Raw genomic sequence first — 70,183 nt, 5'->3', positions numbered from 1 at the left:
GCTTGGATAACATTTCAAACAATATGATTAAACACAGTCAAAATGTTTTACTATCGTCTCTTTCAAAAATATTTAATTCTTGTCTGTCTCATGGATTATACCCAAGAAATTGGACCGAAGGTTATATTACAGTATTACATAAGTCAGGTGAAGTCACTGACCCAAATAATTATAGAGGACTAACAATCACTAATGCAATTGGTAAGCTTTTTAACAGTATACTTAATATAAGGTTGGATAGTTTTTTAGAAGAAAATAATGTAATTAATGATTGTCAAATAGGTTTCACAAGAAAGGCAAGAACATCTGACCATATGTTTGTTTTAAAATGTATTTTTGATAAATACTGTAATACTAAGGATGGGAGAGTGTTTGCTTGCTTTGTTGATTTTCATAAAGCTTTTGATAAAGTAATACATTCAGGAATTAGAATTAAGCTGTTAGAGATTGGGGTTAGTTCAAGGTTTTATAGCGTTATAAAGAATATGTATCTTGAAACTAGATCTTGTATAAAAATACATGATAAAATAACTGAATTCTTTCAAACAAAGCTTGGTGTTAAACAAGGAGATAACTTGAGTCCTAACTTGTTTAAAATATTTATAAATAGCCTTCCAGACTATTTTACACGAACCAGAGATCCAATTATGCTGGATGGCAAACTCATTCATTGCCTTATGTATGCTGATGACATTGTAATTTTATCTAACTCAGCTGAAGGACTACAAGAGAAATTAAATGAACTTCATAATTTTTGCAATGACTGGTGCTTAGATATAAATACTAAAAAAACTAAGGTGTTGATATTCAACAAGGCAGGCAGACATATCTCTCAAAAATTTATTTTCAACAAAGATGAGCTGGAGTGTGTATCTAATTATAAATATTTGGGTATCCAATTTAATGCATCATGTTCTTTTTCATATGCTCAGAATGATTTATACCAAAGAGCCTTAAAAGCATACTTCAAACTATGTAATGATTTTTTAGTGCATAATCCTACTGTTAAAAATGCAATTCATGTTTTTGACCATACAATAAAGCCTATACTTTTATATGGGTGTGAAATTTGGGGATATTTCAATCCCTTTACTGCACGTTTAAAAAAAGAAAACATAACAGTGGATACAATTTACTCAAGGATACTTTGTGAAAAACTTCATATTAAATTCTGCAAATATATTTTAGGCGTTAATAGGAAGAGTACAAACTTTGCAGTTTTGTCTGAATTAGGCCGTTTTCCACTTCACTATGATATAGTCAAACATGTTTTAGGATATTGGCATCGTTTAGAAAATATTGGCTCATCATTTCCCTTGTTAAAAGCTGCATATAATTGTTCTAAAAAGCTATTTGAAACAAAAAAAACCTCTTGGTATGGATCAATTAATATTTTAAGGGAAAAAATGTCAGGCATAGAAAAACATATTCTTGAAAAATACTCAACATTTAAACTACACTGTGGTCAGATAGTTAAGGGATACTATACTGCATTGTGGAAAAAACAGCTAGACAAACATAAAGATGGTAAACTAAGAACTTATGTAACATTCAAGTGCAACTATGGTTTTGAAAATTATTTGTCAATAATTCGACATTTTGAGCAAAGGAAATGTATTACTAGATTAAGAATATCTGCTCACAAATTGCAAATTGAATCTGGTAGATACCAGGGTACTCTTCGACAAAACCGAATTTGTCTCAGGTGCACCTCAGGTGAGGTTGAGGATGAAGTTCATTTTTTATTTAAATGTGACACTCATTTATTAAAAAGAGAGGAAATGATGCAAAATATATTAAAATCATGTCCAAACTTTCAAAATTTAAATATTGATAACAAATTAATTTGGATAATGAATAATGAGGATCCTAATGTACTATTTGCATTTTACAAATATATAGAAGATACTTAAGAATTAAAGTACAACTTAATCTGCAATAACTAATTCATTATAACTCTTTAATATGAATTTGGATACCCTGTTAAGCCTGCACAGATCATAAGAAGAATTTCAAATTCTTTGGCACCGTCCCTTGATGATCTTTGCTGGCTGGACACAGAATCTATAATCTTAGAAATATGTTTTAAAAATATATTTTCAATAATTAAGGAGCTTGACTCATCTGCATTAAGTACAAGTAGGGACTCCCCTTTAAGCACCGACTCTTGGTGCTTTCTGCAGATAAGTCATATTAAATATCCTTTATTAAATAAACTTTGTTATTTGCAGTATACCTCATAGTCAAATGTGGGAGTGCTTAATTGCTTTGTTTTTTATTGGGTTCTTTTTGTATTTTTTTGTATTTTTATATATTGACATTTCTCCGCACAAACTACTAATGCCTCATGTTTGTCTTCTCAAAGTGAAGATACACTTACCGGGTGCACTTGAGTCATTTTCAACATAGTATTCATTGAATAATAATACATTGCTACTATTTCGTTGAGTGTATTTTCTGTGTTATATTATTTTATTTTATTATTTTTATAACACTTGTTACATATCTTTACTGTGTGTGTATTGCATATGTTATTGTTTATAATAATATTGTCTGTATCATATGCCCTCCTGGGGCCCTAATTTGGTAAATAAAATATTCTATTCTATTCTATTCTATTCTATGAAATGGTTTTGATTTGTTTTTTCTCGTATTTTAAACTTCATTCGACCTTCCCAAAAAATCTATACTCGCACGATCAGTCGACTCGTGATATAAAGGGAAAAGTTCATGGACCCTTATCAAACTGAAATGTCAATCCCCTCAAATTTCTAAATTATTTGCCTTTTTTTTGTTACTTGTGCTAATAAACTAATTAATGTTAATTAACTTTAACCCATTATAATGGCTATTTATTCAAGCCGGCAAAATACTATAGCATATTTCTATAGAAATGGCTATTTTTTGTTTACACATCTATGCATGCAATTAAAAGAATTGGCTCATGATTATTTTAAAAGAAATGTTGTTTTTTTTTAATAAATAAAAAAAAAAAAAAAAAAAAAAAAAAAGAATGTTTAATTTAAACATTCTTGATTTTTTGATGCTACATGTGTATGTATGGGATTGATAGATTTAAAAATGTATAATGTTTTATCTAATTTTTGATGCAGTGAAATTTTTAACGTGCAGTTTTTATAAAACATATATAGTTAAAATCTGAGATTTTATAAATATTCACACATGGCCTCAAACATGTAGCGGCATATTAGACTGACCTTACTACTAATAGTCTATAACTAATACTGTATTCGCAGGACTGACTGATTTTAAAAATAATTTCAGCTACATATGTCACGTTTGATATGATTTCTTTGCAACAAATGGATGCTCAGTATATTTTTCTTTTATCTTTATAAAGTCTTAATTATTTTTAATTTGACTGATAAATATTTTTAAACGATATAATATCATAATATATATGCAAGCTGTGTTCTTATCATACTGGTAAATCTGATTCTTCTTTGTTGACAGTGCACATTTTCATATAGATATTACAAAAGTAAAATTTCCCTCTTTTACAAAGAAAGTCATTGGCAAAATATCAAGTTCACTATATTGCTGGTGCAGGTAAAATAGAAACTTGCTATAGAAATATGCTTATTATGCCGGCTATAATTAAGATATTTTAATCAGCTAGTTAGTGTCGGCAAATAGCCACTTCAATTAACATGATTAACTTTAATTATCGACTCTTTTTAAAACGAACATTTTAAACCGAGATTTTAACTGTTATACTTTTCAGGATATTGACATCGTTCAGTAGAAAATATTAGTTCCTCATTTCCCTGTAAAAAAACGGCACATATATAATAGTTCTAAAAAGCTTTTTGACATCTGGAAAACTTAAAAAAAAAAAAAGAAACTTCTCTGTATGCGGATCAATCTCAGGATCAATTAATCTGAATATTTTATTGTGAAATGATACTCATCCTCCTCATTCGGTATGTACATAGAGATCATTTTTTTTTCTCTATACAGATTTCATTGTATCATCTTTTGAACCAACCATATGGTTTAGTACGTGTTCTCTTTTGTGTATTACTATGTTTTTAAACATTTCTTCAACAACTTTTACAATACATAGTATTATTCTAGCTTATATATGGAGAGTTGTCTCATAGGCACCCATACCACGTTTTCTTATAGCTATATTATACGGTTATCTTTAATTTACCATATGTTAATATAAAAAAGATGTGGTATGATAGCCAATGAGACAACTCTCCACAAGAGACCAAATGATACATAAGTTAACAGCAAGCCTATCGGTCACCGTACGGCCTTCAACAATGAGCAATCCCATACAGTATAGTCAGCTATAATGTTCTGAGACTCAAGTTTTAAGCAAGCACTAATCAATCAGCCAACCAATCCTATCGTTCTAATCATTTTACAACAGAAAGATTCAGCAAGTTTGATTTCAGTTGTAGGTCTGATAACTACAGATTGGAGTTTAATACAATCAACATATTACATGTTATTGATATGAATATGCATGTAACATTTGTCACTGTCCGTTGAATATTCTTTCATCCATCCATTGTTATCCATAGTCCGTTCGCCAAAGTTGCGAAAACTTTCTATGGTTTTATATCGAGATGACTGAATGTAAGATTTTAAAGTCATATCTGAATTAAGAATAATGATAAAAAAAATAATGAAAAAGTGTATACAATTGTCTTGATAAAAATTATTTCAAATCATTTTTTTGTTATTACAATTGTGTGAACAAAGCCAAATATAACCAAATGTATGTGCATTCAACGCGTCATCGAAACGCAACTTGTGTGCACGTCTTCAGATCACGTCAACAGAACATGCACATGTCTAATGGTAACGTCTATGACTTTTTGTTTGTAACGTCACAATAGCGCCCAACAGAAACCTACTTCTCTGTTAACGAAAGGAGCTTTTTCTTCACGACCACAAACATTAGCGTATATGATAAAACTGAATATAGTCTTTGAAGATCTTGAGATTTAATTTTAAGAAGGACGAAGGTAAGTTACTTAAGGTATATTTATAAGAATAGATAGAAAATAAACTTTGATAAAGATCCACTCGATTAGAGTAATAGTCCTGATATATATTGTTAGCGGTTATGTTTGGTCTTTGTTTTTCGAAATATTTAAGAACTAAATGAGTGATGCGGGCATTATATTTGGTATCGATGTCAAAGAAGATATTTTGGTCTTTTAGATAAATATCTTCACAAATGAGGTCAATGATAAAATAATCGAATTCTACATTAAAGCTTACTATCATTTGGAACTGTAAGAGCAGAGTAAAGTAGAAGGAAGAATATTTTAGTGCAGTAATTCTGGCTAAGTTGTTGGTTTTCCAAAATAGTCAAATCTAACTTTTAACGCTGCATGGGATTGAGAGCCAGAAGATAAGATTGTTAATATTCTGCCACCACAAGAATGAAACTCTACAAATGAACAATTTCTGAAAAAAATAGTAAACAAGAAGACGAAAAACAAAGAAATCCAAAGACATGTATAATCTTCACGTAAATACTCGCTCATGTTCATATTTGTTCCCCTTTTTCTGGTGTCCACCTTGATGAACTTAAGTTCACATAATAAAGTTATTCGGAATATCATACATGGGATTTATGCTCTTATATGTCTGATTTTTTATTGTTGCCTTGTTTTTTGTTCTCTTTTTTCGTTTACAATATGCTATTTTTGAAATAAGGAGATGTGGTATGATTGGCAATGAAACAACCAATGCTTGTTTAAAATACTAGTATCCCCTTTTTCTCTCTTATATATAGAAACCACTTGACAAGTCTAAAATGTCAGCCCACTTGTTTGATGTGGAGTTTGATGATATGGTACCAGAACGAGACCATAAGGACGAAGACATGTTTTCTCAGTAAGTATATCATACAAGATGCCACATAAATTAGAACAGGCATGTTTTTGTCGATTTGTTCAAAGGCTGTTTACGCAATTTAGTTCACTCTTTATTACCGGAGAATTGTGGAAGATGGCCAAACACCCAAGGAGAAAACAGAATTATGCATTTCTTATAAATAGGCATGAATATCAATTATTGGGATGGTATTATTGTTAAATTTTATTTAAGGGATATTATAAATTTATTAAAACAAGTAAAAAAACTGAGGAAACTTATAAACTTTTTACATGTTAATTATAGACAGGTTCTCTGAGCTTATAGCTTAATCTCAAATTCATTTGTATTCTAATTTATATTATAAACAATCTTTTTACTATATTATTGGGGATATATATATCATTATCTTTCTACATATATTATACGTGTTTAACAAAAAAAGTAAAAATCTGAGGACATTTTTGGAATTTATATATTAGTATAAGAACTATAAAGGAAAAATATATACTGTGGGCTTATATAACTTAATCTGATTTTTGATTTGTAATCTCTATATGATATTCCATCTTTGTATATTGATCATTACTCTCTTTGTATTGTCATCTTATTTAATAACAAGATCACTTGTATACAAATTTATACACCCACAAAAAATGACCGTCACAATTGCACAAAAGTACCGAAAGAGGCGTGCACAGGGTTGAGTTCAATATCGTAGCAGCTAGGTAGCGGCTACGTAGCTGCTGTCTTACTATCAATATCTATGTTACAACTAGTCTGTACTTGCACGTTCAATAGTCAAAATCTACGTAGCACTACGTAGCCGCTACGATATTGAACGCAACCCAGTTAATCAATCAATCAATCGATCATTTCTGTGTATTGTCATTTCAAGATCACTTGTACAAATTTATCCACCCACAAAAACTGACAGCAAAAAAAAAAAAAAAAAAAAAAAAAATGCACAATAGTGCTGAAAGTGCCGTGCATAGTCAATCAGTGTACCTGCGCTTAATGTACATTATTATTTTGGCCGTATTGCATTGTTCAAAATCAGAAATAAACACTTCAGACAACAACTCATTAGAAAAGGTAATTGTATATCTTCAGTTCCTGCTCAACTAGTGATACTAGTCTTGCCATTCCTTTTAAGATACATTGATGATTTATACTCGTCTTATTCCGATTAAAAATTTTATCAATTGTGATGCAATCCTCTCACCGGACAATAGTCATATTAACCTATACATTCATTACCGCCCTCGGAGGGTAGGTACATATAAGGGTGGATATCTGTTGATACAAGGCGGTGGCAAATGTAAGGGGTATAAAGTGTGGCTCTCTGTGTCAAGGATATGAAGCGGTGGCTTTTTGCGTCGAATGTAGAGGGTGGTGACTTTTTGTGTCAGGGATATAAAGCTGTGGCTCTCTGTGTCAGGGATATAAAGCGGTGGGTCTTTGTGTCAATAAGATAAAGTGGTTGTTTCTGTGTCAGGGTATAAAGCAGTGGCCCTATGTGTATTGTGTAATGAGCGGTTGCTCTCTGTACCAAGGGTATAAAGTGGTGGCTTTCTGCGTCAAATGTCATGATAGAGTGATGACATCCTGTATCAGAGGTATAAAGCGGTGGACCTCTGTGTTAGGAGTATACATCGATGATTTTTTGTCAAGCGTATAAAGCGATGGCTCATTTTGTCACAGGATAAAGCGGTTGCTTTCTGTGTCAGGGGAATAAAGCGGTGGTCCAATGTGTATGGTATCAAGCGGTTGCACTGTGTCAAGGGTATAAAGCGATTGGCTTTTTGTTTCAGGGGTATAAAGTGGTGGCACTCTGTATGAAGGGTTTAAATCGGTGACCCTATAATTCAAGAGTATTAAGCGATGGCTTTCTCTGTCAAAGTTGGAGTTGTGATTTCTGCGCCAGGCTTATAAAGTGTGGCTTTTTGTGTTAAGAGTATAAATTAAGCGATGGATCTTTGTGTCAACTGGATAAAGCGAATGCTTTCTGTGTCAGTGGTATAAAGCGGTAGCTCCCTGTGTTAAGTGTATAAAGCGGTGGCTCTCGGCGTCAATGGTATGAAACGATGCATGGCTTTCTGTGCCAGAGTTATAAAATGTCTGCGTTAAGGGTATACAAATATGCCTTTCTGAGTCGAAGATATAAAGCGGTGGCTCTCTTTGTCAAATGTATCAAGCGATGGCCCTCTGCGTCGGAGTTCCTATTTTCTGTAAATCAAAGGTAGAGTAAAATATTGCTCTACGGTTCCAATCATGCGAATTGGTGTTCCAATATAAGACCATAAGGAGACATGAGATATATACGTCTTTTAGACAAAACCCTAACGACACAAGACCTAAAGAGACCACCTTACCGTACGATTTGAGAGATTTCTTCCATCTAGTTGATTTATTTCGACTCCACTCATTAGATATGATTGTGAAACATCTTTCATTGTCTTGGTAGTACTATACATGCGCTTACATTGTCCGGGGTCCGAGGTTCAAGTCACGTTGTTTTTTGTGATTTTAACCAAAAATACAGAGGGATTACACAATATTGAAGAAAATTTGAAAAGTATTTGAGCTATCATTTTACAAGGGTATAGATATATTCAAATATTACATAAAACACATTACTGTATTTCCTTTTTTTTTCTTTCAGGTCGGCACAGAAAGACCAAGATCTTGAGTCAGACATTGATATGATTGAAGAAGAAATTAAAAAAAAAGAATGAAAGAATCATAGAATTGGAATTAATGCTAGAAGAAAAAGAAGATTGGTTCAATCTTAAGTCACAGATGGTAAAGAAGCTTGAGGGAGAGTTAAATCATGTGCATGCACGCCACCCGGAGCGTTTTACCTTTGACGACAAAGGGACAAGCTTAGTTCCCAAATCATTGGAACAAACATTTAAAGATCTGGAGCGAGAAGAGAGAGAAGAAACATTCCGTACAAGGTACATGCCAGTTTATCATAGAGAAATCGAAGTATTCCAAAAACGAGGCCAATACCCAAATAATGTCCCGTATTTTAATGAAGTTTCCATCGCAACGGAATTTTTAAAACACAAATATTTAGAGGCATTTGGTGAGTGTTTTTCTTTTGATTACAAAAAGAAGTATTTTCCAATAAAACCAGATCCATCCCCTCATACACACCTGAGACCATCACAGTCAACATGTATTAAACAAGAGGGTAACAGAAAATTCTTGATTTCCGCTCATCTTGGCGAGGTAGAGCTACTCCCAGCTGTCACAGAGGCATGGGATATGGAAAGGTTTTCCGACATTCCTGCAAACCAGTCTTTGACCGGGTTGGATGATTTAAAAGCTGTATTTTCAATAGAAAATCTAACCAGGACCAAAAATAGCCAATATGATGAAGATTGCGACTGGAAATACATGAAATCAATAAACATTGCATATGAACTCAAACTTGGTAGGCAAGTCCATTTTGATGAGAATCAGATGAAAAAGAAGAATGGTCAAACACTTACAAAACCAGGAATGATAACAAACAAAACAGTTGAGAGATTCTGGCAAGATTGAGACAGTTCTTCTGATATGTGGAGGACAAGACTAAAGCTTGCACGCCCAAAATCACCACGGCCATCCAATGATAAAAATCAAAGAGACCATGCTAATGTCGAAGAATTGACCAATGGGAATAATCTATTCAATATTGTGAGTGGAACAGCCAAACAAATCCCAACTGAAACATTGAACGAATGTGTTATCAAAAGATCTGTTAGCATGGAATCCGTTTTCGAAGGAGATGGTACAAAAATGCGCCCAAATTTTAAATGGAGGATGGGCGACGAATGTGTTTCCTTAGAAAAATATATAAATGTGTACACCAGAAATCCAGAAGAATTGTACGAAGCTGTCAAAAACGGGCTATTGAAAAAGAGGAAGAAGAAGACTACGAGGAAAATGTATTGTATCATGAAGAAATCAAAGCTAGTCTAATCGGTATCGATAAAACTAAAATTAAATCAAATTTAAGAATTTTGGATAGTTTGATAAAAGAAGAAGAAAAAGAAAAAGCTAAATCAGCACTGAAGCAAGTTCACACTGAGAATGCTGATCATGCAATGGGTGTTACCCTTAATGATAAAATCAGGGAGTTGTTATGAGGATATCGTCGGTTATGAAAAGAAAGTTAATACCAGTTTTGACATATTTTTTGAAAAACCAAAGAAACGTATGACGTCTAGACCCAAACTATCCTCGGAAAAAAGAAAAACCTTCAATATGATAACTAACGTCACAGACCAGAATATTAAGAGTAATGAAAATAAAGATGTTAAGATGGAAGAAAAGAAAATTAATACTAGTTTTGATATAATGTTTGACAGTCAAAAGAAACAAAGGACTAAACCAAAACTCACTTCTGGTGGAAGAAAAGCACAGTTTCAATTGAAACTTATTGATCAAAAGAAAGATAATAGGGATGATAACAAACAAAAAGAAGATGCAACTGCTGACCGTCAAATTGCTGTTGACAATGTGGATGGTGCATACAAAGAAGAGCAGGAATTGAAGAAAAATGTAAGTTTTGATGTCTTTTTCGAGAGTCCCAAGAAACTAAAACCTAAACCAAAGCTGACCTTTGTCTATAGAAAGAAAGAAAACGAAACAAAAAACAACATTGACGAGAACGAAGTCCAAAATGAGAAGCATGAGAAATCGCAAATAGTACCTAGTAAAACAACTGAGGTAAAACTTTCAAATGGAGAACTCGGAGGAAAGTTTATAAATGGAAAACTTGGAGGAAAGTTTACAAAAGACGTTTTGATTAAAAGGAAAGATAACAATGAAATAAGGTTCAGATTCTCATTTCTTCATGGTACCACTGCCATCCCAAGCAGGATCCCTGTAATGATTAGGATATTTAATGGAGAAAACAAGTCTTTAACCAGACTAAATAATGAAAGGCCACGCATTTATTCAGCCAGACGCATTCCTGTCCGTGTATTGAGGGTTACTAACACTAACAAGACAATACTAACTGGTCCTTTAGCTGTAAGATCGTTCCCGGAGAGCAACATATCAGTAAGACGAGGAACTGATCTCAGAATCAATAGCACAAAAAATGCCAAAAGTCCAAACGATGACAGTAGATTGCCTAGAAAAAGAGAGAGGGGTACAAAATTGTCCAGAATCACCAGAAAATCTAGAATACCGGTCCGAATAAAGGGCTATGTTTGGAATACTCACGAGAGTGAAGGCAAGCGAAAAATAGATGAAAGCAGACGCTTACTTGTACCTTTGAGCAGAATTCCAATTCCAAAAGATAAAATACGTCGTCCAAGCGACTGTATCATACCAAGGCTCGATCCGAATGAACATTTACCCCTAATATTTCATAGTTTTTCAAAGAGAGAAGAGCAAGTTAAAATTCCTGAAGCAAAACGGAATCTTGTTTCTCCTAATCACGTGAGCAAAGGAAATAAAGGTGAAAGACCAGGGTCAACATTAGAATTCCTGCAGTTACCGTCAATAACTACCAAGAATGCAATGGTAAAAACAAGTTATCCTGTATCAATATCAGGATTAACTCGTCTCACGCAGATAAAAGGAAGAAATAAATCCTTAGATGAAAACAGAATATTGTCGCCTTCTATTATGGCAACGTTATCACCAATAGTCAGGAATGACACTTATACAAGCCGCCCCCTGTCAGCCTCTGGATTCGCAAAACTTCCTCCAATAAAAAGCACAAGCAAAATAATGAAAATGGATGCTCCAATGTCGTCACCGGTGTTTACCCCATTCGAGAATACAGAAAACCGACTATTATCGGTATGTGGATCACCAAAACTTCCACCAATTATAGATGGAAATCCATTAGAAATATATCGTCCTACGTCATCAATATCTGGGTATGCACTTCTCCCACCCATCCCAAGTCATAAATCAGGCTCAGTTGAAGACCAAAAAGCCAAAGGAAACTGATTTATCACCAAACAGGACAGAATAATTATGACGCGCTTTTTTATGTTATTTTTTTGTTTATGATTATATAATTGATATAAAGATTTTTTTTCTATATATATACATGGATATACATATGATGAAAAAAAGTGTACAAAGGAAACATCCAGAGAATATAAACATTAAGAAACACAAAGAAACAAGTGTTTTTGTAACTGAAATTGGTGTTTTACATTTATGAGGGTCTATATGGCAGATGAAGTTTAGTTTTCAATTCTTTAGTCTCTAATTTGTTTGGTCATATTTCTCTATAATTTTAGAGATGACCCTTGTAAGGGACGACATCAAAAGATCAATGTACTAGTAAGATAAAAAAAAAACTTAATTCAAATAGTTTGGGGGTGGGGTGTGTGTGTGTGTGGGGGGGGGGGGGGGGGTGAACTGCTGTAAGATGTGGTTATCCGACAATTATTTTTACATATAAATCTATATGTATCTATATGGGTCAATCAATTTTTCCCAAATTAAGTTAAGAGGGGGTCAGTGAAAAAACTATGTGAATTAAAGTTTTTTATCCTTCATTGAACTTTTGATGTCGTCCCTTTAAAGATTTAGATACTAATTCAGTCCATAAGGTTTTGATTTCATGCAATCTTCACCTAAAAAATGTATTTCATAACATCTTACAAATCATGAAATATATGTTGTTATCAGTCTCGACATGTTCAGAAAAATCCTTACTTTTGGATTAAATTGCTAAAATCTATAGATGACAATTACTAGTACACTCAGTAAATTGTATTCGTGCGATGTTCGTTCTAGATTGACCTTCATCATGAATGCTCTAAACCAAACAAATGAAAGCCATTAATGTATAAATGTTAAGAAGTAGAAACGGTAGGCGATATAGGACCTAAGGGACAAAGAAAGGTCCGAAGTGTTTTTTGGTTTGTTGTGTCACTGTCTAAGTGTACGGTATTTTCACATCTCATTTTATTCAAAAGTACTTGGCGTTAAAAGAAAAGTTTAAGACAGATGTATGTAAACATTTGTACCTAGAGAGTCACCGAGAGGTCTCTAAGACTGCGAAAATTAAAAATGCACTTGTCATGGTTGTCAGCGTGTCCGAATATCGTGACTTTTGATATTCACCAATGGGACCCGATCAAAAAAGAAGTATTGAAGCGTGACATAAATTCCAATAGCAAACACAAAGACGGGTTTATAAACATAAAAAAGAAGTATTTACCCTTTTAAAGAGTTATTTCACTTCATAAATTGTGAACAATTTTTGAAAAATTCTATTTCGAGAACCGGAAATCGTAGACTTGAAACCTTCACCAATAATCCACAATTCATGTGACCTTCAATTTGCACCAAGGTCAAAGGTCACTGTGTTTTGGGAGCTAGGATGAAATTTGAAAAAAAGACAGGACAGGAGAGCTTTGAGTAAAAAAAAGGCTGATGAGCAACTTGGCAAAACAAAAAGGCAGGATGACAATTTTATATGTAAAAAAAGTCAGGATAAACTAAGAAAAAAAAGGCAGGACCGAAAGAGTGAAAATTAAAAAGCAGGACAGAGATTACAACTAAAAAAATGCAGGACAAATGTTTTCCTCCTGCCCCCCTTCCTAAAAATAAAATGGTAGCTCCCTTATATATGAAGATTATTCTATAATTTTCAAATACAATTAACTTTACCAATATTAGTTATAAATTATGTAAAAATCAGATGAACCCTGTCAGACAGATATGTTCAACTTACTAGCATGCCATACATCAAAAATAGTAAGTCTATACCTGCTTATGATATTCAAGAAACAGACAAAACATACGAAAATTGAAATTTGACCAATGAACCATGCCAATGAGATCAAGATCAGATGACACAAGCCAGTTTTACATGTACACCTCACAATCATCCCATATACCAAATGCAGTAGACCTACCGCTTATAGTATCTGATATATGAACTTGACCACAATTTGTCAAAAACTTAACCTTGTTCACTGATCCTTGTCAAGTTGAAATGAGGTTGAGGTCAGATGAATGAAACTGCCCGACAGGCACGAGGACCTTGCAAGGTACGCATATACTAAATTTAGCTATCCTATTATTCATAATCAGAGAATATTTGTCATTATAAACAAATCTGAACTTTTTTGTCGAGTCGTCACTGAACCATGCATGAAAATGAGGTCAAGGACAAAAGTCAATGGACATATGACAGACGGGCACTTCTTCTTTCTATATGTGGTAGTGTGTGCTTTATATTTGATGAGTGTAATATTTTATATAAATCTAAGTATTTAGTGAGTAGTTTCTAGTCATGCTCCACTGGTTATGTTCATAGTATGATCTTTACATGGCTCAGTGAGTTTTGATATATTGGTCATTTGTTTACTTTCTGGATTTTACTAGTTTGTATTGTGGAACTTTTTCTTCTTTACGATAATTGGCTAATTTAGTCATATGGTCATTTTGGAGGGAAATTCTATTGTGAGTTGAGATTTTACTCATACTTTGAATTGAATAGTTGTGTGATGTTTGCTTTGCTATATTTGTATTTGTGGACATCTTTGATTCTGTTATAAGATATTTGAACCATACTGTTCGTATGTCATGTAGAAATAGAAGATTCCATATTGTAAATACAGGACCTATGTACCTCATACATGGTAGGTTTTGTATTTTGTTTATGTGTGTGTTTTGTTGCTTAACATTTGTCTTGAGCATGGCTATAATATTTGTTTTAATAAGCTTATTGTGTTATGTTACTGTACGCTTTGCTTTATGTGTACTCATTCAATGTTGTTAATTTGAATGGAATGATCTGTAAATGACTGTCAGAAGAATATTTGGTAGAATACAACATGTTAGAGGTTAAAATGTGTAATTTGTGATGAAAATAATATTTCCCGTGGTTAACATTCTATGTAAATAGATTTGTATGTAAATAACATGGAAAACCATAGTTGTCCAGTAGGAAATATTTGAGTATTGTATTTTAGGCATTGTCATCTAGAATGAATAGTTATCTTTCTTTGTACTGATTATTTGTATTTGTATTGCAGGGGTCATTTCATATATTACACAATAAAACGAATCCATTGATCCTGAGGTGTTAATTTCATTATACGACCAAAACAACCTGGTTACATATATACAAAGTATGTCGAGCTTTCTACAACAGAAGTCGCAGCTTTGGCAAAAATCAATGGATACTTTCAGTTCAACTTTGTTAAGACACTTCCTAGGCGTATTCAGGCCCCCCTCCTTTTCGTGGGAAAAATTTGGTTTATTATATAGGGAATCATTGAAGCATGACTGGAGACCCCCCCCTTAGGAAATGTTCTTGATCCGCCACTGCACTTCATAGAATAAATCAAATTTGCTTTTAACAATTGTAATGGAATTTCAAGACACTGATTTATACCTTGGATTGATTTTCTCAAAAGTTTACAATTTTGCTGGGAATCGTTATACGAGGGTTCCAATGTTCATGTAAAAAATATGTTAATTGAAAACATTTCTGCCCCTTTTATGATCAAGTTTATTAGTTTACTTTATGAAAGGCAATACAGTACTATAGTGCGACAAAGTTGTCATGTTGACTTAAATACAAATCTTGCATTGCTGGTCAAACTGTACAATTAGGAAAGAAATCATCTTTCATGGGCAACAACTCCTACGAGCCAATCGACATCTATGCGCTTTGATTAGCAATAAAATATTTGTCAAACAAGAATGTGTCCATAGTACACGGATGCCCCACTCCCACCATCATTTTCTATGTTCAGTGGACCGTGAAATTGGGGTCAAAACTTTAATTTGGAATTAAAATTAGAAAGATCATATCATAGGGAACATGTGTACTAAGTTTCAAGTTGATGTAACTTTAACTTCATCAAAAACCACCTTGACCAAAAACTTTAACCTGAACTTTGCACTATCATTTTCTATGTTCAGTGGACCACGAAATAGGGGTCAAAACTACAATTTGGCATTAAAATTAGAAAGATCATATCATGGGGAACATGTGTATTAAGTTTCAAGTTGATTGGACCAACTTCATCAAAAACTACCTCTACCAAAAACTTTAACCGGACGGACGAACAGAGGCAGAGACCAGAAAACATAATGCCCCTCTACTATCGTAGGTGGGGCATAAAAATCTTCAAATGGCATTATCTCCTGTAAGCGGTCAATTAACATTTTTCATCATTCTTATATCTATCAATAGGAATTTCATGTTCCGACACTTATATAATCAACAATAACTAGAGGCTGTCAGAGTGGCGTATTTCCCGGCAGAGGTGGAACCCTGAACAGGTCAGCAAGAATGAACACAAAAATTCTAAACTTGGATTGCGATTGAACATTGAAATTTGATGCGACTGTCATACAGAGTTTAGCTAGCTTTAAAACCAGATTTAATCCACCATTTTCTACACAAGAAAATGCCTGTACCAAGTCAGGAATATGACATTTGTTATTCATTCATTTGATGTGTTAAGAGCTTTTTATTTTGCCATTTGATTAGGAACTTTCCGTTTGAAGCATGGGTTGGACACAAAACTTGCAAGTGTGGCCAAAGAACTGAAGTTTGAAATTGGACCTTAACCTATTATGTTTCATTATTCAAAATCAAAAGTTCATTGTTAGTGAAGTTCAGCCAAGGACGTATAATTGCTCATAATATAAACAGGTCCATAGTACATAGAAATCAACACCCATCAAGTTATTTCACACCAAGTCTGTTCAAGGGAAACAACTCAATATGAAAAATAAATGGGGACCCAGTCCATGGAACTGATGCCACCTCTTCCATGCTATAAAGGGACACAACTCAAGAACTGTAAAAGTAATGCTTCCCAAATTTCTACTTGATCCCAGTTGTGTACATGTTTCATAATATTTGATCCAGACAAAGAGAACTGAAATGAAAAATCCAGCATTTTTTCCCCTATTGGTCAAGGGAAAAATTGCCAAACTTGATGTGTTTTGTGGTAATAAGCATTGTGTACAAGTTTCATGACATTTAGTTGAGGCAAACTAAAGTTGGAGAACATAAGCCAATTTCACAAAAAAAAATTATAACCAAGATTTTAATATAGTATATGGATTGTTCACAACCTGCGATCAATCTTAACCCTAGTTTTTTGTGAAACAAAGACTCCAGAAACCAATTTTAAGATAAAGAGGTAAAACTTAATGCCCCCTCCACTGGGGTGGGAGCAGAACAAAGACAGAAAGGCCTACAACTCGAAGCAAAAATTGTGAAAATAGAGCTAGACCTTCATAAAGTCACAGGAAACAACAAATTTTAAAAGATTTTGTAAAATGTGTTTGCTGTATATCCCAAAATCAATAACCAATTTTACTTTAAAACCCTGTTAAAAACATTTGAAAGCAAAACATCTTTTGAAAGTTTTTCAATGTATTCCCCCCGTTTAAAGACTTTGAGCTTAGAGATCAACCTATTCTATAAACTTGGTAAGACCAAGTTACACTCTATAGGTCTTTTGGTTATATTTTATTGTTGAATAGCCTACTCACTGATCTTTACTTTACCTACTATCTCCTTTCATTCACAACTTTGTGCACGGTATACTCTTAAATATAAAAGCCCAGTACTTAGCCACAAATGAAACAAAGACTCATATATATATTATTGCTATTACACTTATTTGGTATCAAATATACACATATAAAGATATTGTGTTCATGGGACACAACACGAGAATGATGTGAGACTACCCAAATTCATACTTTTCAGTTGTGGCACATCTCTTATACTATAATGTTATGGGACAGGGCTATTACCAAGTTAGTAATATACACAGAAACCCCAGACTTTCATGATTAAGTTCAATGGAAAGCAGTCAATTGACTTACTGTCATCTTAAATACAAGATCAGTCTCACCAGGACTGGATTCGGGCAACAAAAATATTCAACTGATCAAAACATTTCTGTTTGATGACTACAAAATCCTTGACAGTTTATTGAAGTACAACCACTAACAAAATATCAAAAGTAAGTTTTAAGATTTAATAATTTACAAAACTTGTTCCACTGAGTGGCAATTGGTCTCCTTGTACATTTGTACATGATGTTTTGATCAAAAGATCACTGATAGCACTCAACAATATTTTTTCAATCTATTTTTTTTATATATCAACAAACACTCTTATGCCAAAGTCTACATTAAAGAGCAAACAAGATCATGAAGGCTACCATAATACAGAAAAGTCCCATAGCTTCAGACAAAGCAAATCCTAAAATAGCATAGGAAAACAATGCTTGTTTGAGTGATGGGTTTCTTGCATATCCTACTACCAATGCTCCAAATACATTTCCAATTCCTGCCCCTGAAATTACAAAATAAAAATATTCATGTATTCAATTATCATTCAAATGAATTAAGGTGATTCTAGGAAATAAAGTTACACTAGGGAGCAGAAAGCTATTGATTAATTATTATGTTGGTGGATGGTCATAGTTCAACTTCCTTCTATTTTTTTCTCTCTCAAAAATTGCACCTTTATTTAAACATGTTTGTAGTACCCCTTAATTCCATGTGCATTTTGCATACTATCTATTAGTATATAGGAAGTTAGCATATTTAATTATGTCCTGCTTACAACATGGTCAAGCAGGTTTATATTCCACTATGTAATTCCTTATAAAGTGTTCTCCAACTGAGCAGTTTTTGTCTGCTGTTAATTTTAATGTAATCTTAAACTTAGAAATCCACCTCAAGATTTTCAGATGCTAGTGATTTCATCGTTTATAATTCTTAACCCAAATATCATTAAAAAGTTAACTGTAGTTGGTTATGTATTCATTTTAATCACTTTCACCATAGCCATTTTTTTATTATGTTGTAATAAATATTTTGTGTGAAAAAAAAAAAATCTGCTATTTTCAGAATTGAAATACATAATATTCACGAAATTCATCTTTCACCCAACACTTAAATTTTTGACACAGTTTTCAACAACTAGAAGTCTCATGTTGAGTGGTCCAGGAGATAGGTAGAAATTTGTCAATAAAAATTACTGATTGCGATCATAATGTTATAAATTGTATAATATATGAAAAATTTAAATTTGCAGTGACAGACCTAGATTAGAAATTAATTTTTGTAACAGTATCTTCAAATTTTATGTGAATAAAGGAAAGGAAAGCATCCCAAGAATCAAAGGCAGGTAAAATCATTCAAACTTAAAATCGAAACATTTTCAAAAGGTTGGTGAACATATTAAGAAAATATACATGCTATCGTTAATAGACGCCCATTCACAGATTTTTTTTGGATGTGTGAACTTGACAAGATGAAAGGTGTAGATATTGGAGACATACCGGAATGACAAGCAAGTTATAACTTTTGTTAATTTCATTGCAAAAGTGGAACTCATAAAGTTGTAAAGTATACAAATGAAAGTAATTTTATTAGCATCTATCATTTGTCAAATGAATGTCATTTTAGGAGCCAGGACCAGTATATTGGGAGCCGAACCAAGATATTTTTCAGTCCACAAAAAAGATTAAATTCGACCACTGTAAGAGAATATTTAACTGGTATCACATGAACTATAGAATACAATTATTACCTGAGCCTGCTGCTCCTACTGTGGCAGCTCCAGCACCAATATATTTGGCAGCCTGATCAATATCTTTTCTTGATGCACTAGTTTGGAAATTTCTAATCTGAAATTCAAAAACACATTCATAGTAATACATTAATTCTTGCAAAGCATTTTCACTTTTTAAAAAATATTGTTGTTTTTATAATTTTCAAACAAATCTGAGGATGTAAAAGCTACTATACAAATTTGTTTTTTGACCTCCACAATGAGTTTTCTTAAGGCCTAAAAGAATACTGGTGTTTCTGCTAGTATTTTCCACCCTATATACTGTTTTGTCAAGAACTATCCAAGTCGACTCTTTCACTCATTTAAAAAAATAAAACTATTTGCTCACCCTTTTAACTGTAAATATTTCAAAATTAATGATCCATGATTGAGGGTCTAGGCCATATAATCTCCATTGAAATGGGAAGTGCAGATGTTAATTTAACTGTATACCAAAATTTGTCAATAAAATATGACTACAGACACGATACAAACACAATATTCTCCAATCAGTGGCTTCCCTGAAACAAGTTCATCACAAACTTTCACATTGATGATGCAAAAGATGCAAAAAACAACATCATACTCAAGTCTTGCCTCTTTTACTTCATAAGAGACAAACATTGTCATTGAAGGGCAATAACTCATATAAATCTCAGTCTTGACAATTTGTTTACCTTGTCAGGCTCGATATATTAAATCCAGCTCGATATATTAAAGGTGTTGATCAAGATTATTGTAAAAAAAATTCTCATTACAGGGTAAAAAGTAAACAACTCATTATAAATTCCTAGCTAATCAAGATTGTTTTTGTACAAGTTACCAGAACACATATTAAATTACCTGATTAATGATTGGTGAAAAATTTGAGTTTACTGGAACAATACTTTGACCAGACAAACCACTATAAGCAGATAGACTACTCCTTGGTGCTACCTACAAAATGAAATGAATAAATAAACAAACATGTATATAAACAACTGTAAACCTTAGTAGGTTAAACACAGCATCAGTGCTTAAAATATGACGAAATCAAACTACTACAAACTGGCTCAATATTTTATTTTGATGGGTCTATACATTCATTCACCAGACACTAAATTAACAAAACATTCCCTTCACAGCAAGACTTTATCAGATGACAACAGGAATACTAAAAATAAGGCACATGCAGAGATGCAACTAATCGTGGGACCTGTCAGACCTATGGGGCAGAATTTATGCAGGTCCGGCAAAACTTGTTGCTGTGCAGGACCTGATGGCCGGCAGTATTTTAGTCTGTTTGGGTCCACCAAAACTTAATCACCCGTCGGTCCCAGTAGAATCTTTAGTTTATAAAATTGCGATCATCTTTAATAAAAGTAAATTTCCTGTTCCCTAGATTTTTCTAACTTCGGGGACCAGTATTCAGACTATTTTCGCCAGTGACAGCCTTTTGTACCATGTTTATTTCGCACCAAACCATTTCGCGTATTTCCGTCATGTTTCCAGTTTAAGAAATTCCCTCTTCAGGAAGGAGGTCTATTAAACATAGTTGATAAGTTCAGGAAATATGTCATGGCAGATAAAAACTGGGTTGAAACCCGGTAAAAGGGAAAACCAGTCACCTATTCCAAGTTGATAAAGCTGTTTAGCGGTCCTTGTACGAAAAGGAGAAACAACCTGAAAGTCATTCAACCAAAAATGGCAAGAAGTTACTTTATAACAACAGTCAGAGGACTTCTTGAAATAACTGATTTTTGATTTTTGAATCACTTTTTTGAGTAGCAAATTCGAAGTTTTGTCACAAATTGTGATTTTGTAGTTTTACCAAAATTTTAAACACATACGATGTAGGTTTAAAAAATATCTTTTCAAAAGTAAAATTGAAAAAAATGATTTTTTTGCTTCTTTTAAGTATCAAGTTTTATGCCTTTGATGCTATTTCAGTTGAAAAAATGCTGATAAATAAAGGCTTTACATAATGAACTGATACTTTCTTAACAGATTTTTCCCAGCAGTGGGAGTATTTTGCCTGTTAAGTTAAGGTTTAATCTTTCAGATTATGTAATAAAATTCTACTGTTCGCGATAAAAATTTCACTGTTCGGGGGTGTTGAAATTATTGGGGGTTATTAAAATAAAAATAATGATACTTAAAGAAGTGATTTTTGGGAACGAAATTGAGGTATGATACTTAAACATGATTTTTATGCCATTATCCTAGATTCAGTACAAGGTCATCACCTGAAATGACCTGGTCATCCTAGACAACACAGATGTTGGTAATGTTCTGATGTTTAAAAAACATAATTAGTCCCTGGATTATTAATATTCTATATTTAAAGCTATAGTAAAATTAAATCACTTCTAGTGATTATTTTGTACTTCTTAAATAGGTGATTAAAAAAGAAAGACAACTCTTACTTCCAACCTTTATGGAAATAATGTTACTTGAATCAGTGATTTAGAAAATCACTTATTTAAGTAAGTCCCCTAACTGAACAACATGATGACATGCACAATTTGCAATTTCCCACCGGAAACATAGCATTACTGGCCATAAACTACATTTGTTATGAATCCATGTTATAATATATAGGTCATAATTAACATTTGTTCAATAGCATCTCATTTGATTTTTGAGTGAAAATAAAGGTCTGGCAGAAATGTGAACGGTCTAGCTAAACTTGGTACCATGTAGGCCCCATGGCCAATGTCTGACAGGAAAAAAAACTGTTTGCATTTGTGCAAATGTACTTGGGATGTATTCTGATTCTTAGTTATTGAATAAGAAAAGAAATCACAAGTGAGCAGACCTTAGTCGAAATCTATGTCAGTCACACTCTGGATGTTTTCTGGTTATTTTTGTCATTTGGTCAGTTTTTACCCTCTTATTGACATGATTGATGAGTTCCCAAAATCTTTCATTTTTTTTTAAGGTAGTCCACATTGACAATAAAATATATCACTATTCAGTGTAAATTTACATTTAACATACCTCCTGGTTTTGTGAAACGGCTGCGCTGCTTAAAGGTCTAGCTAGAACGCGACCTGCAACCTGTAAAATGAAAACTTTCATTTTAATATCTCATAGTACATTTACAATAATGTTCAATGAATTACTACAAATCAAAATTTAGTCACAAAACACAAGAACAGATTTCTTTCCACAGTATATTTTCTGAACTGTCTCTCACCTACTTAGTGAATAGATCTGACAGACATGTTTCTTACTTCTCTACTATGTAAATACCCATTTTTTCACTTCTACTAACAGCCTTCACACTATAACTTGGGAGTCCAAAGGCAGAAGCTCATTTTTTAAAAATTTTACAAGCCTGAATGCAATTTGACAAGCCAATGCTGCAAGACTTGTGGTTAAGCATGAACACTATCAAATCTCATTTAAGGTTTAAACAATTTCAGAGTCCAGGACTATAATGTTATTGCTTTTTGCCACAAGACAAGTGTAAACAAGTCTATATATCAGGTCTTTCAGTAGATCAATTAAAAATATTGCACTATAAAATATTCTTTATGGAAATGTACACTAAACAAAAGAATTTGGTTTCGCCAGAGTCCTTCACAACAACCTTGAAAATTTTAACAACTTTTCTTGTGATTTTTATGAAATAATCTTCAGTAGATTATCCACTGAATGCTAATCTACCAATGTATCACACTCATACTTGTATATTGTGTACAACTGTGAATTCAATGTCCTTGAAGGGCAGATGTATCATTGGCAGTTTAACAAGTTTATGGAGAATCACAACTTTCTCTCTATTTTAGAGATGGTATTATAAGACTTATCAATACAGTTATGCATAATATATAACTTGAAAAATGGTAATTAATAACAGTAATCAAGTCATTTTGGGGAAATGACAGGTCAAAGGTCGCCACAATGACATTATAAATATACATTTTTTCTCAACTCCCTTGTTGATTATATGATAAATTTGTTGTTGGTTAAGAAGTTACAAATTCAATAAATGTTTCTCTGGATATACAAAATCAAAAGTTCACTAGTAACATCAAATCAAACTCCCAAATATATATGGATCAGTTGCAGTCTTACACCTGTATAAACGCTTGTTAAAACATGAAAATATACACAAATGACCACTATACTTTACTGTATAAACATCAAATTGATTCTCCCTAAGCTTTACAAAACTCACCATGCATCTACTGGCCGGTGTCATCAACTTTGTACAGTACATGTTTGTTGTTCGGCTGTATACCTAAATAAATATCTGCAAAAAGATTACCGGTATATTTCAATGTCAAATTTAAGTATCGATAAGTAAATGAAGTACGTTTTTTGCAACTCTCAAACAATGCTCCGTAGATTTAAAAATATATTTTTCTTCTAATAATTTATCAACATGAAAATTTAAAGAGCTGTCATCAGTAGGATGAAATAGATTGTATAAGCAGTAAAATTTCTACAATAGCTTACCCGTCGTCCGGCAGAGGAGGTTACTACTGCGCATGACCCTTGGAATTTCCGGTAAAACAAATTTTTGAATTATTTATTGGTGTTAGGGTTTTTGTTAGGCATATATTGCCTTCTTTTTACTCAAATGAAAAATCGTTTTTTAATAATTATATCTTGAGTGTTAAGAAATATTCGGATATTTTCGGATTATGCAAATTAGATTTAAGGTCAACCGATCGCATTTCATTCCACTGCGCAGATGGCGGTCTTCCTGATTAACGAGTGTAAATATTTGGGCTGTGGACTGGAATTCCAGTCGCTAGGGGACTTGATTCGACATATAGAAGACACGCATATTGGTATATACTTGTTCTATGTTTTTTATACATGATCTAAATGAAATAGATAGAGACTCAAATTCCTAGGTATTTGTTTACACCTTGGAAGTGCGGGAAAATGTCAGTGACGTCACTCTAAATCTGGAAATCCCCTCTTCTATCAGCTGATCAGTGTATTTTTGAAAGATTCGTCCCAACTCCAATTAGGCAACAACCATTTTCTTATCTGGGGGGGGGGGGGGGGGGGGGGGGCCTGGGATTTTTTTGAAAAAAATATTTTAATGGCCTAGCTGAACGAAAAAACAAGTTGCTTTCTTTAAAAAAAAAAGAAAAGCAATACATGAACCTAAGACCGCTGACTGCGGGTCACCAAAAGATTGTTGCTGAATTTGTGTTTACTTTTGAATTGAAATAATTGACTGTGAATAGAAGAAGCCAGTTGAACGTATTTATTTACAGCTTCTATTTGAATAGTTATTTTAAAGCTCGACTATATATTACTTTGGAATGTACTTATTTTTTCCGATTATAACCCATTGGCAAATCCTAATTTCTACTAACCGGATGACTTATGCAAATTGCACAAACCTATCGCAATATAAATTTATGCATTCAGTTTGCTTTATAATCTGGAATTCTGGATGCATTTATTTTATCTATCACATCTTTATATTTTGTTTCCTAAATGAATACCTTTATATTCTCAACTCGTATTTGAAGCTGTCTTTACTCATGGTATAGATGTTGTATGCGGTTAAACCTGTGGCATGCAGTTGATTGGGACCTCTTATGAAGAGACTTATTTTGGTCTCATGAAACATATCAAATTTTAAGGATTTCCTGATTTGACTTAAATCAATTCAAACATTATACAGAGAAACTTAGTTTTGCCAAAGAATTTCTTAATTCAGAAGTTTATGACTACCTGTACACACTTTCAAAATAACCAATTTATGTAAAAAGGTTATGTAGATATAAAAAAACGCCAGACACGAGTTAAGTCTACAAAAAAAGCATCAGTAACGCTCGAATGAAAAAATTTAAAAGGCTAAATACATTAGGGACGACATCAAAAGATCAATGTAAGATAAAAAACTTAATTCAAATAGTTTGGGGGTGGGGGGTTGAACTGCTGCAAGATTTGGTTATCCGACATTGATTTTTACATATATCCATATGGGTCGATCAATTTTTCCCAAATTAAGTTCATAGGGGGGTAGGGGGGGTCAGTGAAAAAACTATTTGAATTAAGTTTTTTATCCTTCATTGAACTTTTGATGTCGTCCCTTACAAAGTTAAGGAATCTATTCCTTGGGTAGACAATCCTCAGCTTTTTGAAAAGGCCAAAGTTTATAATAGGACAGTGTCTCAAAAAAGAAACAAAAGAGAAACAACTCGAGGTCAGAATACCGTTAGTAATGATGACCGTGCTTGAAAGTCACATGTAAAGCTCTTTCTGCCTTGTCCTGAATTTAGATAACAAAAACGAAAATAAGCTTCCACGACTGAATTTAATAGTTTTGCATGCAAGTAGTATTTTAGCGCACAAAATAGTAAATAGAAAGCATCTCACTGATACTCAGGAAAAGAATACACATTTGCGTCATCACATATCTTAATCTAATAGTTGAAATTGAATGTCAAACGGCTTACATTAAATGTTTTGACTCCGGATGCATTGACATTTTATCCGGATTTTTTTAGAACGCAAACCGATATATATAGTGTGCTTTTGAAATGTTATCTATAATGTGAATGAATCAAAACGTGTAGGATAGTTGGTCAACACAATTAATACAATTTTCAAAACCGTACCATAGTACAAATAAAGTTTAGATGCTATAAGGTTAAATTATTAAAACAAACAAACAAAAATTGAATTAAAATTTTATAATAAACTATAACGTTCCTATTAGTAATTTTTTTCAAATTCTTTTGAATATATATAATATCAATAAACACGAATGTCAAGTATTTACGGATGGACTTTTTATTTATCGAATGAATCTATTTTTAAATTCTAACATTCCACTATGTGAATATATTACTATACAAAGACTTCTAAATCCATACTAACAGTATAAAATAATCAACATTTGGGTTGTACATTGTAATTAAATTTTGTTGTAATTATTGTAAATTATTTGTACGGTTGTTGTGAGCTGCAAGGATTTAAAATCATGCTTTATGAATTGAAAACACACAAGTATTTTTATTCACGACCGTTTAAAATTTAAATATTTAATAAATTGATCTTACTTTCCGTTTTATGGATATATTACAATACAAAAAAATAAATAATAATTACTCATAAAACATAAAAACTAAAATGGTATGAAATAATTAATGTAGAAATATAATGATTATAGTTTATACACATTTTTTAGCTCACCTGGCCCGAAGGGCCAAGTGAGCTTTTCTCATCACTTGGCGTCCGTCGTCCGTCGTCCGTCGTCCGTCGTCCGTCGTCGTCGTCCGTCGTTAACTTTTACAAAAATCTTCTCCTCTGAAACTACTGGGCTAATTTCAACCAAACTTGGTTACAATCATCATTGGGGTATCTAGTTTAAAAATTGTGTTCGGTGACCCCGCCAACCAACCAAGATGGCCGCCATGGCTAAAAATAGAACATGGGGGTAAAATGCAGTTTTTGGCTTATAACTCAAAAACCAAAGCATTTAGAGCAAATCTGACATGGGGTAAAATTGTTTATCAGGTCAAGATCTAACTGCCCTAAAATTTTCAGATGAATCGGACAACCCGTTGTTAGGTTGCTGCCCCTGAATTGGTAATTTTAAGGAAATTTTTGCTGTTTTTGGTTATTATCTTGAATATTATTATAGATAGAGATAAACTGTACATAGAAAAAATGTTAAACAAAGTAAGATTTACAAATAAGTCAACAGGTCCAAAATGGTCAGTTGACCCCTTTAGGAGTTATTGCCCTTTATAGTCAATTTTTAACCATTTTTAGTAAATCTTAGTTATCTTTTACAAAAATCTTCTCCTCTGAAACTACTGGGCCAAATTTAACCAAATGTGGCCAAAATCATAATTAGGGTATTTAGTTTAAAAATTGTGTCCGGTGACCCGCACAACAAACCAAGATGGCCGCCATGGCTAAAAATAGAACATAGGGGTAAAATGCAGTTTTTGGCTTATAACTCAAAAACCAAAGCAATTAGAGCAAATCTGACAGGATGAAAGTTGTTTATTAGGTCAAGATCTAACTGTCCTGAAATTTTCAGATGAATCGGACAACCCTTTGTTAGGTTACTGCCCCTGAATTGGTAATTTTAAGGAAATTTTTGCTATTTTTGGTTATTTTCTTGAATATTATTATAGATAGAGATAAACTGTAAATAGAAAAAATGTTTAGCAAAGTAAGATTTACAAATAAGTCAACAGGTCCAAAATGGTCAGTTGACCCCTTTAGGAGTTATTGTCCTTTATAGTCAATTTTTAACCATTTTTTCGTTAACTTTTACAAAAATCTTCTCCTCTGAAACTACTGGGCCAAATTTAACCAAACTTGGCCATAATCATCATTGGGGTATCTAGTTTAAAAAATGTGTCCAGTGACCCGGCCAACCAACCAAGATGGCCGCCATGGCTAAAAATAGAACATAGGGGTAAAATGCAGTTTTTGGCTTATAACTCAAAAACCAAAGCATTTAGAGCAAATCTGACATGGGGTAATATTGTTCATCAGGTCAAGATCTATCTGCCCTGAAATTTTCAGATGAATCGGACATTCCGTTGTTGGGTTGCTGCCCCTGAAATGGTAATTTTAAGGAAATTTTGCTGTTTTTGGTTATTATCTTGAATATTATTATAGATAGAGATAAACTGTAAACAGCAATAATGTTCAGCAAAGTAAGATCTACAAATAAGTCAACATGACCAAAATGGTCAGTTGACCACTTTAGGAGTTATTGCCCTTCATAGTCAATTTTTAACCATTTTTCGTAAATCTTAGTAATCTTTTAGAAAAATCTTCTCCTCTGAAACTACTGGGCCAAAGGACAAGGTTCACTAATGGCACAAAATGGCCTAAAATATCAACTTTATCATAAAATACCAAAAAGGTCTCAATTTGGTTCGTAAATGGGTCTATTTCAAAAGTATAAATGCTAAATATATCAGTTCTTTTCATAAGACTACAAGATATTCGCCAAAGTAAGCCCATTTTGGACATTTTGTCAAAATATGATGATTTTGTGCATTTTTCAGACCTAAAAGCTTTTGAAACACATTGGCCGCCACCTACGATCCAGAATGTGTTGTAACCAAAAGATTCCAATTTTGATATAGATTTCATCAATATAAACACTTTTTGGATCGTAGATGGAGGCCAAGGTTAATTATGCCAAAAACAATTAAAATTATGGACAAAAAGTACCAAAATTGACCTTTTAATACAAATTGTACTCATTGAAGGGGTCATTGCTCCATAAATAGTAAAGGAAAGTGCCAGAAAAAATATTTTTGTCTTAGTAGTATTATCACAAGTATTTCTATATGACATTTGTAATTTTTTGCCCCAATTTAAAAAACATAAAAAAATCAGGGCCAATTTTAACCCTTCGTGAACCTTCTCCTTTAACCAAACTTAGCCATAATCATCATTGGGGTATCTGGTTAAAAAAATGTGTCCGGTAACTCGGCCAACAAACCAAGATGGCCGCCATGGCTAAAAATAGAACATGGGGGTAAAATGCAGTTTTTGGCTTATAACTCAAAAACCAAAGCATTAAGAGCAAATCTGACAGGAAGTAAAATTGTTGATCAGGTCACGATCTATCTGCCCTGGAATTTTCAGATGAATCGGATAATCGGTTGTTAGGTTGCTGCCCCTGAATTGGTAATTTTGAGGAAATTTTGCTGTTTTTTTGTTATTATCTTGAATATTATTATAGATAGAGATAAACTGTAAACAGCAATAATGTACAGCAAAGTAAGAACTAAAAATAAGTCAGTATGACCAAAATAGTCAATTGACCCCCTAAGGAGTTATTACCCTTCATAGTCAATTTTTAACAATTTTCTTAAAATTTGAAGATTTTCAATAACATTTTCCACAGAAAGTACTGTTATAGATAGAGATAATTGTAAGCAGCAAGAATTTTTAGTAAAGTAAGATCTACAAACACATCACCAAAACACAATTTTGTCATGAATCCATCTGTGTCCATTGTTTAATATTCACATAGACCAAGGTGAGCGACACAGGCTCTTTAGAGCCTCTAGTTTGTAGGAAGCAAGAATTTATTTAGATTTAATTTTTATATTTCCTTTACAAATGAATATTAAAAAATACCAAAGCAGAGTATCTTGTCATATAAAATACTTTAATTGCAACTCTGAAAATATTCTGATTGCAATCATTGTTAGTTTCTCCAGAAACATAAATACAGTATTTATTTTGTATATATTTGTTTGTTTCCGATTGAATTAAATACTTTTGATAAGAATATTATCTTTCTGTTTTCCGATCTAATATTATTTATCTTTCTGTTTTCCGATCTAATATTAATATTTTAACCAGAATGTTATCTCCCGTAAGTCTAGTATGATGATATACACAGTATCCCGTGGTTAAATCTTCAAACATGATTAGTTTACATGTTATCGAGACAACAGACAATGCCACGTTATAATTGACCCAGATACACACAGTACACAGTGGTCGTTTTAAAACAAATATAATTGCGTCGTCAAGGGCCATCAAGGGACCATATCATAGACGTAGATAACAACCTGTTAAGACCTGTATATATGACCGAAAATTTTAGAGACGTTCGGAGATTTTTATTCTGACTTCCGGTCGAGAGATATTGAGTGGCCCATAGACACATTCAAAACTCACCAATATATAAGCATGAACCCCTCAGGGGGTTCATGCAAAAATTATGTTTTGCACTGTAGCTGAAAAAAAAATTATGCTGTCACCTGCTTGAAAAAAAAAAATTTGCACTGCTGAATTTGAGAATAGTGAAAATAACAACAGTTGAGACAGTGGAACAGCAGATTATAAACATCTGTCCAGTCTACAGATTAAGCTAAGATTTATATTTATACCTTATTACTTTTTGTATTTTCCTGTAATAGTGTTTGATCCAGAAATATTTAAAAGCATTCCAAATCTCCTGCATGTAATGTATGCTACTACATTAAGACATACTTAAAACTGCAACTATTATAAACATGATATGGTCATTTTATAACAGGGATAGATATGGTATCATATTAAAACAGTCTTTTAAAGTAGCCCTGATTGTGTATGACACAGACTTGTATACCGGTAATATTTTCCTTTGTATCATTCTGTATCATTCTTTATACCTCTTTTTTCAATGGAATATCAATTATCATAGTTGGAAACAGTGGATGTTTATAATTTGGAGCTACTCACTCTTTGCCATTACATATGGCAATGGTGGCCACTTCAATTGCAGTATTAAAATTCAAGGACTGTGGTACCTGTATGACGGACTCAGAGAATATCATAATGTAGAAAGTGGGCTAAAAAAAACAACAGAGACAACAGCCAATGCCAGGATACAGACAGAGCCATGCACTTTACATTTTACATCAATTAAAAAATTAAAATGAATTTTATGTAAATTTTATGGTTTTGAGAAAAAAAAATGTATTTCTGTTCCACATTATGGGAAAAAAATTTTTGCTTTCCTTCTCATAAGAAAAAAAAAATTATCAGAGGAAGGTTCTGAAAAAAAATTTATGAACATAATAAAAATCCCAGGCCCCCCCCCAGATAAGAAAATGGTTGTTGCCTTAATTTAAACAAATTCGTCCCAAGTTGCTTGGTAGATTTGTTTCAAATTTTTACAGAATTGAGTTCATCATTTTGACAAATCTCGTTAAATTAATGGTAACTTATAATCATTTGAAACTTTACCTTTACCTAGCCCCACAGGACGCAATTACAATGTACGACTGGACACAATTACGAACGATTTCCAATGTTTGCCCTCTGAGATCGTATTTATTTATATTTATCAATAAATGTTTTTATAAATAAAAACCCTATTAAAATTCCCTTGTTTTCATGATAATACAATTTATGTGCACTTGGTGAATGTTTATGACGATGACAAAATCATTCGGAAAATATTATAAGAGCGGCAATCTGGCCTTAAACAGGCCATTCATTAGGAGGCGGTACCCGGTACTTTTACCCTCCTATGCTATTGACAAGTACCGCCTAAATGTAGGAATTTTTATATAAGATATTCATGGAATTAATTGAAAAGTACCACCTAGAAACGTGGAAAGTACCAGTCAACATGAAAGATAATGAAACCCCTGCCTTAAAGTTATATAAAAAAAACATAAAGGTAAGTGCATATTGCCTTCTTTTGTTCATATATAGAACGTTAGGATACTTTTAGTAAGATTTGCGTGACCTAGTTTTACTAAAAGTATCCTAACGTGAATAAAAATTTATGTGGGATGTGATGCAAAATGGAAACCCTTCATACATCTTAAATTCTATGCTATAAACAATTCAAGAAAAGTAGTGTACATAAAAAAAAATTAATCACGGTTCAAAAATCGTTCTTAATTGTGTCCGGTGAGGCCATCCTGTATTTGCCACCTCTGTCAGACGAACCACTGGCACTGTTGTCCTTTGTCAGAGTGAATTAAACTCTTTAAAATCCTATGAATTGTCACTATATACATACACAGTCACAATAACAACGGTGCACTAATAAAATCGGTTAGATAAAAATATATTGAACCAATACTTTGTACACTGTACATATCCCACCAACACTATCTACACAGTTACAGTTCTCATGTCTAATTATCACTTATATTTCCACATCATAGGCATTTCTGTTCACTATTCTAACATTGATGAACACTTTTAATGTAAGCTAAAGCATAGTTCAGCACTAATTTTCTCAATGTGTACATATGTTGTCAATTTGTTAAGAAATGAAACTTCGAGCAGTCAATAATTAATTGTAGCAAGTTGTTGTTACTCTGAAATAATTCATCAAATAGAGTTCCACTAGTAATGTCTTTAATATAACATCTGAGTTTGTCGATGAACGGAGACCTAACTTCCTCCAATACTTTGCACTTGATTATAAAGTGTTCACGATCTTCAGGTTCATGCTTACATAGTTGACAAATTGGACTCACGGATTGCCTACTAAATTTAGCTCTGTCTTGTTGAAGTGTGTAGGTTCCACAAGTGAGTTTGGATTTTATGTTACAACATTTGAGCGCAAACGGCTCCAATGATGCATCATGTAAGGGTATTTTGACAAATCACATTAAAATTTTAACCAATTTAATGCTAACGACAGATGCAAATGACTGTTTGAAGCCTGACAGTAAAGGGTATTCGTACCCTCATACATTGTATAATTATACATGTAAATGATAAACCAAAATTTTTAATATTGATATTTAACTTTTTTACCTATGGGTCAATTCATTTCCTAGCATTATACATTTGGTGACCTAACTTTCCTTCTGAAGTAATTTGATTTGTCCAAGAATTTTAATGCAGGATAACATTATCCTTTTTTTTTTTTATCTCACCTGGCCCATGATGGGCCAAGTGAGCTTTTCTCATCACTTGACAAAAATCTTCTCCTCTGAAACTACTGGGGCAAATTTACCATACTCGGCCACAATCATCATTGGAGTATTTAGTTTAAAAATGTGTGCGGTGACCTGCCAATCCAACCAAGATGGCCACCATGGCTAAAAATAGAACATAGGGGTAAAATGTAGATTTAATTTTGGCTTATAACTGAAACCAAAGCATTTAGAGCATATCTGACATGGGGTAAAATTGATTATCAAGTCAAGATCTATCTTCCCTGAAATTTTCAAATAAATCGAACTATGTCGAACTGGTAAATAGAAGGGATGCTTTAATTGTACATCAAGACAATAATAAATAATCAAGAAAAAACAAGTGTGTCAGTTGAGAGAAACACCACAAAATCAATAGTTTATCTATTATTTAGTTTACATTTCTTCAATCACTGTCCTCAAATTTAGTATATTATGTACCTACTGGCTACAATTTTTATTCCAAAACTGCTGCAAAATTGTCCTTTACATGTCATTTCATTAGTTGGTTTGCTGTTAGATTTCTGTCCCATTGATGTTAACCCATTTTCTACTTTCCTAATTTTTTACACATATAAACAAATGGATTTCATTTGTTTGTGATGCACAATAGTGCTAAGTAAGAATCATATATTAGGTAACAAGAAATACTTCAATATTTATTGGGATCATCAGGGCAAAGAAATTGTTTTCCGGACAAGTAAAATTTTTAGTTTTACTTGCCCAGGGTCAAGTGCTCACAACAAATATTTCCACACCCCTGATAGGGGTAAAATGCAGATTTTGGCTTATAACTCTGAAACGAAAGCATTTAGAGCAAATCTTTCAGATGTTGAATTGTTTATCAAGTTAATATCAATTTTTAACAATTTTCATTGATTTGGTAAATTTTTACAAAATATTTTCCTCTGTAACTAAAGGGCCAAGTTCATTACAGATAGAGAAAATTGTAAGTAGCAAGAATGTTCAGTAAAGTAAGATCTACAAACACATCACCATCACCAAAGAACAATTTTGTCGTGAATCCATCTGTGTCCTTTGTTTAATATGCACATAGACCAAGGTGAGCGACACAACAGCTCTAAAGAGCCTCTAGTTTAATGGCAGCCTAGCAAGTTGGAAACTACATGCAGCATTCAAGGCTTTACAGTGATCCTGAACTCCCAAGATTTCTTGAATGAATTTTACATGTCACAGTCACTTAAATCTAACATTTCATTTGTGTCTTAAAACATCAAATCAAGATAATTCCCCAAAATTTGCTACAGTAAAGCAGCATAGAGGCTACAAATTGAATAGGATGATTATTTCCATTAAATGGGCTCACAAGGAGCATAGTACAATATAAGACAATAACAAAAAGAAACAAAAATAGTCCAGTAAACATACAGTTTAACATCATGAACTACACATTACATATACATGATGTACATAAATATCCAAAGACATTTGGTTTCTGGACAATAACTTTAGTTTACAAAAAGAAAAATGTAAGTGTATGATAATGTATCTCTGAAATTTAATCAAAAGGTTTCAATGCACAACTAAAGGAAGGTTGGGATTGTTTTTGGGGGTGATGGTCCCAACTGTTTAGGAATTTATAAGGGCCTAAAAGGGGCCCAAAACAAGCATTTTTCTAGTTTCAGGACAATAACTTGTGTAAAAGTATTTTGATTGCTCTGAATCATACCACAAGGTTCAATACCACAAGTCCAAGGTTCGGATTCATTTTGAGGGTATTTTGCCATACCTTTCTGGAATGAGGGGCCAAAAAGGGTCTAATATGTAAAATGAAAGTTTTCTTTCAAATGTTCTTTTATTTTGAAAAAGGGATAGAGGAGGTTAAAATTGGGGTGGGGTGGGGGGTGGGGGGTTACAATTTTTTATCCTCAATATTTTTAAAGAATCTTCAAATATTTTTTTGTTGGAAAAAGGGGAAGTGGTAAAAAAAAATATACTTGGGGTCAATTTTTTTCTTCAAGATTTAAGAAATTGTCAGTTTTCCAAAGAAAAATTAGGGGTCACAATTGTTAATTCTTTGTATACAGTCTGAAAACAGATTTACTTTAGAATAGCTGTCTTAGGTGACAATTCATAAATTTCGTTTATAAAATTCTGTATACCTTAGATTTACTCAATATTTTTCCTTCTGGAAGACATTTCTTCATGTAAGTTGTTGTGTTTCTGGACAAAAAAATATGTTTTAACATAAAAAATGAACTTTCATTCATGAAACAATTGCCACTGGACAATAAGCAACTCAAACAAACTTTTATCATTCCCGTATCCTTACATTTTTGAAATTTCTGATATCTAACATCACACAGTAATTAATTAAGTTGTTTTATTTTTAGAAACAGACCCCTCACAGTTAGAGAATCAAGAACTGGAACAGCCTCAATCATTAGCTCCTAGTTATATACTTAGGTAGGTTTAATAGAATATTGGAATAAACATTGTTCTTATTGGTATAAATATTGATATTGTTATTAGTAAATTATAACTATATTAATTATAAAATAACTAATTGAAGAATTCAAATAGAGAAAAATATTCAACGAGTGACCAAACAACATATTAATTCACAAATGCGCGTAGTGCATGAGTTAATTATCAGTGTTGTTCGGTCACGAGTTGAATATTTTTCGATATTTGAATTCTTTAATTTGTTATTCTTTTTATTACATTGACAAATGGCTTTTTTTAAAGAAACTTATGTAAAACATGTAAGGGACTATATCTTTTTCCTACGCATTCACAATATGTTTTGATCCGCCGTTATCGACGTCTTGACAATGCCTATTTTTATACCTTACATATATTACAAACAATTTTATTGGATAACAACTTATCACGTGACATGGAATAATTCGGTTAATTTTCATTTAATTGCAAGGGAGGACGAATAACCCTAAAAAAATTTACACCAGCTGTGTATAACCCTATTATTCATCGGCGAATAACCTTTTTAGTGTCTAGATTTACACTCGAGTTACCTCCCATGAAAATGATCACCGACGCAAATAAAAAAGATAGCAGCGTTCACGTTTCACTAACAGCCCATCGATATACGAGAAAATAAGGCTTTGGCAATGAATAGAGTGCCAGCAGCCGATGATTTCTCTTAAAAATGGTCCTTTTTAGGGCCATTGATATTTTACAAAAAGATTCTACCTTTGTTGTACAAAAAAATTCTAGAACACAAAAGCATTTTCCTGAGCTATTTTCAAATGTCAGCTTGTGTTTGTTATGTACAAAATATAATAAGTGTTCAAAAGACCCTTCCACTGTTAGTTTGGTATAATAAAACAATTGTGGCCCCTTAGAATCGATGAATATCCAAAATTGTCAACCCTCATTGAAATAACCTTCTCGTGTTGACAATTTTGGATATTCACCTTTTCAACGGGCCATAATTGTATATTGTTGTATGATGTCAGAGAGTGAAATAACCCTGTTTGTTTCACTTGTGAAATTATCGGTTTTTATTTAACTGGGAAATCAATGTAATTCATTGCAACCAATGTAATAAATATTGATATTATTATAAGCATATGAATTTTTACAGATCTACAAACTCTCAATACCTGTATGTTGGCATTGTACAAGGTCATATTTATATCTGACTGTAAATAGAATTATGTGATACTAACATGTCTAATTTAAGATCATTGTGATAAATCAAGCAAGACTAAAAGGGAAAAAAATTGTTCAGAAAGGAACTTTTTCTAAGGTCAAGCTGCAGGTATAATAAGTTGAAATTGATAGATTTATGAAGGAATGTGTTACTGTTAACATGACGACAAAAGGGAAGGACTTCTTGCTCAAATTGTGTAAATCGAGACCTATCTATATCTAGTTGGCAGGCAACATATTTCTACATGTCCCCTTATTAAAATTGAAGCAGAAGTTTAAGGTTTAAAAACACATTCCCTCTACTGGATGCAAGAGGAACTGTGAAAATTAAAATACAATGTATGTTTATTCTGTTACAATTCATCTACAAGAAAACAATTAACCCCTATGAAAGTGATCATCTTACAGTATTTCCCCAAAGCAGTAGTCAAGTGTTTACAGGACCATGTAAGACAGACACTACCAGTTGTATTGGATAAAAACAAGATACCAACATTGTTTAATTGTTAAAATAATATACACATGGAAAACAGTATTGCAACACCAAATTGAAATTGAAATTAAAAAAAAACACTCTTTATTTTTTTTGTGATATAATTTGTTGAAATAGGACTAGTTAAACATTATTTAAATATCACTGAGTTTAATCAATAAATATCGACTCGATAAGTTCTTATCTGCACATGCAGCTACTGTACCCGTAAACAACAAAACATATGTTTTTATCCTCATTGTTTTCAACACTCCAAGTTTATAAAGTTATGTGATTGACACCCTGTAATTGGTCATCCACAACTCTTAACTGCAGCAAGGTGGCAGATTATCAGCATAAGAAAGCAGGTATGTCGCTGTGAGAACTGCACATATTTTTGGTTATCATCATTCCACTATAAGTCGTTTTTAGAATAAAAATCAGGCAACAAACGATGTAAAAAGACCTTCCGAGATCAAGAAGACCCCTATATCATCTGCTATGGAAAATCAAGCATAATGAAGATTGGTCAAAAGGAAACCCATTGCATACAATACAATCCTAAAAAGAGAGTGGTGGCCTTACATGAGCCTTTGAATGGAGGCTGCTCACAAAGTACTAATTCTTTGGCGTATAACGATCAACCTTGATGGGAAAAATCATCTGCATGAAGATTAATTTTGAAATGTCTGACATTGTTAAGTTCGACTACAGTAAAAGTTGTAAAATGAATTTTTTGTACAAAAAACACTTCATTTTGTTATTAAAGTTGTGGTTAGATTATAGTAAACATTTTTTTTCATACATTTCTTTGTTCATTTAAATGCCAATGTTATCATAAACTATGTTTCAATATTATTTTACAAATATTTTATCATATTCCATCCCAAAAAAGACACTGATTTTTCAAGTTTTAAAAAATCAAGGTGTTGCAATACTTTTTTATATGTATATCTGTCTGTAAAAATCATCTAAATCAAAACAAATTTTATTGAATTGCAGAAAATATACTCAATTTTGGTTATTGTTATTGATTAGAAATTCCCAGAAGTACAATGTAGCTATGACTAGATCAAGAAAAAACTAAATGTAACAGTAATTTTGAAAAAGTTTATACAGATATTTACTTATAGCTGTAATAAAAGAAATAAATTTATTTTATCGAGAATTTTTAAACATACATGAACATGTATATTTGTATGTATATTGACAGATTTTACACAGATGCTGATTTAAAGTTCAAAGTGAGGCCAGTATCTCCATCTTCTTCTCTCAGGAGTAGTACACCTATAGGTAAATACATGTAAAGACCAATACTACCAGAGTATTAATTTGGCATTGTAAAGGAAACAAAAATGTTTGACTACGGTATGACTTTAATTATTGGTTTTTGTACAATTATCTTGTTGAAAATCATGACTGATAAATGCAGAGTGTATAAACACATACATTCATCATAACAGATTTAGTTATGAATTAACATTTATTTTGGTGTAGACTTGCATTCAAAAATTGATTTACATGAATTGAAATAAAATCTAGGCTAACACTAGTTCATAATTCGAAAAATTTCTGTGAATCATAAGGTGAGGGCTACGGTAATCACAATTGATAAGAAATTATAAAAGTGACCTCCACCTTAAGCCACATCTACATATAGATAAATGTCAATTGAAGTTCTAAAGAGTCTCAAAAGTATTGAAAAGCTAAAGTAGTCACATTTTATCATAGTACAGGTTAGAATTATTATGTGTAAGTCATGTTCTTGTTAAATCTTGTTGTGAATGCTGTGAAATAAAAAAAGATTGACAAATCTGTTTCAGGAAGTGAACTTGATGAAGAAGATTTGCAGACGGACGGGTATGAAAGTGATGATTCAGTTTCTGTGTCATCAAGTCAGGAACTGACGGCTCCACTTATACTAAGGTAAAAATTAGACAAAAATATCACCACCTTTGCTGAACTTTGCAGAAGGCCAGATGTAGGTCTTGCTTTTCTGATGACAAAACTTCTTCTTCATTGTTTTAGGTGTCAACAATTGTTAAGTTTTTTGTTCTAATCAGTTTAATTGGAACAACTTGTGATAGATCAAGAATATTTTCTATAAAATTGCATTACTATCAGTGTAACCAGTTTGACAACTTTTTCAAGGCCATGCCCCATGGTCATTGTTTAATGACTGAATTAATTAGAAATTTTCAATGTTGAGTTTTCTACTTTATATAAAAAAAGAAGATGTGGTATGATTGATAATGAAGCAACTCTGTACAAGAGACCAAAATGACACAGAAATTAACAACTATAGGTTACTGTACAACTTTCAACAATGAGCAAAGCCCATACCCCATAGTCAGCTATAAATGGCCCTGAAATGACAAATGTAAAACAAGTCAGTTTGATAGGAACTACTCGTGAAGGATCAATTATATTTTCTATAACGTTGCATAACTATCAGTACATTTCAGTTTACTGACCAGTTCAAGGCCCTTCATCCTTGGACATGGTCCAGCAATTTTAAATTATTAAGCAATATTGCTGTCTATCAGAATGTCTTTTTCTGAACTTTTTGATGACAGGCGTGACATATCTCTGTGTCAACAGTTTATTGTTCTATTGCAGTATGTTAACCAGAAATCCAGGAGAATGTGATAAACCTATTGTCTGTCCAATACCAGGATGTAAAAAGAGCTACAAAAATATTAATGGAATGAAGTACCATGCAAGGAATGGCCATAAAAAAGATATCGGGTATGTCAAAAGTAATAAATTTTCAAATTAGATATATTTGCATGGATACCACTACAAATAGTGAAGAACATTGAGAATGGAAATGGGGAATGTGTCATGAATACAACCTGACCAAAGAGCAAATAACAGTTGAAGGTCACCAAAGGGTCTTTCAACACAGTGAGATAATACCACCACCCAGAGGCAGACTTCAGCTGGCCCCTAAACAAAAATGTGTACTGGTTCAGTGAAAATGGATGTCATACTCAACTCTAAAACAAATAAATGAACTAAAATTTTAAAAATAACAAGACTTACAAAGGCAAAAGGAACCTGATTTGAGACAGACGCAAAAATGAAAAGTATATTTTAATTTCTACAAAATATTCACTGCCAAATTTTCATTAAAAAGTATTCATTCTGTAAATATATAATAAGAAAAAAATATGAATAGAAAACATGTGAAATATTTGACATGCACAGTTCAAAGTAAATATTCCAACATAAGAATAATAAATTGGTATCAAATGTAAGTGTGTCTTTTAAAAGTTATTTTTTCCTTTTTTCAGATTCATTCAGAAGGCATATAAATGTGAATGTGGTAAAAACTACAAGACATTACATGGGCTGAAAAACCACAACTCAAATTTACACTCCTGTGATTCATTAACAATGAAATCTGTGACCTTGACTAAAACAAAGGACATGCTGATAGCAACACAGATATTTGCACCAAGGGTCTTAAAGAAAGAACCGGCAATTAAACATGTCAGCATGGCACCGAATATCATAAGACAGACATCAACTTCTTGTCAGTTTACAAACATCTTAAAGTTAAACAAAGATATCAGTCATGAAAAGTTGAAATCTCCTGTGCTTAGTATGAATTCAATGCTGGCTTCAGAAGATGTACATGTTGACGTCATGGAAACGTCATTCCTTGATGACGAAAGTCAGTCATTTATTACGTCAGAACAAGCAAGATTCCAGTGAATTTACGTTTTGAAATGCTGATTACCAGCTTTTAAATTTCATTACAGTATTTGTCACATTTCAGGTCTTATTCAAAGATTTGATATCAAGGGTAATCTTAGAATATAAATGTCTTTCAATCATACAGTGTATGAAAAACCAAAGTGCCAAACATTTTCATTTTCTTATAGTGCATATCAGATCATTTATTCAGCTAGAATTAATCATTTCATTTATTTATATTAAATTGTTACATTTTCAGTTCATTGTTAACACAAGATCATTTTGTTTTTCGTTCTTCATTTATTCTGCTCTAATGTTAGTATCATTAGTTTCATATTCATTCAGTCAAAATGTATTATGTAAAATTCTCATACTTTTTTAACTCACCTGGCCCGAAGGGCCAAGTGAGCTTTTCTCATCACTTGGCGTCCGTCGTTGTCCGTCGTCCGTCGTCGTTTACTTTTACAAAAATCTTCTCCTCCTACTGGGCCAAATTTAACCAAACTTGGTCACAATCATCATTGGGGTATCTAGTTTAAAAAATCTGTTCGGTGACCTAGCCAACCAACCAAGATGGCCATCATGGCTAAAAATAGAACATAGGGGTAAAATGCAGTTTTTGGCTTATAACTCAAAAACCAAAGCATTTAGAGCAATTTTAAGTAAATTTTGCTGTTTTTGGTTATTATCTTGAATATTATTATAGATAGAGATAAACTGTAAACAGCAATAATGTTCAGCAAAGTAAGATTTACAAATAGGTCAATGTGACCGAAATGGTCAGTTGACCCCTTTAGGAGTTATTGCCCTTTATAGTCAATTTTTAACCATTTTTCGTAAATCTTAGTTATCTTTTACAAAAATCTTCTCCTCTGAAACTACTGGGCCAAATTAATCCAAACTTGGCCACAATCATCTTTGGGGTATCTAGTTTAAAAAATGTGTCCGGTGACCCGACCATCAAATCAAAATGGCCGCCACGGCTAAAAATAGAACATAGGGGTTAAACGCAGTTTTTGGCTTATAACTCAAAAACCAAAGCATTTAGAGCAAATCTGACGGGGTTAAATTGTTAAGTAATTCAAGATCTATCTGCCCTGAAATTTTCAGACGAATCGGACAACCGTTTGTTGGGTTGCTGCCCCTGAATTGGCAATTTTAAGGAAATTTTGCCGTTATATGGTTATTATCTTGAATATTATTATAGATAGAGATAAACTGTAAACAGCAATAATGTACAGCAAAGTTAGATCTACAACTAAGTCAACATGACCGAAATGGTCAGTTGACCCCTTTAGGAGTTATTGCCCTTTATAGTCAATTTTTAACCATTTTTCGTAAATCTTAGTAATCTTTTCCAAAAATCTTCTCCTCTGAAACTACTGGGCCAAATTAATCCAAACTTGGCCACAATCTTCTTTGGGGTATCTAGTTTAAAAAATGTGTCCGGTGACCCGGCCATCCAACCAAGATGGCCACCATGGCTAAAAATAGAACATAGGGGTAAAATGCAGTTTTTGGCTTATAACTCATAAACCAAAGCATTTAGAGCAAATCTGACATGGGGGTAAAATTGTTTATCAGGTCAAAATCTATCTGCCCTGAGATTTTCAGATGAATCGGACAACCCGTTGTTGGGTTGCTGCCCCGAAATTGGTAATTTTAAGGAAATTTTACTGTTTTGGGTTATTATCTTGAATATTATTATAGATAGAGATAAACTTTAAACAGCAATAATGTACAGCAAAGTAAGATTTACAAATAAGTCAACATGACTGAAATGGTCAATTGACCCCCTAAGGAGTTATTGTCCTTTATAGTCAATTTTTAACAATTTTTATAAAATTTGTAAATTTTTACTAACATTTTCCACTGAAAATACTGGGCCAAGTTCATTATAGATAGAGATAACTGTAAGCAGCAAGAATGTTCAGTAAAGTAAGATGTACAAACACATCACCATCACCAAAACACAATTTTGTCATGAATCTATCTGCTTCTTTTGTTTAATATTCACATATACCAAGGTGAGCGACACTGGCTCTTTAGAGCCTCTAGTTTTCTTATATTTTTGAAATTTCGGAGGAAATTCAAGTAGTACATGTAAAATCTTGTGAAATCCGTTAGTTATGTATTAAATACAATGAAAAGTTTATTATATATGATTCATTCCACTGCTTGACAGTTAATTTACACCATTCCATTCTGCTAATTCTGACATTTAAGTGAAATATACATGTGATATTAACTTCTATATTTGTTTAAGGTAAAAATAAGCTACAGTTCACACATTCTGATCTAGTTAAAATACCTCTTGCAGTTGTTGAAAAAATTGCTGTAAAATAGGTGTTTTAGGGTGACTACATTCTCATTTATGACCCTGTCTTATATTACATGTATATTTTAAATATACATACATATATATTTTGAATATACAGAGCTGTTTCATAATGAATCTTCTACAATTACAAATTTACAAAGAAAAATCCCTACCGAATTTTTTCTAATATTTATATTTAAGCTCCATGCAATTTTCTTTAAATCATTAACCAATTTTGCATGCAACAGAAATAGGAAAGCATTATTTTCAAGGGAGATAATTAAAGTCCTATTTTTAAAAAGACAATATGAAGGTTGGTTATCCCATTGACGATATGAAAACAAATGTTTCTGCTTTCATTAAACTATGCATCACACATACATTTTCTGTGAATAAGATTACTATCTGTAGAATTATGTTAATAACAATAATATGATAAGCTAAAGCATGTTTACAGAAATGTAGATAGCAATGTGCTATTTTGATGCTGTATATCTGATATTAAAGTATTTTATTTTGAAATTAGCATACTGTTGATATTTTATCATTATTTCAAAGATTTGTTTATGTGTTTCCTGTGTGAGGGAAGACCACACATTGTTATGCAAAATACAAGTGAACAATTATTCTGATAAAAGAAAAAGTATGAATTGTCAACTATAGAATTAAATATCCTTGAAACATTTAATTTTAACGAAATCCCAGTGATACATGTAGTATCTGTGAATATGATTAGATACATAGTTTGTAATATTAAGATTGTAAAATATAAAAAAAACTCATAAAAGTGCAATATTGAAAAAAAAGTTTTTGCTATTTTGTTGTTTTATACATATGTTATATTGTTTTATTGTTTAATTACGTGCATAGGTGCTAGAATTTTTATAATCTGATAGATAAAGACAAAGTTTGGGTGTCGTTATTTTGATCACCTCTAAATATGTTACAAACATAGATTTAGCTTTGTTTGTTTTCACGTGTTGGTCTGGTCTTGTTATGTATCTTAAATATTTTTCTCAAGAACCTGTGGCTAAATATATATGATATTTGATCATTACAATCTTCATGTACAATTTTTATACTCGTGCTTGAATGACTTGTATATTTTTGTGTTCAGGTTCAATGATTTTGTTTTTTTCCCCCACAATACATGCATAATACATACCTGTAACAAAAACGAAATGAGTCGGCATGATCTATGTTTGCTTTATTTGACTTCTTTAATTTTTGTCTAGTCATAAATAACTGTCCACAATCTTAACATTTATTATTTGCCTTCTTTTAATATAATCAATCACCTTACAAGGTTTTCATATGTTAGGATATTAAAGATGTCTTTGGAAAAGTTGTGTTCAAATAGTCCATTTGCCAATTACTGATTTAATTCTGTTATTACACAATTTTAAAGAAATTACTTCCCTTTGTCAATTGTAGACTTTATATGCTGGACAAAATTTGCTTTTTCCCACTTAATGTCAATCGTAGACTGTTTCTCTGCTGGACAAAATTGGCCTTTGCCCACTCAAAGCATAAGTTCAAAGTGATATATAGGCCTTTTAACAAATTTTTATTGAAAATTAACTTCTGGTATCAAAAGTATTTACAGCTTTTACATTAATGCTAGCAAGACAAATCTTTGTTTGGCTTGCTTGCTTTCTTTGTATCAATGTTTGCTCAAGCATGGTAATTAAGATAGGCGGGGCTTCAGCTTGTATACATCATACTTAAATTTTATTGGACGTTATGTTGGAGGTTAAGGACACTAAATTTTAAAACATCACATGATACATATTCTCACATGTTTCCTTACCTGTAAATATACAATACAGACAGGATTCTACTTGGTCGAAATTATCTTCCTATTACGCCAGTTCATTTTCACAATCGTAGAAACGGAAGACAATTTTTTTTCAGAGATCCAACTTAAAGACTGTCGTCAAGCACTTTTAGTAAAATAGCTATTCGAACACACCTACTCTGATTTTGTGATCTATTGGATAGGTATTTCACTTGACCCCTATATTTCATCTTTTAGTACTGTGATTTTTTTTATGTTATGAAGTCAACCTGTAGCTTTGCTATATAAAATGATAGAGTCTGAAGCGAGATGATGTATCAAATACTCTTGTTTTGTACATTTTCAAGACAAAATATTCATCTCAAACACACCCTAACATAAAAAAGGTGCACTCGATTTTCTCTTTTCGATACAATTGTTTCCCATTTTTTGGAATATTTTCTCGAGTTGCATAATCGAAGGACAGACATGGAAATAACTGACTGAACTAATAGATTGATATGTTATAAAAACAATATTAGGTCAATTAATGTTGAAGGCCAGTTTCTCAGCCTCATACAAGAAAAAAGTTTATATTTTTCTTTCATTGACAAATTATTGTATTTTTACAGGTGAGAAAACGTGAGAATATTTGTCATGTGATGTTTTAAAATAAAGTGTCCTTAACCTCAGACATAACGTCCAATACAATCTAAGTATGATGTATACAAGCTGAAGCCCCGCCTATCTTAATTACCATGCTTGAACAAACACTGATACAAAGAAAGCAAGCAAGCCAAACAAAGATTTGTCTTGCTAGCATTAATGTAAAAGCTGTAACAACAAATAAGATTCAATCTCCATAAAAGATTGGTTTATTATACTACAATAAAATTAAACAAATAAAATGTTACTTAATGATTTGAAAAATTTAAAGGTTACACACATTACTCACTTATAAATTTGCACTTTCTGCTAGCTCTCCATTGTCAATTAAAGTTAATGTGCCTTCTAAGGGAGACAACCAAAAAAGGGATCTCTAATTACAGGATCAATTACAGGGAATTGTCAAACAGACTATTATATCAATCACTATTGCTTGTCAAATTACAGATGCTAAGTCTTTTTTTTTTTCTCAAAATTTCTCATTTGAGGTGGTTGCATACACAAAAATATAATTTATATATATGAAAAAAAGTTTTGGTTTTATTTTTAACTATTGTCATGTAATAATGTGTTCTGATTATGTACATTTGTTTTTTGAAATGTTCCTTGATGATGTATGTGTGTTTGTTGACCTGTTTTAGGGATAATGTAAATTGTTTTTGTTGAAATGTTCTAATGATGATGCAAATAGAGGGTACCCAAATTGCACCTATTTTGACAGTTTTTTCACCTACGTTTTAGCTCATCTGGGCCGAAGGGCCAAGTGAGCTTTTCTAATCACTTTGCGTACGTCGTCGTCGTTAGCTTTTACAAAATCTTCTCCTCTGAAACTACTGGCCCAAATTAAACCAAACTTGGCCACAATCATCATAGGGGTATCTTATTTAAAAAATGTGTGGCGTGACCAGGCCAACCAACCAAGATGGCCACCATGGCTAAAAATAGAACATAGGGGTAAAATGCAGTTTTTGGCTTATAACTCTGAAACCAAAGCATTTAGAGCAAATCTGTCATGGGTTAAATTGTTTATCAGGTCAAGATCTATCTGCCCTGAAATTTTCAGACGAATCAGACAACCCGTTGTTGGGTTGCTGCCCTGGAATTGGCAATTTTAAGGAAGTTATACCGTTTTTTGGCTATTATCTTGAATATTATTATAGATAGAGATAAACTGTAAAAAGCAATAATGTTCAGCAAAGTCAGATTTACAAATAAGTCAACATGACCGAAATGGTCAGTTGACCCCTTTAGGAGTTATTGCCCTTAATAGTCAATTTTTAACCATTTTTCGTAAATCTATTACAAAAATCTTCTCCTGAAACTACTTGGCCAAATTAAACCAAACTTGGCCACAATCATCTTTCGGGTATCTAGTTTAAAAAATGTGTGGCGTGACCCGGCCAACCAACCAAGATGGCCACCATGGCTGAAAATAGAACATAGAGGTGAAATGTAGATTTTGGCTTATATCTCGGAAACCAAAGCATTAAGAGCAAATCTGACATGGGGGTTAAATTGTTTATCAGGTCAAGATCTATCTGCCCTGAAATTTTCAGACAAATCGGACAACCTGTTGTTGGGTTGCTGCCCCCGAAATTAGTAATTTTAAGGAAATTTTTCAGATATTGGTTATTATCTGGATATTATTATAGATAGAGATAAACTGTAAACAGCAATAATGTTCAGAAAAATAAGATCTACAAATAAGTTAACATGACCAAAATTGTCAATTGACCCCTTAAGGAGTTATTGCCCTTTATAGTCAATTGTTAACAATTTTCATAAATTTTTGTAAATTTTTAGGAAATATTTTCCACTGTAATTACTGGGCCAAGTTCATTATAGATAGAGATAATTGTAGCAACAGGAATGTTCAGTAAAGAAAGATCTACAAACACATTACCATCACCAAAACACCATTTTGTCCTGTGTCCATTGTTAATATGCACATAGACCAAGGTGAGCAACACAGGCTCTTGAGAGCCTCTAGTTTTAGGATCCATCTGTGTTTATTTTGAAGATGTATCCTTATTTACTATATAGTAAAAGCAGTTTGATTTTGAATCCATATTGAATCATAGAAAAATGGGTTTGAACAGACCTCCAAACAATTCACGATTCCATTATGAGGAGTACCCAAATTGCATCCATGCTTAAATTCACATCCTTAATAATTGAGTAACAGATGTTTTGTTCCATTTCTTCAAATATTTAGAACAACTTGACATAAGTCCATGTTTACTATTCATTTTTAAAAAAATGGATGCTTGTTACATATTTTATTTTCTCATTTTTAAAAGATGACTTTTTGAAAATGTAGCATGGAACGTCGCCATGCAACGTTTCCGTAGATTTAATTTTTCAAGTGAGTGTTTTATCTATCGATAATATTTAAATATATTCAGCTATGTTGAAAGACATGTATAATGTCAACTTTCAAAATGCAAATTGCTTAGTCTCAAAGAAAACTTGTAAGATTTTGTAGCTATTTTTGTTGAATAGGTGCAATTTGGGTACTGTAACGTTAATTGGTTTTGATGACGTGTTTAATGACATGTCTTATGATGTTTGTGTGTTTTTTTTACATGTTCAATGATGTATATGTGTTTGTTGACAATTTCGGTGATGATTAACATGTTTTTGTTGACATGTTCAGTGATAATGTATGTGTGTTTGTTAATGTGTTCAATGATGATTAACATGCATTTGTTGATCTGTAATGTAATATTGCATGCTCCATTTCTTATTCAATGCTATACAATTCTTTAACAATGAGGTCACAATGCTCTTACACAATGTAATACATTTCTAAAACATTCGGATAACCAGAATTAAGTATTCAAAATATTTGCGTTAAGGTCAACGCCTCAAAACAGCTTTACTTGATATTACAATGCAACAGATAATTGTTATAGAAGAAATTTAATAAATTATATTTAAATGAAGCAGAATATTTTGGTAACTATGACCTATATATCATGCTTGAGTAACTTCTGTTATGAAGCCTATTTATATCTAGATCTGCTCTACATATATTTGTAATGGTTGATTTTGTCACTTTCGTTTTATTTTTTTGTAAAAATGTTTTTCTTCAACAATTTTATCATCATGACATACATTTTATGCTTGACTGGTTCATCTAGTTCCATATTTGTATCTCTTTGACATAGTCCTTTTAATTGGGTGGATCTGCATCTTACAGACACATAATATAGTGTAGTTTAAAAATTGTTTTTGATCCTGTTTCAAACAATGTCATGTAAATGAAACATTTTGCCACAAAATGAGATTCTTTTATGTATATTTTTTGTAGATATGTTATCTAGTCAGTAGATAGGGGTCTGTCCATTCTTTTATTGAATACAATTATATAGTGCAGTATTAGGTGCATAAATATTTTGAAATATTTTGAAATCTCATTATTGGTGCTTCTTATGATGTTTAAATGGTGCTGTTTCTCTAAGATCATTTCTTTACAATTGATCTTGCTTAGTATTTGATGTATTTTTTATTACATCCCAGAATCACAATTTTGTTCTAGTGCTTTTTCATGATCAGAAATGGGAAATATTTTTAACACAAAAAATACATGAAAAGTTAAGCTTTTAAAAAGTAACTTATCAGAATCTAATAATTTTTAATAATGTATTCAAGGGAGAATAAGTGTTTAAATACTATAGTCACTTCATGTAATCAATGGCCGGAAAATTTTACAATTTTATGACACATCAGGTTGTGTATATATTTACTTTTGTTTGTAGTGTTTTTGTTTGTTTATACATGATAGTTGATCTGTTTATATGCATAATCACATAATTTATTTGGGGAAATAAAGTAAAATAAATGCCTTATTATATTTTTGAAAAGTGCCTGTTTGTAGCATTTTCAAAAAAAATTACTTGTAAGTTATGAACATTTCAATATAACTTGCAATCACTTTTAGTCATAAGATTTTTTTTGTGAAAATAGCCCCAGAATGTTATTTTAAGGAGAAAAAAATAATTGAAAAAAGCTACTGCATTTAAACAGACTAAAAATAGAGGTGAGTAAATTAAAACAATATTAGTTTTATGTTTCACCAAAATGTTGTTTATTTCGTGATGTTTTATACATTTTTAAAAGGGAGGGGATCATGTTGCCTGGCTTATTTTAAGCTACATTTTTTTTTCATATACTATTACAGTATTATTGTAAGTAATTCAGGGAAGAAAAGTTGATTATGTGAAAAGAAATAACATTGTATTACCATTGAGAGCCTTTATTGCCAATTATGGAAACTTTCAGGAAAATAAGAAAATATGTAGTTACTTTACGATTTTTCTATTTCAGAAATACTCGTTTGTTATTTTGTAAAACTTTTAAGGAGAGATAATTTCTCAGCATGACAGTGCATGCAACTATTATGTTATCCTTAGACCTGGTTGTACAATTAAAATAAACTGTTGGTCATTTTGTATGTTTTTATTATTATCCCATGAAGAATTTGTTTTTAAGCTGGGCACTTAAAAGACATATTACAGTATACCTTTTCACACACTAACTCAAGTATGTCTCGAGCAACTTTTCTAAAATATACAACATTATTAAGAATGGTTATCTTAGTACCAGTGTATGATTTGACATTTTCCATATACATTGACATAAGATAGCAACATTGTCAGCATATTCCTCTGAAACGAGTCTCTGATTTTAAAATTTCAGAGATGAGTGCCTGTTCTTGAAATCATTTAAATTTTTAACCATGATTATCAAAAATTTACCAGTAAAAAAACTGAATTTGTGTTTTGAGCACAAATTTCCATGAGTTAGTAAAGTTATCTTAATGAATTTCCTGGACATTTCATATTTTCTTTTTTTATAGATTCCTTAGGTTTTGAAGTTTCTGATTGTCATGTTTGTTGCCTTGAACACACTTTTGTGTTTCAGCGACTGTTATACGACATTTGGTAAATAGAATCAAGGTAAAAATGTCTGTCAGACAGGGTTCACCAGACTTTGACCTCATTTTATTAATCAGTGATTGACATGGAGGTCTGTTTTCAGATTCTATAAGCAATGCATGTGAATTTCTCACTTATGAGTAATAAAATAATTATATTTGGTATATGGTTTTCTCAGACAGGATTCACATGACATTTAATGGATCATAAGTAATAAAATAATTATATTTGGTATATGGTTTTCTCAGACAGGATTCACATGATGTTTAATGGATCAGTGATCAAGGTTAATGTGAGATGATTTATTTAGGTCAGGTAAATTTATTATGGTGTTTTGAATGATTGTATGGTGTACATGTTAGTCTGGTAGGTTTCATCAGACCTTGGCCTTAATTTCACGGCTCATTAGTAATTGTCATGCATTATGTTTTGGTCAGTTTCTGAAATATTTTCAGTGATTGGTTAACCCTACTTGGTGTATGGAATGATTAGAAGGTGTACATGTTTGTCTGGCAGATATCAACTGTCCTTTTCCTCATCTCCATAATTCACTGATCCTCGTAAGGTTTCTGTAGTTTTGCTCTCTTCTCAGATTCTATAAGTGATATGTCTACTTATTTATACCCCACAATTTCTGCGTAGGGAATTATGTTTTTAATCTCGCTGTCTGTCCATCCGTCAGTCCTGTTCTTGTCGTAACAACTAAAAAACCACACAATAGAATTTAATTTTTTTTCTAGGAGTTCTGCTCCTTTGCACTTATTGGCCTCAATATACTACTGCAACAATTGCTGTATGGCAGGGTTCATCTGACCTTGACTCAATTTTAATAGTTTTGTAAATGTTAAGTTTTCCTGGTATTATGTTTCTTAGATTTTATAATCAATAGGTCAACTATATTCGGTGTATTGAATGCTAATATAAAGGTGTACATGTATATCTGACAAGGTTTATCTGACCTTGACCTTATTGTTATTGGTCATTGATTGTAAAAATTCATATGATATGTGTAGCAAAACCGTTATCTTTTAGACTCAATTTCATTTTAATCCTGGTCGGTAAAGCAGGCCAGACATTTTCACTTGCCTGACTTTGGCCTCGTTTTCTTGGTTGTTTGATCAGTGTTAAGTGTTTGTGGTTATGTCTGTTTCTATAAGCATTAGGTCAACTATATTTGATGTACATAGTTTTTTAGGGTTCATCTGAACTTGAACACATTGCAATGGGTACACGACAATTCTTACCCTATTTTTACCAACTCGTACCAATGATTTAGTAAGCATTGTAAAAGTCAACCCAAAGTTTCCGTTGTTAGTCCCGTTTACCATAAGCAATGATCGAGTCAACAATAGTTCGATGTACGGAATGATTGGAAGGTGTACATATCCGTCTGGTAGGGTTCATCTGACCTTTGGCCTCATTTAAATGGTTCACAAATCAACGTAAATGTTGGTGGTTTTGTCCATTTTTTCAGATTATCCATGCATTAAGTCAATTATATTTGGTGTATACAATGTTTGTAAGGTGCCTTTTCGTCTGACATGGTTCATCTGACCTTGACCTGATTTTCGTGGACGTTTTTAAATGTTAGGATCAACAGAGAAATGTACTAACACCTTGATCTTAACGATCATTGTTACATAATATTCATTATTTAATTTGGCAGTGGCTATTTTATATAATTTGCTATTTATAGATGTGTGCTTGATATGCTATTTTGCCGGCTCAGATTAAATTGTCTTAATTAAAACTGGCAAAATAGCAATGTCTATTTTGCCGGCGCCGGCAATATAGTAAGTTTGTTATTTTGCCAGATCATTGTAAAGAGTGAATTTTTATATTTACGTTTGAAAAGTACTACGAAAATTAGTCATATGATATAAACCTTCGGAGTTTCAAAGCCTGTGCTGTCAAGACAATAGAGTAAAATCATTACATATAGTTAAATAAGATAACAGTCACAATATTCGATATACATAAACACGTGTAATCGTTTAAAAACATTTATGAGTCCAACTAATTAAATATAAATATTTAGCATCGATTTGTGGTGGTGAAATCATATCAAAACATGAAGTAATTTCGTGTTGAAATTACTTCTCAGTCCAGTGGCGGATCCAGAGGGGGGGTTCCGGGGGTCCGCACCCCCCCTTTATTTTGGCCGATCAATGCATTTGAATCGGGACATATGTTTGCACCCCCCCTGCACCCCCCCTTTGCCCTGGGCTAGCACCCCCCCTTTCGAAAATTCCTGCATCCGCCACTGCAGTCACAGTCTAATGGTACATGTATACACAAGAACAAAATCTCAGGATTTTTAAATGTTTTTGTAAAAAAACAAAAGATAAAAAACTCATTGATAAATTTGATAAAATATAATACAATCTAACAAAGTCAATCACATAGCTTTAAAATAAAAAATGATTAAATTAAATTTGGCAGTTCTATGAATTGCATATCTGTAAACAATTTTGATTCTGGTATAATTGCCTTACGCTTACCTAAAACCGTCAAAATAGCATATTCCTATTTTGTTGGCTCCGGCAAAATAACCACTGCCATTTACATATACCAAGTAAAGCAAACGAGACACTGCTTTATTTCTCGTTTGAATTGTTTCATATTTTGTCTTTTGCAAGAGTATGGGTTTTGTTCATTGTTGAAGACCGCAAGGTTATGTATAGTTGCTTAAATTAACGTCATTTGGATTCTGTCGGATAATTGCATTTAAGAATTGAATACTTCTTTTTGTAACTTCATTGGGGTGTAAAAGCGTTGACCGAAGCAGTGGCGGATCCAGAGGGGGGGGGGTTCCGGGGGTCCGCACCCCCCCTTTATTTTGGCCGATCAATGCATTTGAATCGGGACATATGTTTGCACCCCCCCCCCTGCACCCCCCCTTTGCCCTGGGCTAGCACCCCCCCTTTCGAAAATTCCTGCATCCGCCACTGGACCGAAGTACATTTTGTTTCCGCGCTTCATACTAAAAATGTGCACACAACGCTTTTACAACCCTATGAAGTTACTATGTAGGTAAAATATGGCATGTTATTTATGTTGTTACGTATATCATTGAATATATTCGAAAAAAGGTCCGGGTCATGTTCGGTTTTTCATAACTTATTTGTAATGATGGCTATACTTTTTACAACTATCATAATGCTTTCAATATTTCGATATATATCTTGAAGCGGGTCCGACCTGCTGCCTGTGAAATGTAATCAGCGATAATCTACTCAACGACTACAATTTTATGCCCAAGAAACTTAGAGTACCTTTAGAACATACTCATCCTTTCTTTCAAGAAAAAATGCCAGACTGCTGATATATATAAAGTAATAGATTTTTTTCGGAGAAACACAATACATGTAAATTTTTCAATAAAAATTAAGCATTTAATGTTGAATGGTCTGAATTCAAATATTTATACAGAGTTTTACATTCATAAAAAATCCGATTTCAAAAAGGGGATTTATTTAACATTGTGTTGCTTTTTAAAAACAAAATCTCAAGATATATACATGTAAGTATTAAATTTTACCTGAAGCAGAATAAAAACAATTTATCCATTCCGTCCTCACAAACAATGTCAGGGCTATTTCATTCCATCCATTGAAATGATGATTACCTATGTTTTACATTTAGATCACTTTAAAAAGTGAACTCTTATTTAGGTTTGAATATTACAACGGGAAAGGATAATTTTGTAAGGTCACTCGAACGTGTGAATATGTTCTGAATTGGTCAGACAATACTTGGTCATGTTTTATGAAGATTTAAGCCCAAGGCGAAGCCGAGCGCTTAAATCTTCATAAAACATGACCAAGTATTGTCTAACCTATAAATGAGCTCATATGTAGTATAACGTTATCAGAAATCAATATTTTAATTAGATTGTAAAGAGATGTTCAATAAGTTAAAGATTTATTTATTAGAAGTGAAGTATATTATGATATTTATAACAGTTAACATTACATTAATTAATTACAAAGGAACAGTTATTAATACTTTTGAAATGGATTTATGGTATCTTATTTACATCTATGGTAGCTTAAGAAATGGCTCTGGTGTCAGTAGATCTCTTATGAACAATAATGTGATAATAAACAAATAATATAAGGAGATGCAATTTATTCCATTACTAAAAACGATATGCTCTTAAATAGTATAAGTGTGTGTGTCGAGGTACTACTATTAGAGGTCGGTCATTTACAAACGTATCAACCGTATCGTATACGTTGACGTATCTGCATCTTCAGATATATCAAAATATATTATGTGATCCCGTGTTTATTAGTAAGACCGTAATTCATTTAAAAAAAAACTAATTGGAATCTCATCGAAAAAAATCAAACATACACTTTTAATATTTGTGATAGTGGTGTTTTGTAAAAAAAAAATAAGGGGTTCTATGAACTACTTTTTCATGCCCTTAAAAAAAGAGCCAATGTAGGGCAGGTACACGAATATCGTACACAATTCTTTAATAATCTAGTTAAAAAATATTTCAAGATTTTATATGAATAAACACAAAAAAAAAAATGTACTACTTATATACATGTAAGGAACTTTGAATATTGTTCATTTGCGATTTTATCATAAAAGGTAATAGAGGTCGGTCATTTAAAGACGTATCAACCGTATCCAACCGCACTATATACGTTGACGTATCCGTATCTGCAGATGTACCAAAAAACAGTATGTGATTCCGAGCTTTAATTTTGTGTACTTTCAATAATGCAAATGGGCGACTGATTAATTTCTAATGCAGAAATTTACAAAACAATTAGGAAATATCGATTTTTTTTGTGGAATATGTAACCCGACTTTTAAAGATATTCCGGACAGTTGGAACAGTTTACAGGCATGATAGGAGTGAATACGGTAAAATTTGTTTGTGTGTGAACTTGTGCTCACGTAGAACGAAATTGTTATTTGACAAATAGAGTGCTACTCTGTACTTTTCTATTACCTTTACGATAAAGTCGCAAATGAACAATATTCAAAGTTCCTTACATGAATATAAGTAGTACATTTGATTTTTTTTTTTTTTTGTGTTTATTCATGTAAGATCTTGAAATATTTTTTTAACTAGATTTTTAAAAGATTGTGTACAATATTCGTGTTTCTGCACTACATTGGCTCCCTTTTAAGGACATGTAAAAGTTGTTTATAGAACCCCTTATTTATTTTTTTACAAAACACAAAACACCACTATGACAAATATTGAAAGTGTATGTTTGATAGCTTCTCTTTCCAATTCCAATTATTTTTTTTTTAAAATGAAGCATGGTCTTATTAATAAGCTCGGGATCACATATTATTTTTTGATATATCTGCAGATGCGGATACGTCAACGTATACGATACGGTTGATACGTTTGTAAATGACCGACCTCTAATAGAAAGTACTGAGTATCACTCTATTTGTCAATCAACAATTAACAATTTGTCAATGCTACGTGAGCACAAGTTCATAAACAAACAAACGATTTTACCTTATTCACTCCTATCATGCCTGTAAACTGTTCCAACTATCCGGAATATCTTTAAAAGTAGGGTTAGATATTCCATAAAAACTCGATATTTCCTTATTGTTTTGTAAATTTCTGCATTAGAAATTAATCAGTCGCCCATTTGCATTATGGAAAGTACAGAAAATTAAAGCTCGGGATCATATACTGTTTTTTGGTATATCTGCAGATGCGGATACGTCAACGTATATGATACGGTTGATACGTCTTTAAATGACCGACCTCTATTTTACTGTTTTATAAAGTGTGTCGTCCTATAAGGCATAAATTCTACGTAAAACCTATTCAGAGCTAATAATTCAAATATAATCTTCTACTTTGTTCTATTAACAAATGATAAATACACCTCGTATTATATTATTTCCAAAAGTGAATTCCGTATCTTCATTTATATTAAGTATATAGAGAGATCTGCCTTATATGTGTTGTTAGAAATCCGACACACTGATGTGTTGCGGCACCGTGTCGCAGTGTCGATTTGTACTGAATCAGGGGCCTGGTTTTCGAAAGTATCATAAGATATGTCATAAGATATATCTTAGGACAAATTTATGACCATCTTATGACTATCATATGATATGTCATAGGATGTAAATCAAAGCTGTCTTAAGATAGTCATGGCTATGATGCTCTTATGACTGTCACAAGTGGACATATTTACGTTATTTTAATATTATATAAAAAATGTTAAAAATAAATAAAGACTGAAAAATAAGTATGACAATAATAATTATTATCATTAATATTATCTATGAATATTTTCTTTTTAATTATATGTTTAAATCTAGTTTGTTTATATATATAATATATCAAAGATATCCAAGTTCATGTATCATTATATACAGATTCAATATTTTATTGAAGTCTCACCACTTGTATATTGTAATGCCGTCAACCCCCCTTTTTGAATATGCTGTGTTATTAAGTACAAATAATAATACGGAGTTGTCTGTGAGATGATATGCTTTGCATATGAGTGTATTCGATACGCTGATTACACTAAAATTGATTTAATTCTATTGTGTTTCAAGTGATGTTATGAGTGGAATTTACTCGCGGTGACCAAGTTTGTTCCCGGAGTGCCTGTACCTTTAGTTCTGTTGTATATTTGAGATATTAACCTTTTTCATGTGTTCCTAAGTTATCCTGTTGGTGTAATAACCTTCATGATGAATACATATGTTAGTTCTTAATGATTTTAAGCTGGAAAACATCTTTATTTACATAAAATGTCCAGTGTTTACATTTTGAATTGCCATTTCGGGAATTTCCCTAATTAGAGAGATGGTTGCTGATTGGTCCGACTTATGTAAGAGGGTCTGTGATTGGCTGACATTCTTATAAAACTAAAATGATCAACTACGGAAAGCAGTAATTGTTGTGGTTTGGAATGGAATGTTATGAAACGCCAAACTTGAAATCTCGGAGAATTTAGGAGGAAATTAGGAGACGAATTAGGGAGACATTAGGAGGAAATTAAGGAGACAATTAGGGAGACATTAGGAGGAAAATAGGAGACTTTAGGAGGAAATTAAGGAGACAATTAGGGAGACATTAGGAGGGAATTAGGGAGACATTAGGAGGAAAATAGGAGACTTTAGGAGGAAATTAAGGAGACAATTAGGGAGACATTAGGAGGAAATTAGGAGACTTTAGGAGGAAATTAAGGAGACAATTAGGGAGACATTAGGAGGAAATTAAGGAGACGAATTTGGGAGAAGCTGGGAGTAAATCTCGGTGACTCAGTTTGGGTGGTAATAGTTGGTGACAATATATGTAGAGGGTAAATTATACCTATAGTTTTAATTAGTCAAAGAAATATATGTCTTGGTGACGATAATAACCACAAGTATTTATATACAGATGGTTATTTTAAACAGATGTTGTTGAATTAAGGCTACATAATTTTATAGGTGTTCTTTTATTGAGACCCTTTGTACGCCTGAATGAGCTATATGCTAATGATAGTTTTTAAACTAGTCGACTGAATCTACAGAGTGGTTATACTCTGGATTGTTATATATATGTGTGTATATATATATATATTTAATTAGTTAGACCAACCATACCAGGAACCCAACCAAACCAGAAACAGCTAGAGCCTTCACAGCCATTCTCTCTGACATTTTAAGATTGTTAAATAAATGATCACAAGTTTTATATGTTTTGTCTTTTATTTATAAATAATAATTATATTGATAGACCTCTAGAGTCTACTAGGTTAACGAAGCTGTAAAGTGTGTTGGTTCGACGGTATTCCAATTAGACGTCGGGCCATACATCTTATAGTAATATAAACCATACCAGTTAAAGAAATCCCTTTTATTTGTAACCTGTTATCTCTGGTGTCCGACTCTAACACCAGGGAGGCAGCGTTATATTTGGTGGCAGCGGTGGGATACATTTATAGAGTCTGTTATTGTTTGTACAATTACATAATTTAATTATAAAACCAAAAATTATAATAAGAATGGATGATTCAAACGTTGTTACGTTTGGCCCACATCTCAATGAGATTGTTGATGAAGCAGATGCAACTATGCATGAGAGTTTATTAGAGACACAAAGTTGTGAAATTTTTAAAAGAACGGAGAGAATGATGGCAGAGGCACGGGCAGAAATGAAACTTCGGATGGACAAATGTTTTTCCGATTTTTCAAATGATATGAACCAGATGTTTGCAAAATTTGAAGGGCAAGCTATGAAAAGTATGTCAACCCCAATTTTAGGACGGGGAATTGAAAGTACAGCAAATAGTCTGGAACGCATAGTCAGGCACGGTAAGACTGATAAAAATAACAGTCATATTTCAGATATCAGACAGTCAAAACCTGATATCTCATGCAAAATAAAACCACAAATCTATGACGGTTCGGATGATTTGGAGGAGTATTTGACACAATTTGATTTATTGGCAGAAATAAATGATTGGGACCCTAAGACTAAGGCCTTACTTTTGGCTAGTAGTTTATCTGGAAGTGCTCGGGCTATATTAAATGAAATCACTGATCGGGAACGGCACGATTTTGAGTGTTTGGTTAATGCTCTGAAAAATCGGTTCGGTTCGATGAATAGGTCAGAAATTTTTAGGGCTGAGTTGCAAACAAGGGTAAGAATGAAAAATGAAACACTGCCAGAACTGGCACAAGCTATAAAGAAACTTACACGTAGGGCTTACCCGGATACTACTGCTCTTGTTATGAACACATTGTCCCTCGATTATTTTATCGATGCAATTCCTGAGACTGATATACGCCTACGATTGAGAGAGGTTGGACCAACTTCAATAAATGAAGCAGAGAATATTGCTGTTAGACTTGAAGCTTTACGCATAGCTGATAGACAGAAAGGTCGGAATGTTCGTACAGTCGAGACTGAAACACTGTAGACCATTGTCTATAAAACAAAACAAAAATCATAAAGTTAATCAATGTATTAGATTTTTGTTAAACTCTTCAGAATTAATAAATAAAAGCAAATTTAGAAATAAAGTTAAATACTCTTGTAGTTTAAACATGATCTTTTTTTATTGGACGGACATAAAAGATGTCGCCATTTGTGGAATAGGTTTTATGTATATATATAAATATTATGTTGACATCCTTTCACTAAGGATGGCTTACTAGTTATAAAGATGAGGTTATACCTTGTTTTAAAATGAGAGATGATGTCTCATGAAAAATTTCCGAAGCGGAAATTGTAGAAGTTAATGCTACAGAGATAAACTATTACTCACGGCACAGTCTATGGTCGCGCTAAATAAAATTCTGTTGGGATTTGTTTTAAAATAACGAACATTTTGGGTGAAAATACTGCACTATATTGGTAATTTTAGTTTCAGAAATTTTAATATTAAAACATAGAAAGTCATATTGAACAGTTTGGTTAAAACTCTGGTTATGTGGTGCTATGCGATTGTTCAACACATAGATAGGATGATTTTTAAATGATTGCAATCTTAGTGAGAGGCCCTATGAAAAGAATGGTTATCTATACTCATAATAAAGAAATTTAAAATAAAATATGTTGCTAGAAAGACTTGTCTCAGTTAAGTACTGAAATGTAGATGTTTTGGCCTGGCCAGTCAAAATATGAAACTTGAAGGTATGTTTCTTGAGAGAGTTGATCAGAAAAGATAGAGTACATGTTGGTCCGTAAATAACGAGAGGTACACAACGAAGCACCTTCATAAGAAGGCTGCGTGCACCTAAAATATTTCACAGATCGTATAGTACTGGAGGTGGTGTTTGATTACTCAAAAGAGATAGACACACGAGTGACCTTATTACTGGTCAGTGTCTATAGAGCAAGGCTTGGCAAGAACGGGTCTGCAAGAGAAACGTTGTACAATGTTTGCAAGCCCGGTTCAAAGTTTTAAGAGAGCAACAAGTATATTTAACACCAAAAAGGGTTAAAAACAAAAATCATTAACAGACAGGAACGACATTAGTGCTCAAAAGAGATAAACTCACGAGTGACCTAATCACTGGTCAATGTTTATGGAGCATTGAATGATAAAATGGTTTTGTTGGAAAAGCATTTCATTATGCTTACAAACCAGAATATGAGAACCTCAAACCAGAGTGAAACGAAGTAAACAAAAACAGCCCGATAGTAAAATACATGTATTATTGGTCAAGAATAAGCTCCTTTATGTGTTTTAGTTACAGAAAATTATATCTATATTTAGTTGAGTTGTATTTATATGCTCTGTTTATCTGATATAGTAAAATATCAGCCAAATTGGAATAAGATTTTTGCTTTGAAAAATCAAAGTCATAAAGTACTGTAAATATACTGACTATGTGCCTGATAAATGTTATTTAAATGTTTGTTGAATATTATCAAATATTACTCAATTTTAGTTCCTATTGCTGGGAACCAAATCAAGTCAACCTATTTGGGGACCAAATTCTGAAGGATGGGGGCAATGTAATGCCGTCAACCCCCCTTTTTGAATATGCTGTGTTATTAAGTACAAATAATAATACGGAGTTGTCTGTGAGATGATATGCTTTGCATATGAGTGTATTCGATACGCTGATTACACTAAAATTGATTTAATTCTATTGTGTTTCAAGTGATGTTATGAGTGGAATTTACTCGCGGTGACCAAGTTTGTTCCCGGAGTGCCTGTACCTTTAGTTCTGTTGTATATTTGAGATATTAACCTTTTTCATGTGTTCCTAAGTTATCCTGTTGGTGTAATAACCTTCATGATGAATACATATGTTAGTTCTTAATGATTTTAAGCTGGAAAACATCTTTATTTACATAAAATGTCCAGTGTTTACATTTTGAATTGCCATTTCGGGAATTTCCCTAATTAGAGAGATGGTTGCTGATTGGTCCGACTTATGTAAGAGGGTCTGTGATTGGCTGACATCTTATAAAACTAAAATGATCAACTACGGAAAGCAGTAATTGTTGTGGTTTGGAATGGAATGTTATGAAACACCAAACTTGAAATCTCGGAGAATTTAGGAGGAAATTAGGAGACGAATTAGGGAGACATTAGGAGGAAATTAAGGAGACAATTAGGGAGACATTAGGAGGAAAATAGGAGACTTTAGGAGGAAATTAAGGAGACAATTAGGGAGACATTAGGAGGGAATTAGGGAGACATTAGGAGGAAAATAGGAGACTTTAGGAGGAAATTAAGGAGACAATTAGGGAGACATTAGGAGGGAATTAGGGAGACATTAGGAGGAAAATAGGAGACTTTAGGAGGAAATTAAGGAGACAATTAGGGAGACATTAGGAGGAAATTAGGAGACTTTAGGAGGAAATTAAGGAGACAATTAGGGAGACATTAGGAGGAAATTAAGGAGACGAATTTGGGAGAAGCTGGGAGTAAATCTCGGTGACTCAGTTTGGGTGGTAATAGTTGGTGACAATATATGTAGAGGGTAAATTATACCTATAGTTTTAATTAGTCAAAGAAATATATGTCTTGGTGACGATAATAACCACTAGTATTTATATACAGATGGTTATTTTAAACAGATGTTGTTGAATTAAGGCTACATAATTTTATAGGTGTTCTTTTATTGAGACCCTTTGTACGCCTGAATGAGCTATATGCTAATGATAGTTTTTAAACTAGTCGACTGAATCTACAGAGTGGTTATACTCTGGATTGTTATATATATGTGTGTATATATATATATTTAATTAGTTAGACCAACCATACCAGGAACCCAACCAAACCAGAAACAGCTAGAGCCTTCACAGCCATTCTCTCTGACATTTTAAGATTGTTAAATAAATGATCACAAGTTTTATATGTTTTGTCTTTTATTTATAAATAATAATTATATTGATAGACCTCTAGAGTCTACTAGGTTAACGAAGCTGTAAAGTGTGTTGGTTCGACGGTATTCCAATTAGACGTCGGGCCATACATCTTCTAGTAATATAAACCATACCAGTTAAAGAAATCCCTTTTATTTGTAACCTATTATCTCTGGTGTCCGACTCTAACACCAGGGAGGCAGCGTTATAATATTATATTATTATACATGAGGTGTTATTTAATTGTGATTACTTTTAAGTATTTGTACATCGAATACCCGCTTAACGAAATACCCGTGCAAATACGTTACTAAACTACTATATAAAAGAAAATAAATAATTTAGATATTTATTATACGCAATCATGAGTAAGAAAAGAAGCCCAAATTTTACGTCACAAGATTTTGACTGACGAAGTCGAGAAGAACAAGTTCTTACTATTCAGCCGACTCACAAACACAGCAACTAACAGTGCCAAAAAGAGAGGATGGGAGGCTGTATGCTCAAAGATGAATGCAGTCAATGACACAGATCACCTACGAACAGTTGAAGAGATTCGAAAAAAGTGGACCTGTTACGTCAGCAGTACAAAGAAGCTAGCAGAAAATAAAAGAGAGTCACGGCGGACTGGTGGTGGCCCCCCTCCAAATGCAGTATCATCAGTAGAAGAAAAAGTAGCTGGGATAATCGGCAAAACTCCTATCAATGGAATTAAGGGCGGTATTGACACTTGTGTAGCTGCTTCATTTGAGGAAGAAGACTCTTGTGCTTCCGTTTCATCGCCTGAAAAGTCAAAAAGGTTGTCATCTTCAAGTTTCAGCATTTTGCAAGGTATGTACAGTTATTTTTTAAGGATAAACTACATGACAAATAGATCGATTGTTGATTGTGTAACATCCAGCGGCAAATATTTCAGGCAAATTGAGGCGAGAACCAATTTTTGTTGCTGTTTATTTATCAAACTTTAGGTTTTCTTCTTTAAAACTATTTATTGTTTAGACTTAGTAGACGGTATGAGGTTTGGTATTGTTGATGGCCTTATTTTGAGACATACTTACATCCATGTCATTTGAAATGTAATGGGTAGTTGTCTCATAGGCAATCAAATCGTGTACTCTCGTTTTTGAAGGACTCTTGTGATCCATCAAAAACTATATCGTGAAAGGAAGGTAAATTGTACATAATAAAACAGTATGTGTGTCCTCAAACAACTCATGGATCATGATGTCAAATTTCGATACAAAATTTGGGGTAAGGGAATAATTCATTATTTTTGTTATTTTGATACTATTATAGTTTGAAAAGTTCGTACTTAACTGCCTACAGAAGGGGTCCTAAACCTTAAAAGTTTTATACCAATAAGAATAAAAGGTTGGTTGTGGGGTTAGAACGCACAGTTCATAAACATTTTTAATCTATTCTTAACATTTCATTGATCCACGGAAAAAAATCACATTATTTATAGAGGGCTTTTTTTTGCTTACATGAAATGAAAATACTTATCTTATTTTGTTTCAGCCTTTCCTCTTATTTCGTCAGACGATGATGATGCTGTTGAGGATGTGATAGTCACCCAGGATATGCCATCTTCAAGTAAAGTTGCAAAATTGGACATACCAACAAAAAAAGTTCAGAAGGAAAATGAAACCTTGCACCTTATTGAAATTGAAAATGAAAGGTTGAAAGTGGAGAGAGAACGGTTACAGATAGAAAGAAGTAGATATGATCTAGAAAAAGACAGGTACAACTTAAAGATGCAGAAATTAGAGATAGAAAAGGAAAAACTGGAAATGGAAAAGGGCAGATATAATTTGGAATTGTCAAGGCAACAGTTACAAATAGCAGAGCTATGCACAACACAATCAACCCTCTTTCAGATGTCTAATCCGTGTGTGGCTATCAATCCGTCAGAAAGTAGCTGTGATTCTTAAGTTTTGATGAAGTGTGTTTGTATTTATGTTCGTTATGTTATGCATGTTGTGTATTTAAAATGTATTCAATTTTGCATATCGTTGTATTAGTACGGCGGCTTTGTGAAAAATTGTGCACATCCTGCTACAAGCATGAAATTTGGCATAGACCTTCCTCAACTATTTCTCTTTCATTTCAGATAGGGAGGCATTTGAAAAAAATGCCTCACTTCCGGTAAAATCCAAAATGGCTGTCATCATACTTAAATTAGCCCAATATCGAAGGCTAGTATGTGAAAAGCTGTTATTAACATGCTACTATCATAATATTTGGTACAAACCTTTGTTTTGTACTACTTTTGGATATATGATATAGATTAGATTGAAATGTGTTTTAAAGTATTGCTACTATCATTATATTGTACAGGAACCTTTCTTTCGTGCTTCTCACGGATACAATGTATAAGAAACATGTCTTTAAAACCCTTACTTCCGGTAATATCCAATAGGGCGGACATAGAAATATTGATAATTTTTCATTTTTATATTCAACTTTTTTCAAACTGTTAATAAATGATTTTTTGGGGTTGTCATTAAACTTTTGGCTTTAAGTCATCCTCAAAACCACTACTTCTATTCAGCTGCATATGTTTCAATACAAAATTAACACTTCCGGTAAAAAATCAATATGGCGAAAATTACAAAGATGAGTCCCCAATCCATATATTCGATGTAGAGTTTTGAATAGATTGATTAAAACAAAATAAAATCACTAATTTAGCAAAGTTGTTAAACAACTTTAGAATGGCTTATTTATGGCCGCATATACATGTTTACTCACAATCGGAGAGCTTATTTTCCAAATTTAAAGATCATGGTATTGTTTCCTACATCTATAATGTACAAGTTCCTGATAAGATTAAGACGCCTCACGAAAGAGTTGTTGAAAAGGGTGCCATGGATAATATTTTCCCCTTCGCTATTCATAATGGATGGACTAGTTAGAAAAGGAACCAATACCAAGCTTGTTACTCATTCACATCCGCCATGGTATATTGCACGTTTTACTTGCTGAAAAAAACTAGACCGAGTCGTGGGAATAGCCTCAATAAGTATTTCCTCTTTCAAAAACACATTTTTTCTTGCTTCGTTAACCCCATCTGATAAGTTTGTTCGACCGTACAACAAAACCACGTATCGTTCTATCAATGACATTGTCAAATCCATATCTGGTGATGTTGGCTGATCAATTATCATTCTAAATGATAGAGTCACATCTTTAAACACCATCCATGTCACTAACGCAGTTCCTTTTCCAGCAAACGTGTAATATCTCAATGCCTAGTGTATTTGAAAGGTCATGGATAGATATATATCTGAAGCTTTTCCCACTTCCAAATACAAGCCAAAGTTTGTCTGCCCCTAGGTCACTGAAAAGCGAAACCGCAATGACAGCAACATCAGTATCGAATGTTCGAGTCATGATTCAGTTAAGTCTGTGTTTCACTGCATCAGACACATGCATCTTGATTCAAGTGTCAGCCTCTTTACGTAACATGATGCTAAGCTTGAAACATCACCATGTGATGGATAGCACAGGACATCCTGAGTAATTGTTGCTACAACTACCTTTCCCTCAAAATCTATTGAGCAAGCTGTTGCGAATGAAAACTTAAAAGTTCTTTCTTATTGTCGTAATCTTGTTTTGACTCTTGATTCGTCAGTGTATTCCCTTTCCCCTAAATGTAGCTCTTGGTTCTTATAACAAATGCTCAGGATATTCTATCTTATCTACCTCGAGATGTATTTCAAGTTTATCACCATGTTCACATTAAGAGGCTGACAATATAATCATGGTGCATGTGTTTGATGTAATGAACCACGAACTTGCACGAGTCATGATTCGAATAGTCGCTATTGTTTCGCTATTCCGTGACAGGGATAGACGAACTATGGATTGTGTTTGGAAGGGCAAAAAGCTTTGGATAAATATATTTACAAATGCACCTGGCAATGAGTGATTACACACACTTATTGTGCTCCATGTCTTTACCAGTTGTGATATGGTTCTCTAATTGCTTGAAAAGGAAAATAAGACTGCGTGAGAGACATTTAAGGAATTTGAAGATGTGACTTTGACATAAAGAATGATGATTGATCAGCCTAAATCACCGAGGCTTAACTGTAAGATCACATAAACTTATCAGATGGGGTTAACATAGTTAACGAATCAAGAAAATAACTATTTGCGCAAAAGGGAAGACTAATTGAGGGTAAAACGTGTAATATACTAAGGCAGGTGTTTAGGGGGACGAGCTTGGAATTGACTCTTATGTCAGTTCAAGCGCGTATGAATGGCGAAGGGACAGAGAGGATAACTTTTAAATAACTCTTTCTAAGGCCTTATCATTTTGTCAGAAGCTTGTACATTGTGGAATGTACTTGGGAATGCGGTTCAATGCCAAAACATGCTACATCCTAAGCATCAGAAACAAAAGCCATAAAATCTACAGTTTAAATGGACACATACTACAGCAAGTCAAGCATAACCCGTACCTATGTCTACAAATTTCGGAAGACCTCAAATGGACCACCCACATATTAAACGTGGCAAAGAAAGTAAATTCAACACTAGGCTTTCAAAGAAGAAACTTGAAATACTGCCCACAAGATTGCAAAAAACAGCTTACATCTCGCTCGTTGATCAACGATGGAATGTGGAGCAATAGTATGGGACCCCAACATGGTAACAAACATATATAAGCTAGAAAGGATACAACGTCAAGCGGCAAGATTTATCACCATAGGTTACAAGTCAAGAGAGGACGGGTGTGTTTCCAATATGCTTGCCAAACTACAAGACCTCCAGACAATTGCAAGACGAACAAGCTAGAAGTTGATATTTATGTACAAAGGGTTTTAGGGGCTGATTCCCGCTATTGAACCAGACGAATTTCTCCAAAAAGCACGTCCTAAGAGAAACATAACTGCAAAGAAGTTCGAAGAATACCACGCAACAAATATTATGGAAAAGCAAGTAAAGAATCACTCTAAGTGTTTTGACATTCCACTAAGCAAAACACCACAATACTCAAACTCATTCTTTGTAAAGACAGTGATCGCGTCGAATCAGCAAGACGACACTGTAGTGCGCACATCAAGCGTATTGAGCGTCAAATCTGCTCTTACTCCTCGTCAATAAATCGGCGGCGCTCTCTCAAACCGTTATATTAAAACCAGAATTGGTATTGACAACGCATTAATACAGATAGAGATACAGAGGATGTCGCGGTCGTTGTTAATGTGGAAAATCGGGTCTCCTGTGCACCGTTTTGTTTACATGTGGTGGTGACTGTGAATAAACATGTATTTTCAGCCACATAGAAATAATTTGAAAAATGTTTAAGTACTTCAGTAATTTTATGTTTTTTTAACCAATCTATCCAAAACTCTAAACAAAGATATGTATTGAGGACTCATTTTTGAAATTTCCACCATATTGTTTTTTTTTAATACCGGAAGTGTGATTTAAAAATTTACATTAGAAAAAATTTAGTGGTTTTGAGGATAACTAGAAGCCAATAGTTTAATGACAAGCAAAAAAAAAAAAAAAAAAAAAACCAACAAAAAACATTTTCTTTACATTTTGAAAAAAGTTGAATATTAAAATAGAAAATTGGTATTTCTATGTCCGCCATTCTAAATTTTACCGGAAGTAAGGTTTTTAAAGAGATATGTCTTATACATTGTATCCATGAGAGGCACAAAAGAAAAGTTCCTGCCCAGTGTAATGATAGTAGCAATACATTAAAACACATTTCAATTACCCTCCCTAAATAAAAGCTTATTCTAGTACTATATCCGCCATGTTTGATTTTACCGGAAGTAGGGTTTTTGAAGACATCTTATCTATATCATATATCCAAAAGTAGTACAAAACAAAGGTTGAGACCAAATATTATGTCAGTAGCATGATAATAACACCTTTTCACTTAATAGCCTTTGATATAGTGCTGATTTAAGTATGATGTCCGCCATTTTGGATTTTAACGGAAGTGAGACATTTTTTCAAATGCCTCCCTATCTGAAATGAAAGAGTAATAGTTGAGGAAGATCTATGCCAAATTTCATGCTTGTAGCAGGATGTGCACAATTCGTCTGAAATATGCTTGTAGCCGCCGGACTATATATATATATATTTTATTGCTAATCAAAGCGCCCACAAGGAGCAGAACAATCAACATTAATTACATACAAATGATTACAAGTGATTCAATATGATTACGACACAATGTTATAAGAAAAAACCAAACCAAACCAAAAAATATTTATTAAGACAAGTACAAGAATACAACAAGCACAGTGTTTAATAATATAAGGGGGGTCACTGGGCATTTCTATATCTATATATCATTTAAGGAAACTTTCCTATATGATGATAAATTTTCCAATAATTCTCCGAGTTTCTGGAGTATGAAAGTATCTTCAGAGGACATTAGCCAAATAAATTGTGCTTTAATATCCAAACCACTAAAATTTTTAAACCCTTGTTTTATTTCATTTAAAAAGTTGAAACGAATATTTGAAAGTTTGTGGCACTGAAGAAGAAAATGAATTTCATCCTCAACCTCAGTACCGCACAATTTACAGATACGTTCTGACACTATCAGATTTTTGTATGATTTAGAAGGTATATCATTACCATTTACAGAATAAATTTGTTATGTTACCATCGTGAGAGGCCAATTGAATTAATCCATATAATTAATACATGTTTATTATAAGACTACATGATATAGAACTGCATGTTATAAAACCCCAGTGTGTTATATATAGATAAAGTCAATGAACTTTAAGCACGTGTAACTATTATAATGTCACTCAAGATAAGATAGGCGGAGTCTCTATAAACGTAAACATTGACCAGATGATATAGCAATATCATTACAACCCCCCTCTTGAGACAAGCAATTAATTTAACACAGTTCATTAAGTCACATTGAAAGTCTAGCCTGTTTGTGTTGTATGTTGAATCTAATTAACTACGATAAATATTTACAGACAGCATGCAATTTAACGATCATACGAAATTACTTTAGAAAATCACATGTTGATCAATAAAGAAAATAGAGAAAATGTTTTCTAGAATAAATAGTAAACGTATACTGAATTAAATAATTTTGATGAACAAATTTGAAGAAATTGTGATTATCTATTTAAAATAATTTCATACAAACGTAAGGTCAGGATAGACTCTCCTGCCTTTTCCTACTCGATAAATCTGAGCAAGGGCATTATTCTGTCCCTTACGGCACTACTCAGATTTCCTTAAGAAGTTAACACTCCTCTATTAGTCGAGTAGGTTTTTTGACAGATCTTTCACTTCTTCTAACAGACGATGGTTCTGTAGATTGTTCATCGGTTATACTGTCGTTGTGATTGTTTTCATTTGCTTTTTCTAAAGATGTTTGTTCGATTTTGTCTTCTTTTGTTTTCATTAAATGTTTTCTGTTTCTTTTGAAAATTTGTCCTTCTGGTGTTTCAATCACATATGAGTTCGGAGTGTTATTATTTTTCACAACAGTTCCTTGGTCCCATTTTCCTTTCGGCTTGTGCTGGAATCGAATAGTGTCATTCGGTTGTAATTCAGGTAATGGGTTTGAACTTTTATCGTAATATTGTTTTTGGTTCATTTTTTGTTGTTTCATTTTGGTTTGCGTGTTCTTCAAATTACCGCATTTTGTTTTCAAACGGTTCTTTATTGTCGGAATAGTTGTCCTCAGTCTTCTATTCATTAAAAGTTGAGCTGGTGAGTCAAGATTTTCCAACGGCGTATTTCTGTATTTTAACATGGCAATATACGGATCTTTTCCGTCCTGTTTAGATTTGCTTAACATTTTCTTGACGCTTTGAACGAATCTCTCGGCTAATCCATTGGACTGTTGATAGTGTGGACTAGACACTGTGTGTGTGAATCCCCATGATTCTGCAAATTGTCGAAATTCAGCTGATACGTATTGAGATCCTGAATCACTTCGGACTTTTGTCGGTATGCCGTGTCTCGAAAAAACGGATTTCATGTGTGTTATAACGCATGACGCACGTATGTT

The 70,183-nt window shown here is 32.8% G+C and overlaps 3 protein-coding genes across 3 annotated transcripts; 2 read left to right on the top strand and 1 right to left on the bottom strand.

The window, feature by feature from the left end:
- Positions 1-17,841: 17,841 nt before the first annotated feature.
- Positions 17,842-23,960, bottom strand: LOC139510245 (ATP synthase lipid-binding protein, mitochondrial-like). Its single transcript, XM_071296731.1, has 6 exons — positions 23,888-23,960; positions 23,607-23,681; positions 22,421-22,480; positions 20,285-20,377; positions 19,421-19,517; positions 17,842-18,175 (listed from the first exon to the last, which is right to left on the bottom strand). Exons 2-6 carry the CDS (start codon positions 23,646-23,648, stop codon positions 18,012-18,014), a joined length of 456 nt encoding a protein of 151 aa, XP_071152832.1. The 5' UTR covers positions 23,649-23,681; positions 23,888-23,960; the 3' UTR covers positions 17,842-18,011.
- An 85-nt stretch (positions 23,961-24,045) lies between these two features.
- On the top strand, positions 24,046-40,658 carry LOC139510244 (juxtaposed with another zinc finger protein 1-like). The gene is made up of 6 exons (XM_071296730.1): positions 24,046-24,225; positions 35,178-35,250; positions 38,145-38,224; positions 38,755-38,857; positions 39,551-39,679; positions 40,228-40,658. Exons 1-6 carry the CDS (start codon positions 24,126-24,128, stop codon positions 40,649-40,651), a joined length of 909 nt encoding a protein of 302 aa, XP_071152831.1. The 5' UTR covers positions 24,046-24,125; the 3' UTR covers positions 40,652-40,658.
- Positions 40,659-62,672: 22,014 nt separating this feature from the next.
- LOC139510915 (myb/SANT-like DNA-binding domain-containing protein 4) lies at positions 62,673-64,094 on the top strand. Its single transcript, XM_071297465.1, has 2 exons — positions 62,673-62,994; positions 63,682-64,094. Exons 1-2 carry the CDS (start codon positions 62,673-62,675, stop codon positions 64,092-64,094), a joined length of 735 nt encoding a protein of 244 aa, XP_071153566.1.
- The last annotated feature ends 6,089 nt before the right edge of the window (positions 64,095-70,183 follow it).

Source organism: Mytilus edulis, chromosome 2, assembly GCF_963676685.1.
Source record: "Mytilus edulis chromosome 2, xbMytEdul2.2, whole genome shotgun sequence".
NCBI classification, from domain to species: domain Eukaryota; kingdom Metazoa; phylum Mollusca; class Bivalvia; order Mytilida; family Mytilidae; genus Mytilus; species Mytilus edulis.
The sequence above is the reverse complement of the archived record's forward strand: the minus strand, read 5'-3'. Positions and strand labels throughout refer to the sequence as shown.

Coding starts and splice junctions, on each gene's coding strand:
- LOC139510245 (XM_071296731.1), bottom strand. CDS start 23,648: ATGTACTGTACAAAGTTGATGACACCGGCCAGTAGATGCATG. Junction 22,481..23,606: donor CACCGGCCAGTAGATGCATG/GTGAGTTTTGTA, acceptor TTCATTTTACAG/GTTGCAGGTCGCGTTCTAGC. Junction 19,518..20,284: donor TTTCACCAATCATTAATCAG/GTAATTTAATAT, acceptor TTTGAATTTCAG/ATTAGAAATTTCCAAACTAG.
- LOC139510244 (XM_071296730.1), top strand. CDS start 24,126: ATGGCGGTCTTCCTGATTAACGAGTGTAAATATTTGGGCTGTGGACTG. Junction 24,226..35,177: donor TATAGAAGACACGCATATTG/GTATATACTTGT, acceptor TTTTATTTTTAG/AAACAGACCCCTCACAGTTA. Junction 38,225..38,754: donor CAGGAGTAGTACACCTATAG/GTAAATACATGT, acceptor AATCTGTTTCAG/GAAGTGAACTTGATGAAGAA.
- LOC139510915 (XM_071297465.1), top strand. CDS start 62,673: ATGAATGCAGTCAATGACACAGATCACCTACGAACAGTTGAAGAGATT. Junction 62,995..63,681: donor AAGTTTCAGCATTTTGCAAG/GTATGTACAGTT, acceptor ATTTTGTTTCAG/CCTTTCCTCTTATTTCGTCA.